At 28.7% G+C, this 72,089-nt stretch overlaps 2 protein-coding genes across 2 annotated transcripts; one reads left to right on the top strand and one right to left on the bottom strand.

The window, feature by feature from the left end:
• Nucleotides 1–40,208: 40,208 nt before the first annotated feature.
• Nucleotides 40,209–42,560, top strand: LOC134836260 (DNA topoisomerase 2-alpha-like). The gene has a single exon (XM_063851477.1). It carries the CDS (start codon nt 40,209–40,211, stop codon nt 42,558–42,560), a length of 2,352 nt encoding a protein of 783 aa, XP_063707547.1.
• An 8,093-nt stretch (nt 42,561–50,653) lies between these two features.
• LOC134836263 (thymidylate synthase-like) lies at nt 50,654–52,769 on the bottom strand. Its single transcript, XM_063851481.1, has one exon. The coding sequence runs from the start codon at nt 52,006–52,008 to the stop codon at nt 51,151–51,153; it is 858 nt and encodes a 285-aa protein (XP_063707551.1). The 5' UTR covers nt 52,009–52,769; the 3' UTR covers nt 50,654–51,150.
• Between the last annotated feature and the right edge of the window lie 19,320 nt (nt 52,770–72,089).

Below are 72,089 nucleotides of genomic sequence, written 5' to 3'. Positions count from 1 at the left end.
TTTTAATTACACAAAAATAAAGAAATTAGATGGTTTTATGTTCGCATATAAACGAAATACCGTATTTGCGACGACGACCGTAACAAATATTGAGTGGAATATTCGTCTTAAAAACAGATATATCCCTACTCTTGTTCTTAAGCCTGTTATGCTAAAAGATAAAAAGATAACACGAGTATCTGGAACAAGCGCTAAATTTATTCAAGAGAATCATCTCGGTATCGGGAGTGAAATTAAGCTTGTTTACGCGGGAGACGCAGTTGCATCTTACATAGAAACTATAAAAGGAAGTGACGACATTACTTATCCGGAAAATAGTAAGTGGGACAAGATATCTGGCCATATGATAGCAACAACGATGGATATAACGAGCATTGCCGTAAGAATAGTAAAATATTTCGACGCGTTTAAGATCTCTAATTTTAAAGAAAAAAATTTAACAAAAGCTTTGAAAATTCTAGGAGCAACTAACGACACAGATATTTTTAGTTTTATTAAGACAGTTGAAACTTTTAAAACAAAAGTGTTAAGTTCGCCTAAAGGTAATTATCAGATTTACGGAATTAAAAAAGATTTAGAATTTTTTAAAGCCGTAGAACAAATGAAGGCAACGCCAATAAATATTATAGATATTCTTAATGCAACTAAATATTTCGAGGGGTTTGCTTTAACAAAACTGATTGATTTTTTCACGAAATATCCGGATTTATTCGAGATATTCAAAGAAAAATCTAAGTTACAAGATTTAGTTTGTAATTCAGAAGCATATTTTCAACAAAAATCTATCACAATTAATAATTTTATAGCAGGTGCCGCAAGCTTTTTAGAAAAACACGAACTATTTAATTTATATTTTGTGATCGATTATAGAAATCCTGATACTATGTATGATTTAATTAAAGTATTTTACAGTAATATCCCAAAAAATTTACGAAATAACACTAACTCTGAAATGAAATATACAGAAGTTTCGAAGTTAGAAGAGGCAGATATTTTAATTGTCGACAATATAGTAAAAAATTCTACCGATGAACATGTTGCAGCCATTAAGAATAAACAAATAGTTATGAGTCTTGTTGCATTTTGTAATTTCTTAAAAGAATATCAAGGCGATAAAAAGGAACTTTCTAAGTTTTATCCACTATCACTTGATGCACCTAAGTCGGAGTGATTTCCATATCTTAAAACACTTATGAATAGAACGTAAAATAAATCAAATGTACAAGAAGAAAGCAACTTGTGCATTGATAAAATATCGTTTTTTATTTTTTGGGTATCAGTTTTTTCAAAAACAAAGCCCGTATGATGATTAATTTTTAATGCGCTTTCGTTTTTAAAAAGCAATTCCATCATCAAGAATTTAGGAAATATATTATAGAATTCGGCGTCCTTTATTTTATTTAACTCCTCTTTTACATTTTTCTCAATATCATGAATAGACGAATTAACATTATTGATTTTACTGGATAAATCTGGGAATTCCGAATGAACTATTTCATTGAATCGATTGATGAATTCTTTATTTTTCGGATCTAAACTCGATTTCAGTAATGACCAGATATTCTTGTAATAAATTACCGGCTTTAATTTATTTTCTAGCGCGTTGATATCGGATTCAGTGAGCAAATAGTAAGCTGCCAATGGTTCGTATTTTATTTTTCTAGTCGAGATTATTAAATCGAGTAGTTCTTGGTTAATTAATTTTAATTCCAGGATTTTACTTATAAACTCAATAATTTTTGTAACATCTCCTAATATTGGAACATATTTTATGGGCGTAAAATACTGTTTAACATAACGATGTGTTCTTCCCTTGATTGTGATATCGATTAAATTCATTATTGTTTTAAATAAAAGATAGAAATTGATATCTGGAGAAACACAGATCAAAAAAGTGAATTCCTTAATAGCAAAAAATAAGTAATATTCGCCAGTATAAGCCAATAATTGTTCATATTTACGCATTTATTTAAAATAAATTTTATTATTTTGTTGAAAAAATATTTTATTATATAAATTATCAAAAATGGCAGATAATATCATAAGAAAAATCACCAAGGATCTTGGAATAAAACTCGATGATAAAAAAATCAAAGAATACATTAACCAAGTCTCAAACACCTACGTTATTACAGAAAAAAGTATCTCAGTTCAAAAAGATAATATCACGCTTGGAAATTTCACTATCTCTAAGGAAAAAGAAGTTAATGTAATGCCCGTAGCTTTCCCGGATTCGTTGTTAAAAAAAATTGATATGACACCAGAAAAATTAAAATTCGTTAAATATTTAGAAACACAAAATCTGTCTGTAACACAAATTTTTAATTATATCGTGATATTTGATCAGATTTCATATGATAATTCGGAAGCTAATGACTTCATAATTAAAGATTTCTCGGAATATATCATATCCAAAAATTAAGAAACTTCGTCTCTTCGTTGACTGATATAGAAGATTATACTGTTATAGATATCAAATTTACCAATCATTCGGTTATCATTGTTGAGGTTGCTCGGCGAAATAGTTAATCCAAATATAGGTGGATTCGTTGTTTCATCTACAACAATTTTTATTTCGATAGTTTTAAAGATTTTTTTATCTGCGTCGGGAGTAATAGCGAAATTCGTAGGCAATGATTTCAATGAAATAAGGTGCTTGCTATTAATGAAAAATGAAATCTTCTTATTGGACTGCGTATATTTCTTCATTAGCGGAATAACATTTACGGAAATTATGCAGTTTTTATTATTATTGCCATTGATAGCGTTTAATGTCATGACATTATTTAAAATTGATACACAAATAGAGGCGTTCCCTAATTTTTTTATATGATTTTTAAAATTCTCGAACTCCATTGATAGATAACATACGACATTTTTCAAAGTATTTTCGTTGATTCTTGTATAAAGACAGTTTTGTTTTAGAGGAAATTTCTCTTCCGTAAATGAGGTAAATTTTATCTTGTTAGAGAGCGGATTTTTGCATATTTCTAATAATATGGAATTCTGTTCTTCGTCCTCATTACTCAATTTTTCATTATCTAAATCTTTATCCTCGATTTCCTCATCGCTATCTATACTATTATCCTCTTCTGTCTCCTCTACTTGTTCGGGAGCAATTGCGTTAATTGTAAAGAAATTTCTATTATCAAATTCTAGAACCGGTAACGCAATATCATAATTATATTTCATAGTTACAAATTTCTCTTCCAAAACAAAAATCAAAACTTTATTGTTATATTTTGAAAAGGGAATATCTAATTCCACCGTTAATGATTTCTCTTCTGTAATATTCGTTTTAATAATCGGTATTTTAACTATTGCAGCTATTTCATTAACAATAGAAGTAAATTCAACAATATCTCTATTTTTGGGAGTTGGGGAATAAGACATAGCAGCAGTGTTCCCGACCAACTTTAAGCTTTTATAATAATCATAAAACCAACAATAATCAACTAAAAGATATTGTGCATTTTCTGGGATACTCGACACCAAAGATTTAATAAAGGCGTCTTGAACGTGTTCCTGGGGTCTACTGATAATTTTGGGAAGTCGAGGCATTATTTAGTTAAAAAAATATTAAAAATAAAACTGAAATTTTAAAAAATATTTTAAATTTAAATACTAAAGAATGATCGAAGATAATTCAAATATTATAAGAAATCTTATTGATTTCCTAAAATGCAAAACAGCTATTTGGAATCAATATATCAAATATTCATCAAAAGACAAGCAAATTAATTTCTCGCATCCAATAATTATTAAGTCCGAATTCTTAGACAAGATTGATGATCCCGAATTTAATGCATCAATGAATGTTTATAAATTTAATTATGATGATAAAATATTCTATTATAAAGTTAATTATGCGTTGGTAAAAGCTAAATACGCTAATAAAAAAATAACTTTTAAAGATATAGAGGTAGAAGAAACACCGAATTCGTATCTATTTCCCGATGTTTTATGTTTTTCGGACAAAATACGGGACGCAGATAGGTCATTTACTAACTTAAAAATCTGTATTATCTACGTTAACATTAATTGTTTTCTTAATAAAACTGAGATCGAATTAATTACCAAAGAAAAAGATGAATTGATTCATATTCAAGCTCATTCGACTTATGATACTGAGAAAATACCTAAAAATACTATTAATAATGATGATTTAACCAATTATATTTTCTATCATCCTGATTTCGCAACACTCGAAACAAATTTGAAAGGATATATTTACCGAGAACCACATATAACGACAAGTAGTACTACCGCATATCGTTCAAACGTATAAACTCTTTGTTTTTTTAGAATCTTCTTCCAATATAAAATCGCTTATAATTCTCTGCTTTATATGAGACCGAGTATCCGGATTTATGATTACATTTTGATTATTGAAGTTATCCCGCCACATACTGAAGTAATCAGATAATAAAAAATTAATGAGAACATTTATGTTCGTATCTGGTTTTGTTTTCAATCTACCATCCGAACATTTATGGCTATTTTCTTTTACTGTTTTTTTATTCATATCGACCATAGTTTGAGAACAATACGGCGCAATAAATAATTTATGTATTTTGGTAAAGAAAATCTTATCAAAATGTTCGTACCTGGACTCTGAAATGAAAAAACTGAATAGTTTATGCACGAAATAATGAAAATCGGTTATCCAACTAGCATTCTGATAAAAGTTACTGGTTGCTAATTTTAAATTCACTGTCTGAGTTAATTTCGCAAAATCAAAATCACCCAATTTAATTTTGAATCTTTCAGTAAAATAAAAATTAGTGTTTCTAAAAGATATTGTGTAATAATTGTAGGTCTCAGAAATTAATAAATTATCGGGCTTTAAATCATTATGAGCAAATGAGATTTTTTCATTAATCAATAACCAGATCAAACTAGTTTGTAAAAATAAAAATCTGTAAAAATACGGGAAAACACGACCAACAAATATTCCATTTGGATCATATGCGTGCGTGGTTTTATTTAATCGTAGCTGGTTAGAAGAACAGGTCATTAAAGGCAAAATTAGCATATAACCTTCTTTATAAATTGTTTTTGTATCCGTATAACGGGATTTAAATGTTTTAAGCAAGTGCAATAAGCGATCTAACATGTTTATTCCTTTATTTGGGTCATTGAAATATTTATCGTATAAGTAATTAAGAAAATACAAGCCCTTAATTCTCTTCTTTTCTTTTTCGGGACTTTTTTCATGTTGTTTAAATAAAAAATTATACTCGTTAGTGATTTCTAAATTTATCAATTTTGTATTTAAAATCTCTAAATCTAATGATTTATTAAGAAGATAGCAATAGGTGACGTAAATAAAATAGATATTCAAATAAATAATATTCAATAATCCATTGAATTTTAGGTTTTTTAAGTAAACTAAAGGCGTGACGATTAGTTTTTTATAATCATTGTTAATTTCTGCTATTTTTATAGGAATGACGTATTCGTGATCAAATTGCTTTTCCGTTTCATTTTTAATGTATAACACGATTTTACAACAAAAATAATCACTAATTTTATAAATTTGACCATATCCGCCCGTTCCTATCAAATTATTATTAAATTTTCTAAGTACCATGTCCGTGATATTATTTATGGTAAGCGATGAATACTTTTTCTCAAAGTTGTTCTTCAAATTATTAGAATCGTAATCGTTTTTTATTTGATTAGTTATATTCTCGTATTCCGTGCGGTTAAAAAAAAAATATTTATCTAACTCATCTTTTATATTGAGATATACATCTAAATCCCCGCATATGTTTAAATTCTCACATATATTTAACTGCGAAGACGTTTTTTTTTTTATTTTATTTTTATTCTGGACATTTAGTTTCTTTTTTAAAGTCATTTAAACTTAAAAAATTTATAATCTTAGTGCGTAATTTTCTTCTTTTTTTTTATTTATAATAAATGAATTTCTTTGCTCGCGAGGCAGATTTTAATCAGATTTTTAATGATTTCGACGAAAAAAATGATCATAAACCACTAATTATGTGTGTTTTGGGTTCATCAGGTTGCGGGAAAACGACTCTTGTAAAACATATGCTACATGTAAGTAGAAAATACACGCATAAATTTATTATCGCGAAACTTCCCCCTAACACTACGAATGATTATGCGGACTTTTTTAATCCCGGAGATATTTATTCAGTCGATGGAGATTCTAAAAAACAACTTGAACAACTTTATTTAAGAATGAATACTTTGTTTAAATGTTTACAGCGAATAAATTTAGAGATCGAAACCGAATTAGAAAAGAATCCATCTCTCGTGATAAAACCGTTACGGTGCTTATTCGTATTCGATGATTTAGAAAAAGAATCGGCTACTTTTCGGACACAATTCTCTACTTTGAGACATTTTAAAGTCAATTTTATATTTATTTTGCATGCGGATACAAATTTTGGCCCCGCAGAACGCGATAAGTTCACTCATTATATAATTCATAGTGGGTTCACTTTAAAAAAGCAAATGGCTGAAGCAGCGTTTCCAGATGAACACGCAAGGAAAAGCTTCATTTTAGAACAGACGCAATTAGCGAAAAAAAATGTAATAAATAAAGCTTCTTATTTCGCAGTGATTGAGCCCGGTAGTCCTCCGAAAGTATATTATAAAAATTTATCCCCACAAGAGTTAGAAGAATTAAAAAAATCAAATAGCGTCTTTAATTACGCGTCAAATACCAGAATGCAATTAAGAAAAACATTGCCGATTATAGCTCAGAAACTCTCGCAGCTTTCTAAATAAAAATCGCATTCTTCTTTCGATAAATGTAATAACTTCTTTCCTTGTCTGAGAATTTTGTTTTTATTTTCTATTATATCATATTTGTTTTTATATTCGGTGAGTATGGATAATCTTTCTTTCAAATCATCTTCGTCTTTAACATTTAAAATACTAATATTCTCGGGAGTTAAAGTAATTTTCTTATCTCGGATGTTTGATATTAAATTATTATACAAATATTGTTTATTTCCATTGTTTTCTGTCTTAAGTGAGATATTAAAAGTTATACTTGGTATTTCATTGTCGTCCCCCGTGATATTCTTTATATTAATTTTAAATAACGTCTCGTAGAAGTCAAATAAATAAAGGAGTTTCTCATTCAAATTATTAAAAACAATATCCCCGATAGTTAAAGTGCGCGATACAACGATCTTATTTAGACAAATATAAGAGGAATCTAATAAGGCGATACAAATATTATTTGCAAGAGAAAGTCGCGCATTAGTTATTATTTGTTCGGAGTCAATTTCAAGTAATAAAGAGTAATCTTTTGTAATAGCGAAATTAGACTTATTGATTACACGAACTTTTTTCTCATATTGGTCATTTTTAAGGTAAGAAACTTTAGATTGTTTAATCACGCTTGTTGGTTCGCTTTTTTGTGCTTTATTTTCCGACACACATTCTTCCCATTCTTTGTACGAAAACTTCTTCTTAGAATTTTGTTTAGAAACAAATGATTTAACGAAATTGTCATTATCTCCCAAAATATAGTTGATAATACTTTGTGTATTCTCCGATTCGTTTAAGATGTTAAAATTAATTTTATCATTAGTGATATTTTCATTTTTTTCGGAACTATAAACATCGGGGTTAAACAAAATATTATTTTCCTTATTAGTTTTCTGCAAAACATTAAAGGTTTTTATGTATTTAATATTTTTTATATGTTCTTGTCCGATATCAGGGAATAATAAATTAATATCCCGGAAGACTTTAATAGATTTTATTTTGGTCATTAAATTCGTAAAAATCTCATTTTCCAATACTTTATCATTTTTTAGAAAAATATTTAAGATATTGATATCGAAATTATGCTTTTGAGCCAAAGAATTAAAATTTGTGAATAATTCCATTTATTATAAATTAATATATTTTCAATAATGGAAAACACAGTAATAAATTTGAATCCGATTTTTGTTGATACACCGGAAGAAAATCCGAAAATATTCAATTCGTGGTTTTTAGTATTGTTTTTGATATTAGAAATAGTAATAATTTGTTTCTGTTATTATTATTTCTTTAAAATCGAAGTAATTTATTTATGGAACTATTTCTTGTATAAAGACGAGTATTTACCAGATGATAAGAAAATTTATAATAAATATGTAAAAAGCATCGAGAATTTAATCAAAATAGAAAAGAAATGTATCGCCAAAAATAAGGATACGTTCTTGCCGGTATATATGGAAAATGGGATTGCTAAACCTATGATGTCTTTGGATGATAAAATGATTTATTTTACCAAACAACAAACTTGTCTTGATTTTATTAATTTTAAGTTATAAAGTTATTGGAGAATATTACCCATAAGATTAGTCACTTGATTAAATAATTCATTCTTTTGATAAAATGTATAGAATAATTTTTCATCGTCACCTATAAACGAATTCGAATCGATACCACATTTCTCACAACCAGTTGGTACTTCGGTGAACACAAATTTAGAAGGTAAATCCGTAAGTTGGCGATTTACGTTAAAGTCAGTAGTATTGAGAATATTCGATAAATAAATATTCTGATGACGAATATCAAAAGTAACCATATTCATTTATCTAGAGATTTTTTTAAAGCAGAAAGTATCTTACAAGGAAGATTATTAATTGAAGTATTGACGCATGGATCTAAATAATTAATAAATTTAGATTCGAAAATATATTTAATGCATTGGCTTTCGGAAGTCCAAGCCCCAAAGTTCTTGTTATCTATCACTAGTCCGCGTTGTGAGAATCCATAATATGAGGTATCGTATTTTCCGCATCGCCATTTATCATTCACTTCTTGCGGAACATCGTTGGGATCCATTACTGATTTATCACTGTATTTATAAGAAGGTGTGGCCCCATATTCATATTTTTTATATCGTTTGTTAAAAGCCAGAATATAGTCTAAGTTTTGATAAATTTCAAATCCCTGAAATAATAAAAAACAAAGAAATATTACGAAAATGAGAATAAAGATGGAATTGATTTTCATAATTTATCATGGGAAAATAATTTATTTTTTGTAAATATCTTCTATAAAATTATTAAAACTACTTGGGATATTAGAATAGCTTTCTGTTTCATCGCGGATATTTTCGCCTCCCGTCTTTGTGATTACTCCGTTCATTACTCTTTTAATTGATTGAGTATACTGCGAATTGGGATATTTTTTTAATAAGTCAAATAAATGTTCTCGGATATGACTTTCTTCGTTATCGGGATCACCACCCACGAGATTAGCGCTTTCGTTATAAATATTTCCATCAAATTTAATCTTGGATTCGTGCTGTGAATCGGGCAAATTAGCCTGCAATTCCATTTCTTCTTCGTTTTTTAGATTAGTTTTAATGATTTTTTGCTCATTAATTGAGTGCGTTACCTCTGCTTGGAACTTTTTGGGATCAGTGTTTGCGATTAAATCTTCCAACAAAAAGGAGCCGCCCTGTTCTCCATTTATTGAAAAATCATTCTGTTTAAAATTAGAAACCGGATAGCATTGTTTCGTCTCGGTATCAATCAAAACCGTACAAAGAGCAAATTTGTTTGGATTCAACATTTTATTTATTATAAAAAAAAATAAATTAAATAAAAGATATTTTTAAATTAACATGACTTCAACACGATTAATACCAGTTCTTAATCTTGAAAATAATCCCGAAAAAAAACATGTTCTTAATCAAAAACTTTCTAATTACGATTTTAACACTTTAAAATACTATCTGAATATAAGAGAAAAGAAAAAAATTCAGTTATATGATCCGAGATTAACTTCGAAATTATTGGATAAAATTCGGCTAATAACAAAAGTAAAGCGAGATAGAAAATTATACGAATGCGTAGCTTTACAGGAAGAGATTTATACTTATATTATCAGTAGTTTTATCCCAGAAAATCTCAGAGAAACATGGGCTTTTAATAGGAAAAGTGTCGCGACCCGAGTTATTGCATTTTTTAATTTACAAACAACCCCAGAATCTGCATATTATAATCAAAAAAACAATACCGCGGAATACGAAAAGGCGTTTTTACACTTAAGATCTATCATCAACTTTCAGTACATGTTTCTAACGGATTATAACACATATTTAGGTGATCTGATTGCAACCGAAAATATTTCTCTGCATAATCACTATTTACACACTGCGCGTATCTTGTTAGAAACACCTAATAAAAATTTGAATTCAGCAAAAGAATTTACAAATAAATTTTTAGACTTTATTGATTTAAAATTAGTTAAACATCCACGTGTCTTAAGTCGCAAAGTTTCAATAGATAGTTTATCGCCTGAAGATTTGGTTATACATAAATTTCTCACTGATGTTTTCCAGTATATTGTAAAAATTTCCCAAAGATACTTGGTCACTAGTGATAATTTGAATTTTAATATGCTAACATACGGATCTTTTACGAATTACATATTGAATCCGGAAATAACATATAACGATATCGATATTTATCACACGGATCCAGTTAATTTTCTATCTTGCATTATGTTTATGTTTAAATTTATTTTAGACATCGAAGTTGATATACTGAAAATCCCCTACATTATTGGACATAATTCATTACGTTATAAACAAGTTCATTTCGCTGATTGTATTCATATTGATAAAATCACTATGGACGCAATTCCATATACAATTATGAAGCAAATTAAATTTGTTGATCCGCTGGTACAATTTTTAAATAATATCAGAATGATTAGCGAAGTTAGTCGCCTGAATAATATCTATCATGACAAGGAAAACTTTCAGTTAAAATTCTCGTCATTATTACAACACATAACATCTAAACTAAATATTAATTTATCAAAATTGCCCATGATAAACTTTAAAATCAAGTATCACAATGAATTTATCGTGATTGATTTACATGAAGTTTTTGGATATTTATCAGAAGAAGAATTAAAAAAGCATGTTAATCACAAGTATCTCGTATTTGTCACGAAAATAAAACCAAAAGCGTTTCTAGAATTACTAAAACGCCAATCTCATTTACAAAATATAAAAATATTTAGACAATTTTCAGCATTATTTAATGAAATCGTTATCGAAATCAATAATAAACCAGATCTGAATAAGAATTTTGGAATCATAAATGATCGTGTGATCATGGCAAAAAATTCCAGTAACATTATAAAATCTAACACTATCACGCCTTCGAAATTCCAAATGTTTGATAAAAATAAAATCCAGAAATTCGAGCAACATAGTTCCGATTTAAATTTTCCTCCGGATATTTTATCATTATTCAATAACAACAACGTGTTAATAATAACCAATTTTACTACTGACACGTACATAAAAGAAACAGTTAATAAACAAGATGTCATTATTAAAACGGAATTATCCAATATTTCTAAAGAAACTTTCCTTGTCAGTTACGTATTGGCAATTATTTTAAACGAAAAACCTAAGTTAGAAAAAAGAAAGATACTTTTCGAAACTATTTTATCAATGATGATCAGTAATGAGAAAAAGAACGAGTATGTATGGTTAAATAAAAAGGATGACACAATGTCATTAATTGTTGATCCGAAACACACAATACAGGGTAAACACATAACATTAAATTTGACTATCCCATATTATTATGATAAAAATTATAAAATTCAAACAAAACCATATTACACCAATATAGATACTTTTTTAGAACTAAATTCGTATAACAATTAAACTGCGTATAAAAAAAAAATTATGTTTCTGTTATTTTTTTTACAGGTAATAATGCTTCGGAAGTTGGCTCCAAAATAGTGGTAGTCAATTCCAGTATAATTTTAGTATCCATAAATAACTTTGTTAAATCAGGAAGTTGTTGTTTATTAGCCAAATAAGTGAAAAAAACATTCCCTAAAGGAAACGAATCATTGATAGAAACTTGGGGAATAACAGGCATTTTCGTAAAAAGTTTTTATTCTATTATATTTATTTTCACTTTTTTTACGACATAAAATTATTTTTAAGTTTTTTAATTTATTAAATGGAATTATTTAACGAAAATTTGTATCTCCAAGATGCGGATATTGGTGGAGGAGCAAGTGCTGATCTAGCACATTTATCACATATCCGAGGAGCTAGTGATCCAAATGACGTAAATAAAATTTTGTATAATACCGGTTTATCGGGTTCTATGGATTTTAGAAGAAAGAGAGAAATTACAGAATCAGAAGTTCCATCAATAAATAAAGCGCCAGATACGGGAAAAATAATCACAGATTCTATAAATAATGCAGCAAAAACTTTAGGCGAAGGTACGCAACATTTAGTAACTCAAACTTCTGAGGCATTAGATGGGGTAGCAAAATCGGATAGTATTGGTGTAGGAATGATTATCCTTATAATTATTATATCTCTTGTTGCATTGGTAATTGTCGTTTGGCTTGTCAGGCGTTTAAGAAATAATCATCAGCATATCGTTCAAGATGTTTATCATCATAACGATCGCGTGGGTATATTTTCTCACCATAGTAGCAAAGATACAATGATTTAAAATTTTATGTGTCATATTTAATTAATTCCATTGACAAATATCCGATTATAACCATAAAAAAGAAATTTCGGGTTATAATTGTTAAAACGAATAGAATTAACAGAATTAAAAATCCAATATTGACGATTACGTTATTGTGCTGCATCATTGGAGCATTTAACATATACATCAAATTTGGACACTCTTTTTCCTCGAATACTTTGCTTTTTTGCTGGCTATCGTTATTAATATTCGAATCCAGTAATCCGCTTTGCATCCCGACATTTACGTTATTCAACATAAAAGGAGTGATATCCAACTTTTTAAAATAATAATTTAATGAAAAATCGATGTGATAATCAATTTTATTTTTCTCATATGCCCCAAATAAAATACGAGAAGCTTCTGGCGAAATGATATAAGCTCCTAAAAATAAGTGCTTATGATAGATATTAAATTCGACATCATCAATTTTAATTTGATTTTTGAATAGAAATCCTTCCCCGACTAATTGTAAAAATACCTTATTTTCGTATTTTATAAATAATTCCCGGATTTGTTTCGATAAAGCAAACAATGATTCTAAATTAATAAAGGAATCATCTTCAATGATTAGTGCTAATTTATCTCCTTTTGATATCTTATTCCATAAAAGTATATGGGACGCCGCACATCCAACCATTCCAAGAGTACAGTACTTATTACAATTAGGTGTCGTAAGTAACTCTTTTTTATTTTTGACTTCATCTTTGGTGATACCATAAAATATATTCATGCTTTTAAAATAATCTCCGTAATATTTTTGTATATTATTTAATCTATCTTCCCGATGTTTTAAATTAATGATATAAATATCTAAAAAATCATTTTTTCCACCCATATTTTCGAATTTAAGTATAAAAAAATGAAATTATATTATTAAAGTAATAAGAATATTGTTCTGTACAAAATTTCTTTTGTCTAGCATAAAAAAACCCCAAAGCAACAATGTCAACTACATCAAAATCTGATGCAACATCCACTATCAATCTTGCAAAAGCTGTTTCAGAAATAGCTGGTATATTGAGTGCCAGTGGTAATAATGTTTCTGTACATGTTATTAATAGTGTAAAACCTAAAAATGTTCCCAAAAAAACTGGTGATAAAACAGAGGCTAAAAAATCTTCCGATGCCGATTCGTGCGTTGTTGATGCTCCTGAAAATAAAGTAAAAAACAAGTCGGGAAATGAGGCCAATAATTCGAAGAATATAATCGGAATCGAACCAGATAATGTTCTTACGAAAAATACACATGTTATTAATGTTTTCGCCCAAAAGAAAGATAAAAAAACAGTTTCTGTCATTAAAAAACCAGGAAGAAAAGCACTGACTTTTATTACTCCTCAATTTGAACTGCCTTCAAGTATAATCAAACGAAACAATAAAGAAAAGTATATTCATGACTTCAATGTGTACCAGGATACCGATGAGAAAATGAAGTCAACTATTAACAAGTATTTGAATAAAACATTGGAACAGTATAGACCAAGATGTGGAACGCTCTCTTTTGAACAAAAAATTGCCTATTTGCATAATATTTATAAGATTCGTAATTACTTGATTAAATTCGATTTAATTGGCGCATATTACAATACTAATGCTCAATATATCCTATCTACGGTTCCATTTTTAGATCGAGACGAAGAAATTCATCGTTATTTGATTAATTATTACAATCAAATTCAAAGAACTTATGAGTCTTACAATCCACAATATTTATACATTGGATCGTATTCATTGCTTTTATTCAATATATTCATTTCCTATGTAATGAAAAACTTTGAATATTGTTCCCACGTCGATGATTTTATTATTTGGGGAGACTCTTCTGAAACCATAATGAAAGAGTTTGGAGAGATTGGCTCTGCATTGAAGAAGCATGGAATGTTTATTAACCAAACCAAGTCACAATTTATTGATACATGCCGGGACTCTTTATACTTCTTGAATACCATTATTCACACTTCGGTCTTTGAAGTTGATGATATAGCTAAGCATGTTCTTAAAGAAACTGAAGATAAAAACATGAACCTTAACATATTTCACCCAAGTACTAGCTTGATTAGATATATTAACAAGGAAAGAAAGGAAATTTCGTCTATTAACTTATATTCCAATGATAAGAAAAATACTTCTTCTGCTTATATCGATTTCATTAACCGTTTGAAGAAGGAAAATAAACAACTTCAAGATAAAATTAAAGAATTAACAGATCAATTGGAGAATAATCCAGTTAAAAAATCAGGTAAAAAATCAAATAGCAGAATTACTTCCAAGAAATGTGGTTATGAGACATTTGAAGATTTTTGAATTTATTTTTAAAACTGCTTATTAAAAACTTTGTAGTCGAATTAGTAGTGAAATTTTTATTATCGTTTTTATTATTGTTTTATAATCGCGGTAGTGAAATTTTTATTAATACTTTTCATCAAGATATTTTGTTTAAATTTATCTATTTTCGTTTTCATTCTATTTTCAAAATCTGATGCGATGTTTATTTCTTCTACGATATACGAGGCGTGATTCGGGTGTAATAATATCAAATAAGCAATAATTTTAACTTTCTTGTTTAAATGTTTTTTTAATAATACGGCATAAAAATTTAAAGCATCCGAGTATTGCTGTAGCGTTTCTAATTTGATGTTATAAGAATATTTCCAATCAATAATATAATATTTTTCTTCTATTTTAGATTTGAAAACAGCATCGGGTCTTCCTTTAATATTGAATGATCCACATACGTATTCGTACTGTGTTTCTACTGAAAATAATACATTGTTTAAGATAAAACGGGAATAAAACTCCAAGAATTGCGAAAAAGCAACTTTTATTTTATCGTCGCAAAATTCTGGATAAATGTTCGTTCGTAGGAAATTTTCTATATATTTATGAATTAAATTCCCAGTTTCTATACTGGGATTGATTTCAAGTATTTCGTTTAAATATTTAAGAAGATTATTCACTCCTATCGGATGCGTACCTGATTCTTGCGCATTAGAAGCTGATATGCCCGGTTTTAATGTAGATTTTTTCATTTTTCTTTTTTATTTATCGCGATTTTATTTTAAAAATTATCGCTTAAAAGTTTGAAAATATATAAAAAAAAAACTAAAATAAATATTAATTTACTTTATTTGTTGTGTATAAAGACTTAGGGAATTGTTTTTCATCAAATTCAAAAGTTTTATCCAAATAATAGTAAATACTAATCGCGCTAAATATAAACATAATCAATAAAACAAGATAAAATACCATTTCTATAAACAACATTTATAATAAGTTAAATATTATAAATTAAATAATGTCAGAAAAACAAATAAAATTATCCGTCGTCACTCAAGACGAGGTTAATTCAACTCCGATTGAGATTGATGCTTCATCTAAAAATAACATAAAATCAATGAGATTGGGGTTTATAGAAATATCGCATCCGTGTCCCGAATGTAATAACATGGAATTATGCAAAGGACATGTAGGAAAATCTAAACTTAATATTCCGATTTTTAAACCCGCTTTTACGAAAGGTATCCTGTCTCATTTAAAAACATTGTCTTTATGTGGTTCGTGCGGAAGTATTAAAAATCCAAAAGTTATTGATTTATTAGAACAAATTGCTAGAAACGATGACGTAATTCTTCCGGAACATATTAAAACTATGACCAATATAAAAAATCAGAATAATAATAAACAAACAAAACAAAAATGCCTTAATCCTAATTGCGAGAAAGTAAATTCCGCTATACAATATAAGAAAAATGTATTCGAATTTGAAAACGAAAACAAGATTAAAGAAACTATTCAAAATTCGACTATGTATCATTATTTTGAGAATCTTCCCAACAATTTCTATCGCTTAATTAGTCCAAAGAACATCGAATCTCCCACTAAATTTACAGATTTATTTTACAACGAATATATCCAAATTCCTTCTAATCATTGTCGTCAATATAATTCCTATAACGGGAATGTAACAGATCATCTGACTGGACCTATAACAGATATTTTGGCGGCTGATAACGCAACTACGCATAATTCTACGTATAATAGAAATAAAGCCCAAATTCTGTTCGATACTATGGATAGCAACAAGAAAAGTAGTAATTACAATTCTTCGAATAAGAAGCTAAATCTCGCATTATTAACAAACGGTAATGATAAAGATTCTTTATTGAGAAGCTCGATTAATGGCAAAAGATTCTCGGGAACAGCAAGAGCAGTTATTAGTCCAGGAAAATCCTTAGCAATTGGCTACGCAGATACTCCGGAATATGTCCAAGAAATTTTGAGCTCAGCAATCTATTATAATCGCGTGACTGAAAAGTACATTGATTCCGAAATGGAAAAACCAGTCAGTGAAAGAGATAGAAAATGGAAAGATTTCGTAAAGCAAAATCAATTTAACAATAAACCGTATCAGATTATAAATTTGTCCATGAAACAATCAGTGGTTGTTCCCAAATATGGCGATATATTCGAAGCTACAAAAAAGGAAGGAGATTATATTACTTTAGGAAGACAACCTACTTTACACAGAAACAATATCCAAGTCTTTAAAATAAAGAAAGAACATACTTATTCTGCTGATGGAAAAGAAAGAACGTTTGCTATTCCAACTATGGTAGCTTCCTCTTTTAACGCGGATTTTGATGGCGACGAAATGACTGCAGGTGTCTTTAATAATCCCTGTGCGAACATAGAAATGGGATTAATCATGAATTCTAAGAATTTATCACAGCACAGAATGACTGGGACTTTCATGTACGGTTTAGTACAAGATCAAATCGTTGGCGCAAATTTACTATCGCAAGAAAAGGAGATTCCGGTAGAAAAAGCTTTGAGAATTTTGGGAGAATATATTGACTGTATTCCCCTCCCATTGAAGAAGAATTATACTGGAAAGGAATTGATTACCTGCGTTTTCCCTGATCATTTCACTTTGCGAGATATTTTCGATGATGGAAAATTAATAACAGAGAACATAACTAATTCCATGGTTTCACCCAATTCGTATATTTCAATTTTCAATGGAGTAGCGCAATATTACGGCGATCAAGTAGCAATTAGTCTTCTGAATATATTCAAAACAATTATTGAGAATTATATTCGGCATTTTGGTTTGAGTATTAAACTCTCCGATATTATCCCGAAACCATCTATTTTGACTGAGTGTAAATTATTTGTGGAGAACCATATTGCGAAAATCAATGAGAACATTAACAGATTAATTAGGGATATTAACGAAGAAAAGATATATATTAGCTCGTTTAATGAGATTCAGGACGTCAAAGAAGCAAATATAGATGTTTTAAAATCATTAACGGAAAAATTTATAACAGAATACCTTATTCCTACCTACTATGATGACGATTCGAATCAATTACGAAAATGTTATAATATGCGTTACAAATCTGGCCCCGATGAAATGGCTACTATTCTATGTTTTGTTGGGCAAAATAGAATCAATAGCACCAGAATTCCTAATCCGGGAATCAATGGTAAAACAAGCCTTTATGGTAGAAGTAATGATTTGAGCTTAGAAGCATGTGATTTCGTAAAAAGTTCTATGATTTCTGGCTTGACTTATGCCGAATATGCTACTACAATCAAATACGAATCGTTGACACAAATCGTAAATGTAACTTCGGGAACATCGAAATCCGGTTATATGGGTAAACAAATGATAAAAAAAATGTCTGAAATGATAACCAATCATTCGAAATATTTATGCAGCACCAAGAACATAATTAATTTTAATCCCAATACACTCAAAATAATGGTGTCAGATATGGCGAAAGTTGATATTATCGTTCCTAACAAGAAAATGATTTGGTATAAAGATTTATCTAATTTATTCGATGAACATCTCAGTAAATTCTTTGTTCAATTATTCCCCGACGGGCAATTTAATATTTTAAAATCTGTAGATTTCTATCTGAACCTTAACACAGAGATTATGACATATTATTACAAGCAAAAAGCAAAGAAGCGTTCATTTTTGATTGATCATAAGAATAATAAGAACAGAATAAAGAAATTCTTTGACTACATTTCTCTCAATTACTATTTCGATTTGGGGAACATTCACTACGTTTTATATATCTTTTATTTGTATTTTGATCCATCTGGCTATATATTCAAATCGTATAATGACGAAGTAAATCTGTATTTCTCGGATAAACTATTGACAAAAATCTTTAACAAAATTGAGATGAAATTAATCACCTCGATTGATCCCGGCTTTGCTATAGGCTACGAAGTCGCGAATACATTGCAAGAAGTCTGCACGCAAGGTCAATTATCATCTTTCCATGCTAAAAGTAAAGGTAATCAGGAAATTAGGCAAGGAACTACTGATGCTTTTAGAGCTTTGTTGGATTTATCAAAGAAAGAGAAAGAAAGTGAAATCGGATGCTATTCCTATGATAAAACAGATTTGATAATGATAAAGAATTTATTCGAGTATATTTCTTTAAAAAGTATTTGTAAAAATATCATTATACTGGAAGAAGACGAAGAAAACAAAACTGTTTTATATAAATTCAACATCGTTATCCCAATTTTACTAACTAAAAATATCAATTTTAGTATCGTTTATCATATGTTTAAAAACTATTTAGAACAGAATTTTATGATTTCTACTTATTCTTTGTTCTCGGAATTATCCAAAGATAAGAAATTTTTAGACTTTTACGTCCACGTTCACTTTAATTCCAATATAAAACAAGTGAATTATGGATTTGATTTATTCAAAAATTATTTGAAAAATTCATTTTTAGATGGTGTTCATAAAGGAAAAACGATAAATTCCCGATTGAATATCGATGAAATGAAATCGTATGAAATAGTTAACGATGACGATTACGAAATTAAAACTAAAACACTATATGTTTTGCGTCTCTACATCGAATCCATCGAAGATTATAAATATATAAACACAAGCAGATTGTATCATCTTGATATGGCTCCCTGGCACGCGTATCAACTTGGTGGAATAGAATTCTTGAAGAGCAATGCTATTGCTAAAGGCGAGAAAATCATTAATTCGATCAACTATACACATTGCTTACGACATTTCTTCGATTTCTATTTCCTTACGAAGAATCCTTCCAATTTAAAACAATTATATAATAAAAATGAAATCATAAAAAGAGCTAATCACGGTAATGCTACAGTTATTGCCGAGGCGGCTTTGACTCAAACAGTCGATGAGTGTAATGATTTATATTCTTCGTTATTGGTAGGCCATAAACCCAAATTTGGTACGGGATATCATACATTCTACATTAATCCCGAAAGATACAGCGAATTACAAATAAAAAATATCGATAAAAACGACGAATATGTAATTAGCTCAGATGACTCCGATTTAGAAATTTCGGATGGCGACGAAAAAAGTTCGGCCCCAAAAATTATCCGTTCTTTGATTTAATTATTTTTTTATAAAATTTTTCTATATTAAATAAAAATGGTTAAAATTAATTTGTTTTTTGTTTGTTTATTCGCCATTAGCGTGAGTGGAACACATCTCTACTCTAAAATGGAGGATTATGCAAATGTTTTTGGTTCTAGAAATTTGCGTGATAGTAATGAACATCGCCCTATTCATAACGATTTTTATATGCGTCATCAATTTTGGAATAATTTATTCAGAAAACATCATCGCGGAATGGAAGAAGGCAGAAGCTATTTTGAATCAGATCCGAACACTTTTGCTAGTTCAGAAGAAAATTCGAAAGTTAATTCGACTATAGATAGGAATACCACTGATTTATTGGTAGATTCTAAGGCTGAGGTAGTTACTGGAATAGTTACTGAAATAGTTACTGAGGCAGTTACTGAAGTAGTTACACAAGAAAATGAAACGACTACTGATGTAGTTACTGAAGTAGTTACACAAGAAAATGAAACGACTACTGAGGCAGTTACTGGAATAGTTACTGAAATAGTTACTGAAATAGTTACTGAGGCAGTTACTGAAGTAATTACTGATGAAAATAAAACGACTACTGAGGCAGTTACTGAAGTAATTACTGATGAAAATAAAACGACTACTGAGGCAGTTACTGATGAAAATAAAACGACTACTGAGGCAGTTACTGATGAAAATAAAACGACTACTGAGGCAGTTACTGAAATGATTTCTGAAGTGACGCAAAATGAAACAGATTTATCCGATAGCAGTTTCCCAACAGTAATCGACTTATTTCTAGCGAATGAAAATCCAAGAGTTACCAAAGAAATCCACGAAGAACCAGTAAATGTAACGACGCAAGAAAATCAAATCGGAGATGTCTCTATGCTCATTGGTGATTTGGACTTGAATAATGACACGATTTCATTGCCGAATACGTCCGTTCCAGTGTTTAATTTTTCTGATACTAGTGACGTCGTGAATTCTATTTCTCATATCGCGGATGATATTCTACAAAAAAAAGATATGCCTTGGACATGGATTATAGGAGTAGTTATTGCATTTACGGTAGCCGTTATTGGCTTTATTGTAAAAAAATTCATGAAATCAAAACCATATAATAATCCTAATAAAGTACCAAATCATATTATAATGCCAAAATCAACGGTATAATCTCAAAGATTTTTTACAATATTATCAATTTTCTTTTCGATCTTAGGATCAATTACTTTATTTTCTTCTTCATCATTCTCCGATGTATCGGTTGAGAAAATATTCTTTATATCATTGGCAATTGCTCTCAAATATATTTCGTAATTTATACGTTCTTCTCCCGTATTTGTTAAATTCATTCGGTTAGTGAAAATCTTTTTAAAGTCATTGATATTGGAATTGGTGATTTCCCAATTGAAATTGTCTAAAATATCAGTTAAATGTTCTACGGAATCATTTGGATCTCTCAACAATTCGGTCAATGTTTCTCTGTTTTTAACTGGTTTAACGAAGATATATTCAAATCTATCACCGGGCAAAATCTTCTCTTTACATGTCTTATTGTATTCGACGACTAATTTTTTAACGAAATAGTTATCGGATTTATACTTTTTTCTATAAGAAAGAGAGATTGTAAAATCATGTGGTTTAATATTATTTTGGATATAACTATCGATAAAATCGCATTTAATTTGTTTTAAGAATGTTTTCAATACTGCAATCGAATCATCGGTTTCGAATTCTGCATTCGAGAACTTTTTTCTTTCCATCTCTTGGCGTAAAATAGCATAGAATTTTAAGAGATATTTCTTATGAATCAACGAATTATCGCGTCGTGTTAAAGATATTCCTTTGTTTAAATTCTTGATACGTGGTTTAAAACTATTAGCTAAATTCTCGTCGATATCCAAAATGGTTTTACAATCCTTAATAACTTTTGGTTCTGGCTCTGCTGATATTGCTGAATACTTCTTTTTACCTTGAATGATCATTTGGCAATAAATACCTTCGTGTTCTAAAATCAAATAATTCTCGAATATTTCAGAATTTAACCATTCTGCCAAATTTTTACCCAAAAATGTACAAAGTAATACCGCGTATTTTTCATATTCTTCCGGATTTTTATCTTTCAATAACCATAATTGATTGATATTTTTGGGAACTATCATGATACTATCCGTATCGCCGTAAATAATTTTAAGCTCCAAAGGCTGGGGATAACCATAGTTAAAGTTATATGTCTTCTGTGGTTCTAAAAGTTTCTTTGTGATAGAATTTAAAACTTCATCCGATGTAATTTTGAGCATATTGTCCTTGATAATTGCTCCATTCAAATATTTAGTCAAGAAATCTATGGTTTTAAAGCCGGTAATAGTGATTGCTTGAGCTGTGCAAGCACAAGATAAGATTGAATCACTAGTTCCTAAAAATCCATAAATGCTGTTCATAGTTAACTTGATGTATAACTGAATCAGATCGCAATTATCGCTCATATATTTATTTTGCTCCTTGCCATTCTGACCAAGTTCATAATCGGCTTTCAATTTCTTGTAATAACGTCTCTTTTCTCGTAATTTAATCAAGATAATTGGTAAAATTCCTCTGCATTTTTTATTATTTTCGTCGATTCTAGTATAAATGAATATCATATATTTATTTTCTTCCTCGCTGATTTTATAAACAATGCTATAATCTTCGTGATTAAATACGTGCTCGACTGTTGCTTTTGTAATTACAAACTCGATATAACAACGCAAATCGATAACATGAATAAGTTTATCCGGAGAGATATTGAAATTAATCATGATAGATGGGTATAGCGATTCAACATCTAACATGATAACTGGTTCTTTGATAAATCTATCAGTTGGTTGAATAACATTTCCGCCAGTAAAATTTCCTACCTTGAATTTCTTCGATTTTACCAGAAATATTTTATTGGTAATTCCTTCATCTAATAAACAACCTTGTATATTAGTAGTATTTCGATAAAAGGAAGCAATACTTTGAGGAAGGAAATAAAGCTGGCTGAAAATATCGATCTTTAAAGAAAGTGAATACGTGTTATATAAATATCTACACAAAAGCGTATCGTGCACACAATAATCTGCAATCTCAAATATTGTCTGTGATTCAAAGATTTTAGTAGAAGAAATATCTACTTCATCTTTGGTCAAACAAACTGTCTTCATGAAATTCTTTGCATTTTCCCACGTAAATACGGCGTTTGTTTCAAAAACACCATACGGCCCATTATCACTTTCCAAACTTTCTATCTCGATATAACATTTTGAAACATCGCGAGTGCCTTTCTTTTTCAATAATTCATCAAGATCTACGTCGTAAATAGTTTGCTCTGGTTCTATAATATTGTATTTTTGAATAATTTTATAAGGTTTATCATCAATGAAGCAATAATTAGAGGATAATAAAGTAATATAAAATTCGCGAACACGCTTATCATTTTTAAGAGGAAAGTAGACTTTATATCTATTCGTTTTTAAGGTATCTTGCGTTTGATAATGCAATAAATCATGACAGATATACGATTCTAAAAAGTAATTCATTTTTCCAATATCTTTTAAGCTAAAGCTCTTGTAAGTCGGGAAGTATTTCTTGACAAACGAAAACATATCAATGAAGTAGTATTCGCCTTCTATAACTATATTGGAAATATAAGAATTTACCTTTTTATTGTCACTTCTCATATATCTTATCGGTGTTTCTGATTTAAAAAGCGTTGGTAAATAACAAACATTATCGATTCGCTTATCTGACAAATACGAAAATTTACGCGCTAATTGCGGGAAATCATAACTGGAACCATTGAATGTTAAAACGACATCTGTCTCCATTGCTTTAAACATACGAAATAGAAATTTAATCATACCAAGTTCATCCAAAAATACGTATTTTATATTTTCTTTGATGATTCTCAAAAATATACTTTTTTGCTTGATGTTAGATACACCATGCAAATTAATAAGTTTTTGTTTTGATAAATAATCTTTTTCGGATGCAATAAGTTTCTTTATTACATTGCTGATTTCGGTTATTTTATTGATTACTTTACTATATGAATTTCTGACATCTAACGAATGAATTTGCTTAAGATCCAAAGTCTTGAGGTCGATATCGTATTTTTTTAAGCACAAAAATTCATATAAATAATCTGGAAGTCCAAAATAAGCTTCAAGATCCGGTGACGTAGAAGGAATATCAAGAACTTTCATGTAAATATAGCTATCGTGTCTAATAAGATCAGAAAATTTAGCATAAACTTCTGGCAATCTTTTCTTAATCTCGTTTCTGATATGGAAATCGAAATTGATCAAGCAAAATGAAAAACAACTTTCATAAGGACGCGTTTTAATTATTTCTTGATACGCATGGAAATCTTGCTCATATAAACTATTATAGTACTCAATACCACAATGTGTTAAAATATTTTTCTCGCTGTTAATATCGCGAGGAGTAACTTCGCTTTCAATATCTAGCGATATCAACCTACGAGGTACATCGGATTTAAGTTCTATCTTGGTACTAAATAGTTTCTCGATTTGATCGTCGTCGATAAAATGATTATTTTTATAAGAATTTACGGTTAATTTATTGACTTTATAAGCACTGGAAATACAAATGTTATTCAAAATATAGAAGAATCTAATAGGTTTATATTGATTCTCGCAAGAAGTCTCTTCTTTTTGCACAAAATTCGTTTGAAGAATGTACATGTCAGAATAATCGATTTTATTTGATTCCTTTAACTGATTTTCATCCAAGTTTACCGTACTCAAACTTGCGTACTCGTTATAATGTCTAGTACGGGCCAAAGTACAGTCCGGAATTTTATAAGTTTTAATGCCAAAAATATTATCCGGATCTTCTCCGATTGATTTCAACTTTTGTAGTGTTTCATTCTTCCTTATATCATCTTCGGTGTAAATACAGTAGTTATAATTCCTCATGTAAAAATAATGAGTTTCGTGCGTGTCTACGTCTCTAACCTTTAAAACCCAAAATTTTAAGAATTTCGATACCACGAATTCGAAGCTATTCAAGCACTTAAAACTCATTGACAATATCTTTTTCTCATTGAATTTTAAAAATTTATAATTGTTTTCCTCGGATAATAAATCATATCTCTTTTTTTTAAAAGCAAGATAGTTGTAAAGATCATCAACGGATTCTACACAAGTATTGCCACCATACCTGAATGTATGAGGCTCAAAAATACCAACAAGTGGATTGCTGTAAATTCGCATAAACATTGCGGAAATTGTTTTGGAAATTCCCCCTATAACGTTTTGAAAAATTGAATTTATATAACGTTAAATTTAATTCATAATATAAAAATTCATATTTTTAATCATGTTCTCATCAGCAATGGTAGATCACCCGTCGTATTATGAGTTTACTTTTCCATCTATTGATGCTGAGAAAGTCTATAAACCAGATTTTAGGACAAATTCCTGTAGAAATTATATTCTAAAAAGAGGACAAATTAAGCTTATATTGTCTGAGCTTATGTTTTTAGAAGAATTTGTAAAAATCAAAGAATTTAAAAATAACACTCTTACAATTTTGTATATCGGTTCTGGTAAAGGATATCATATCCCGAAACTTATAGATTTATACAGTGAACAGAATATAAATTGGGTACTTTATGATCCTATTGGTCATTGCCGAGCTTTAGAACAACTTAATTTAAAAAATATAGAAATTAATAACGTTAGTTTCTTGGAAGATGATATACAAAAATATAAAAATCAAAAAAATCTTATCTTTATCTCCGATATTAGAACAATAAATCAAGGATCTATAGAACCAAAAACTAAAAATTTATTAAACGATTACGAACTTCAAAACAAAATTCTTAAAGAATTGAAGCCAATGTTTTCATTTGTAAAATTTCGTTATCCATTCCCAGATGATTGGAAACCAGGCTATACATTCGATAAACCTTTAGGCACTGAATTTTTACAGCCTTATACTAAGTATGATTCCGCGGAATTTCGCATTGCTTTGACGCAAAATATAATCTTTGAAACAGTAAATACCACTGAAAAGTTAATCCGTTATGAACGTCGCTTCGCTTATTTTAATTACAAGCGTCGTGTCACGCAACGTGAGTGGGATAAAAAATACGCAATTCATGTTTTAAAACACGCTATGCCTAAGGAATCACTCGATATGAACAACATAAATGATTTTATTTTAGCTCTGAGTAAGAGCTTCACCGAAGTTTTCATTGGTTAAAAAAATTATTCCTTTTTACTGGGAATATAACCAGCAGCGCATTCGGGAATATTTTCTCTTTTTATAAAAGTATTTTTATGAGATTTACATACACTACATAATGTTTTTACGCCGTAAGTTTCCTTGCGTGAATTTCTTGTTACATAGAAAGTGACACCGGGTAAATTATCTGTATTACCATCGGATATTTTTTTAGATTTGCAGCTATTGCACAAAATTTTACGGGAATAAACATATTCATCATTTTCATAAAAATTGCTTACATTACTTTCGGGCGGATTATTCTTTTTTTGTAAGTGCCGATTCCTTGCTTGAATGACCGAAGCTAAAGCTACGGGTCGCTTATTCTCTTTTAAGATATAAACGTCGTTAGCAGAGACGATCTCGGAAGGCGCGTAATATTTATTATTCATTTTTTACTTATTTAGGAGAAAAAAAATTTGGATGAATTATCGAAAATAATAGAAAATTTTTATTTTTAATAATTTCGGACATTTTATCAAATTTGCTTCTATCGATTATTGGATAAAAATGATTTCTGAGATTTAAGAAAAAGTGGAAAATAATCAAATAAGATGTTGTTTCGAAAATTTTATTATTTTGCAATTGTAATTTAGAATGTTCAGAGCACTTTACACACGGCAAAGATTCGCAAATATCGATTAATATTTTTTTCATTTCCTCAATAATAATATTTTGTAATTCTGTGCAAATTTCGTCTCGAGAACGGGATTTGAGATACGCGGAATTAATTATATGAACGGGCTTATTATTGGAAAATATTTCTAAATTCGCTAAATTTTGTATAGCCTCACTACTGGATTTTTTTTGCGCAAAACATTTCTTAATTTCTTCAATTTTATTGAAAACTGCCTCTATCGCTTCCAAATAATAATAAAGGATGCAGAAAATTAGGAACCAAGTACCACGGCCAAAAATATGGGTGTTCATTTATTTATGTTTTTTGTTAAAAAGAAACGTCGTATTTTTCTAATATAAATGGAAGTAATTAATATTCAAGATAACGTATCGATTAATAACGACCCATCTTATCAAATTTTTTCTTCGTTAGCTGCGAATAATTCCAACAATGATTCATCTATGGCATATAAAGAAATTTATCCCCCGTTACCGCCTGCTTCGGATATTTACGACACTTTATCTTTAGATAATGAGGGCATTAATTTCGACCCTATTTCTGAAAAAAATGATGCCGCGCCGATAGTATTTTCTAATACTTATAGTTCAGCTGGGACGGATTTTGAAAATAAATTAACAAAATACCCAAATATTAAAGCTTATAATACCAAGCATTTTATCACTTGTAATTATTATTTTGACGAAATTTTCAATAGTTATTTCCCAAGTATTGACGACGAAGGTTTAGCGTTCCAAAATAATGTTGTGTTTAACAATAATGATCCCCGATTTGATGACAACGATGGCTACGATCCGTGGCTATTTTTGAAGTTTTCTTATCTACCTTGGCCAAAAGAAATAAAATACTTATATTACACTAATTTAACACCAAATAAGCAGATCGCCAGACTTTCTTACTTAACCAATGTTTATCTAAATCTTGTCTTTGAGAATTTCAATTTTGCTCCCTTTTTGCGAATTGGTTATCACGCTATATATCAATTAGCTGGCGTATTAAAGCGAGAACCCACTTTGGAAGACATAAGAGATTACTTTCTTGATGAACGTTTCATTTTAAAAAATGGAAACAAAGAAATTTTCCATCGAGATAACGAAACTATTGAGCGGGATTTCAGTTCACTTCATTTAAAAAACATATTCCGAGTTCCCTTTAACGCACATGATCAATCAAATCAACCAACAGATTATCAGTATAAAGACTTTTATGATTTTATTCCTATTTGTTTTATCCCTAAAAATACTCCGAATTATACATATATTCCAGATATTCATGATAAAGCCTATTATAAAAAATTGCATTTGTCCGATATCTGTTTCCATAAAAAAAATTGTCATAATTCATGGTGTTCTACTCATAATCCCAATATCAATTCGCATAATGATTTTAGAATGAAGTCGCACGATCCCGATAATGAATCACTTGTGACCGAGGATGAATTAGGCGAGAGATATCCTATTCTTAAACATCTAAACTATTGTATCAATAAATAATTTAATGCTTTTAAATAGTAAAAACATGTATAAGTTAAATAAAAGTGATCAAGAAAATACGAAGTTGATAAAAAAATACGAACATCTTCTATTTCTGTTACTCCCCAATAATCACAATTTATTTCAGTTATCTGATTTTAATTTAGAAGTTATTCGATTCGGGCAAGCAAATTATAAGAATTTATTTTATAGCCTATATCCCGTTTACAAACTTTATTGGAAAGATGCCGTTCTTTATTCTCGGATTGTTAACAGGCAAACTATCATTTCTTGTTCAAAAAAAGTAGAAGAGGGAGGAACTTATTATAGTTATTTGATGGATATCGCCTTGTATAAAGAAAAAATTGACGAAGTCGTTGTGCACCCGTATGAAGAAAATAGAAGCGATTATTATATTTATCTTCCTTTTGTTAATCTTTATTTCACACACGAAGCTTATAGTTACTTGTATTTACATGTTAAACACGTTATCAAAGAAGATAATATAAAAGAAATAGTGGCCTTAGGACTATTAGAAGCATGTTCTAAAATAGGAATCGGTAGTATTCCGTTCGAACAAAGAATAACTAAAGATAATTTTTATAATTTAAAATTTTCTAAAATAGAATTAAAATCGCTATTTATAAAACCTCAATTGGAGATTTTCGACGCATGTATTAACGGAAACGATATTCTTTTAACTGGAGGAACTGGTATCGGGAAAACATCACAAATTCCTAAATTATTCTGGTGGTTTAATTTCTTATTCGATGGCTTCGATATTGATTTTGATAATTTAAACTTTAATTTAACTAAAATTCAGAACGATCAAATACAATTTAGACAAACAGTCTTATCTTTACCGAGGAAAGTTCTTATTCAAGAAAATGGGCTAAATATCGCGAGAAGTTTGGGCTTCAATTCGATTATAAATTCGCCTCTTACTTGCAAATTTCAAGACGTTAAGAAAACAGAGTTTCATAACCCAAATGTTTCTAGATTCCTGTCTTATTTTACTATTACGGTAAATAGAAAATTAATTACTGATAATGTTAATACCGTAATTTATGACGAAATTCACGAACATGATCAATTTGCTGATATTGGAATCGCAGTGATGAGAAAAATAAAAAAGAAAAATAATATTCGTAATTTAGTGCTTATAACGGCCACGGTCACGGATGATCTAAAACGAATTCAGAGTTTTTTACCAGGTATTAAGCATATTCATATCGAAGGTGGCACCTTATTTAGCATAAAATCACATGATTTATCACCCGTTTGTAATCTGCAAAATAATTATCAGAATTTGAAAAACATAATTAATGAATTTTGTTACGAAAAAGGTAAATCGACTTTGCTCTTTTTACCTACTATTTCTATTATTCGGAGGATGATGATTCGATTAAGAAAGGAATTATCGTCTAATTATGAAATTTTCGAAGTTTCTAGCGAGACAGCTAAAAGTAATCAAATTAGTATCGTAGAGCAATTCTCGCTTTATAAAAATAAGCATATTATTGCTTTATGTACTCCTATTGCGGAATCTTCATTGACTATTTCGAATGCTGTCGTAGTAATTGACACTGGTCGGTACTATTTAAAACAATTTTATAGCGGCTCCATATTTTATATTACGAAAAGCATGATGGAACAAAGAAAAGGTAGAGTCGGGAGAATAAGGCCGGGTGTTTATATACAATTATTTAGCCCAACGTTATTGGATACTAATTTCAAAAAAATTGACTATGAATTCTTGTTGCCTTATATTATTTATTGTTATGTATACAAAATTGACTTCGAGGATTTATTTATTTTACCAACTCAAATGAGCAGAATTAAGAATACCATTAATTATTTTAAGAAAAAGGGAGTGGATTTATATAAAAACCATTATAGAATCTATAATATCATGAATCGTCATAACTGTAATTTATTGGAATATATCATAATTTATCTCGGTGATGAAAAAGAAGAAATAAAGCTATTAGATAAAATAGATAGTGGTAGCGCCGATTACGTGTTGGATTTAATAAAGCAATATCGATCACTTTTGTTAAAAATAGCCAAAAAGATGAACATAAAGTTAAAAATCAATCGCGTAGAAAAAATAGTCGACAAAGAAAATAGAATTCATAACATCGCGAATGTGAGTATCGTAAATTATTATGAGAACATGCCGAATTTTAGAATTGAATGCGATACACCGAATCCTAATGGATTGTTGTTGTCGGAAAATTGCTGTATTACGAAATTAAAATAAATGTTCAATATTTGGACTAGACAATTCCAGATTAAGTCTATGGAAAGTAAGATGATCGGGTCCAAATCTAGCTGGTTTCTTACTATCTTTAACATCATTGATTACTTGTTCGTTAATTGGTTCGTTAACTATTTCGCCACCAACAGAAAAGTCTAAAGAATTATCTTCGTTGCCAAATTCGTTGCCCGTTTCAGGGAGGGAATTTTCTTTTAAGACATTTTTCTCGCGATCGAAATAAACAGTTAAATTTCGGAAAACAAGCTTCCCGTATTTTTTATCTGACTTAAACGTGTAAATAACTTTATTATTTTTTACAAATCTCGTTATTAATTTAGTTATATTTACGGCTGTATCTTTATGAATAAAGGTAATAATACCGGATAAATCAGTAATTTGATATTTTTCATTATTCTCATCCAAGTATAACTCAAAACGAAATACCTTATCTTTATACTCTAAAGTGTGGATTTCTAATAAAAGATGTTTGTTGTCTTGCTTCTCGCCATTAGTGATTTCTTCCGTGATAATATCTAAAACTTCATCTAATTCGGTCAAATACGCGTGTTTTCCAATAACTGTTCTACTTCTATGAGGAAAAGTAATAGATGACGGAATAGATTCTTTCATCAATACAGTTCCATCTCCGGCACCATAATCATAAACACATTCTATCATCATAGTGTTTAAATCTACGTGATATTCTGTGCAGGATGGTGTATAATCTTGCATCCCTGAAATAAATAAATAATCCACATTCAAATTCGGTTTTAAAGATAAATACATGCGTTTATATTCAGAGATTTTTTGTAAATTTTCGTCGCTTATTCGGTTAGATTTTAGGATCTGTTCAATTGTTTCTTGTGATTTAATGATTTTTCTAGTACGAGAATCAATGAAAATGTTACTGATATTGTTGGGAATTAACTGCAAAATAGATTCGAAACATCCTCCTTTAATGATTGTTTCTAATTCCGCGGGATTAAGGTAAGTTTGCTTGTATAACCCCAAAATAGTCGAAAGAGCTTTATTAGAGCCATTAATAGGACATCCAATAGTAATATATTGCTTAACTCTAGAAAAATTCGAATTCGGTCTCGTATTATAAATTTCTCCTTGCGCAAGATATTGGTGAGCAATAACACCGCCGGCACTATGGGAAATTAAAATAATATCTTTATTACCCACGTGTAAATTATCCATCTCTTCCGCGAATTTGTTTACTGTTTCAGGGAATTCTTTTCTCCAATCGTATGTAAAAATATAATAATTGTTCCCGACCAGTTCCTTGATTTTTTTAATTAACAGATCATTATTCGGCATTAATTTTCCCAAAGTAAGATTTTTATCGGATAATTTTGTAACGGAATCTTTAACTACTTGTGATACATTTTTGCTTGGATTTTTATTAAAAAGCGACAAGTTACTAAAGAATGCTTTGAATTTGTTATTGAAGAATATCTCGCAATATTTACTAGATTCCAGTGGCCAGATTGTTTCGTTTCCCTTCATTAAATGAGTGGAAAATAATCCGGGTAAAAAGACGATAAATTTGTTATTTTTTTCGATTTCCATATTTATTAAATAAAAAAAAGCTATAAGGAGTATAACACATATTAAAAAAAGATAAAGAATATTCAAGTCTTGAAAGCGGTGTTTAATTGTTATTTTTCATTTCTTCTTTGATACTATGAAATGTTTTAAAGTTAAGAGTAATGATTCCAGATTTAATGCATAAAAGTTTAGAAATTACTCGCTTAAGTTCTTCGATTCGAATTTCATTTATATTTGGTTTATTAAATTTACAATCTACGTATATTTTCATATTAGGATCTTGATTATAGATAGAAATCGAATAGATATCGGCATCTAAGATTTCTGAATTATTTGTTGATAAAATTGTTAAAAATCTGATAATAATATATTCAATAGGAGTGATATTGGAAGCGTATTTTTTATCAAGTGAATTCTGAAAGATACTATGTTCAAATGTATTTTTTGTTATTGGAATTTTATAAGTGAACCTTACTCCTCCGTTTTTCATAATATCAGGAGCTTTTATAATATCTTCATAAAATGCTTCTACATTATGGGTTGTGAGAGTAAGTTGTGTTTTAACTTGTATATTTTTAATATTGTCTAAAATCGAGTTTAGACCGTTTTTATTTAAAGGAATAGTTTTTTCATTATTTTTATGAAATTTGAAAGTTTTAGGATTCACGTCATACGTTTTATATATAATAAAATATGGTGAATTTATGTCATCAGATTTTTCGAAATATTCACTAAAACTATCAAAAGTGTTAGTTAATTGAAATACAAATGCTTGTTCCATCTTGGAACTAAAATAAATGTCTTTGGATTGTTTTTAGTTAATGTTTTCTGTATTTAAATTTCATTATTTATTGATCATTCCAATACTCATTTAAACTCAAAAGTTCTTTATCGATTAATGCTTCATTCTTATTATAAAATTGTTTATTAAACTTGCCATATCGAGATATAATACACCAATCGAACTGTATATCATAAGACATGTTGTTTATATAATGATTAAGTAATTCTTCGGATAATATTTGATATTTACCAATATAAAAGAAGCCAAATATCTTGATTAAAATTAAGTGGTATTTTGAGTGAAATTTATATTTATAGATCGAAATATTGTTAAAATTTTCATGTATTTTTGTTTCTACAAACACTGTTAAATACGCGGGCACCTCGATATTCAGTTTATAATAACAGTAAATAGACAATAATAAATCTAAATCTAATGAGGTTAAAATGGAAGCGCTGTGTTTGGCATCTACTGTATCTCTATCGCGAATAAACATATATTGGATAATATCCGGAAATTCGGTTAAAAACTCACTATAATTTATATAGATGTTATAATCACAAAGTTTTTCGTTCATATATCTAATTTTATAAAAAATATTCTTTATGATATTAAAATTTATACGACACATTTTGAGATCTATATGATCACAACATATAATTATTTATATTCGTTCGTTATTTTTTCAAAAATAAAGCTCAAAATAAAAACTGAAATATTATATTTACTTATTCGGTTAAATAAAAGGTTACTTAAATTATACTATAAAAATGGATTCCCATCACTATCGTTTTAACGACGATAATCATTTACCCGTTGTTGTAGATAAAAATGGAAAGAGAAGGAGTCGCACTCCAAGATTCATCCAAACACATGGACACGTCAATGCAGAGAAATCTACTGAGAAGCCTGTTCTAATCACAGATCATTTTGAAAGCGATTACGACGAGCCGAAAAATTTGGAAAAGAACATAGAAAAAATTAAAAAATATACTAGTGCAAAAAGCTTTTTAAAACAAAACAACGAACGAATGTATCTTAGCAGAACTCTTGGAACATTCGGAACAATTGATAAAATAAATACGTATATTGGAAACATGGAAGACGAAATAGGAATCCAATTGAGTGAAAAGAATTTGGAATTCGAATTTGACGTAAACGAAAGATTCTTATTTATTAGCAAATATCCGAGAAAAATCATTTTTTACGATTGTTTCAGTCAACAATTGTACACAATTAAAACTAAATACGAAATAAAGAACGCATTCTTCATAAAAGTTAAATATTTGGTTTTGTTATTTGATGCTACTACTCTTCAATCTACTATCGTTCGTATCGAAAATGAATCCGAAATGGAAGACGTGGGTGCAAATAATTTATCTGGCATTGGAATTCCTAAAGAATTGATCCCCAAAACAAGTCAAAAGAAGAAAATCGTTTTCAAATTTCGAGCTTGGGATATAACGATGAATGATTTGGCATTGGTGTGTGAGATGAATAATCCTAAACCATTGTTATTTTTGGAAGCGATTGAATATTTATCGAATAATGCACAATTTGTGCTTCCTTACGATATTAATCCTCTTAAAGAAAAGCGAATAACAAAATATCAATTACCCGCATTGGATTTGGAAAAGTTACCAACATTTAGTGGAAAACTTGAAGGTGTCTGTGCAGAATTTCGTACAAACAAAGTCTTTTCAATATTCAATTTATTAAAAAAGAGCACTGATGTATGTTATTTGAATTTGGATAATGAAATCGAATATTGTATCAATCTTCGCGATCAATCCGGTGGCGAAACGGTCCTTAATTTCAAAAACATTTCTGATTTGGTAACATTTATGGACGAAATGTTCTTCGATATTGTCAGAGAAATGGTTTCTTTCGTATATTAAAAAAAAAATATTATATCTTTACATATTAAATGAATTATGGAGAACAAATATTCAATATCTTAAAACCCCAATTATTACAAGGAACTATTATTTTATCAAGTAAATTTACTAGCAATTTTTATCTTTATTCGCCAAGTTCTATAAAACATTCATCGTTTATTTATATCAAAAACAATAAATATTATAACGCTGAAATATCAGAAGACGGATTTAACATTATACCTTTAATAGATTTTTTTAATCAAAGACAAGTATTTTTTTTTTTTACTACGAGGATTTAAATAAAATGCATAAAACAATGGATTATATAATGGATTATAAAACAACGAAGTATGGTTTTTTAAATAATACTGAGTACTGTTTTCATTTGATTTATACTCTATATAACAGAGTCGAAGATTTTAAATATAAAAAATTAGATGAATTCTTTCCATATTTCGAAGTTTTTGGTATGAAATATGTAAATTCCAATGCTTTTTGTAAATCAAAGAAATTCAAGCTTCAGTTCGGGATAATTAATAATAAGTTATTGTATTTTTAATTCTCCTTTATCAAAGCTTGTTTCTCATCCAAAAATGACTGAGGTTCCTCGTTATAACTCGTAGTAGTACTAAAAATAATAGTCTTTTCGATATCTGCCCCAAAAAAACCATCTGTTTTAAAGTGTTTTTGGACAAAATATGAGCAACGTATAACACAAGGCGTGTCTATATCCGAATCATTTTTTAAATAATTATATAGCTCCGAAGACAGTTCTTTTAAAGTTTCATACTCAGTTATTGCTTTATTTTTTAACTCCCTGATTAAATCAATATTGATTATCTTGCAATTACTGTTATTGGGATTTTCGCTTCTCGTATTAAATTCGTTGTCTAATTTGGTTTTTAAAGAGATATTAAGCAAGTCGGTGAATAAAGCACGTTCGACTGGTTTTATTTTTTTATCAAGACCTAAACATTTGTCTAAATAATCCATAAATGCGTTATTGAGTTTATTCCGAATCCCGATGTCACTACTATTTAAAGTTTCGTACGCATTTTCTTTGTCTTTTTTAGTTTCTACATCTCTTTCTTTAATTTCCGCCGTTATTAAATTATATATCACGTATTTAGACATTATGAGAGAAATACGATTGAATCCAAGTATTTATTTTAAGAATATAAATTATATTTTCAATTTACAACCGAATCAATCTGAGCTAAGTTTATCTATGATTCAGAAATTATTTAAAATCCATAATATCCCTTCTCCAAATCCTCAGATTATGGATAAATTGTACGAAAAATACAATACGAGAAAACTCACGAAAGAAAATATAAAATCCAAAGATCTAGATTTCATGGCTTATGACGTAGTAACTACAGCAGCTCTATGTGATTATTATGGTTTAAAAGAAGATCCGAATAAATTAGATATCGAATTAGTTTCTAAAGACATAAAGGAATTGGATTCAACTGCTAATCCCATCAAAATTATAAACAAAATATATGGTTATACTGATAATCAGCACGAATATCCGACATTAGTGTTTATTAATTACTTAATTTCCCAATCTTAAATCTTAACTTTTATTGAAAAAAACATAATAAAACAATAATTATATTATTATTTCAAAAAATGTCGTCTATATTGGAACAGATACGTGCCATTAAAGACAAATTCGATATTTTAAACAAGAATGCAAAGTTAAATTTAAATATTTGTAACAAGGTGGATTTATCCGACCAAAATGATGTAAAAAATCCCTTAGTATGTGAGTTAATAATTGTAAACATAAATTCTAAAGCCAAGTCTCAAAGAAAAATCGATTTAGGATTGTTGATGACACCTAAACAAAAAAAAATGAATATCGCTGAATATATATTTATAGACATTAATGAGGGAGCAGAAGTAAACAGTATTTTAGACATGATTGATATGTTAGATAATCATGATTTATTCTGGGAATTTAGATTCCTTAATTTTCCACATGGATACATTGAGAAAATTTTGGATCAAAGAAAAACTTTAGAAAAGGAAACAAAATCTCCCATAATGTTCTATTTTTATTGATTTTTATTATAGAAAATATCATCGCAAGACATTGCTAAATATCCATTTTTGCAAAATCTGTAGGCGGGCAAATCTTCTGCTCTAATGTTTAAAACATGTTCTTTCGTTTCAATTAGCCCAATATTTGCGTATTCATTATTATCTGATAAAGTCGTAAAATGTATAGCACACATGAAAGGAGAAATTAAAGATTCAGCAAAAATTACGGGAGATATCGCATAATTATTGAATCCGGGCATTTGCTTTAGAACATTGAAGCAGAAATAAGATAAATAGGAAATAAATTGGAAATTTTTAAAATAATAATTAGATTCAGTAACTGTTTTGTTATATGCCGTGGATCTAAAAAAATCTTTTTCGGTGACATTCTGAAAATAATTGAGATGAATCGCTATATTTTTTTTTAAAGCATTAATGTTCCGTTCAAATTCAACATCGTTTACTTTGCTCGTACTATTTACGAAATTCGACGCGTATTCATACATTTTGTAAATGTCGTTATCTTTTGATGAAAGTCGCAAACCTACGTCCCGGGGCTGAGGTCTAACACATAAACCCAAAGAATCAGAAGAAATATTGTACAGCATTAATGATGCATTAATCGTATGACAATCACATCCCCAGTGAGGACGTTCATGAAATAAAGATAAAGCAATCAAACAAAATGAAAAACGGAGAAACATTTATTAATAAAAAAATAATTATTTATTTTTTATATATTTCCGCGTTTATAGATCCTCTTTGTAAATTGCCACGGAATCCATTGTCTTCTAAAATCAAAACAGTGATAGTAATTTGATTATAAGGCTGAGTGATTTTTAAAGGATAGCAAATTGGACTATTCGAGATATAATTGTATTTATCATAAACACCAGTGTAAATTACTCTTTCTTCGGTATTGGGCTGTGTTATCTTGATAATAAATACGCCCGTTTGATTCGAGAACACGAGTCTTAAGTCAGAAATTTTAAGATTAAAAAGTATCATATTTGTCGGCAATGAAAAGGTAATTACTCCAATATCATTGCATTTACAACTCTGTTCATGGGGTTTGGCATAACAATTTTTCATAATAGCGAATGAGCCAGAAAAATAGCTATCGTAATCTAAATATAGTACGTTTTTTATCCTAGTTAATATAACCTCGAAGGAGATTAAAAACTCAGATATTTTAGCAGGAATAAAATTCATTTATTAAAGAAAGGGATTAATAAAGATTCTATTACACAGTTGCGAATAGGAACAATAGGAACTATATTGTACAAATAAGTAATCGGATTTAATTCCAACACAAATAGCCCCTTAATTTTAATTTTATACGCATGTTCTAAAATATACTTGTATAAATTTAATTGCAAAAGCCATTTATTGTATTTGGTATTTTTAAAAAACTTAGTGAAGTCACTAACTTTCGTAATAGGAGGAGGATGTATTGAAAAAATATTTTTTGTATTATACTTCCAATCAAAAATAATATAATTCGTATCATCGGGTTGATCATTTCTAATATCGTCATAATCTATAACACATTCTTCATCATTCGGAGTTAATCCCATTAATATGTGTTCCATATAAATATTTAGTGATTTTTGATAAATATCGCTAGTAGTCGGGGAATATTTCGACTTAAAAACGCAATCAATTCTCCCGTATAATCCATTATATTCGAGAGCTTTTTCTATTAAATATGGTTCCCAACAACAATAATATGATAAAAAATTCAAAAAAGAATAAAAACTATTCCTCAAAATAAGTTTTGTTTCGTCTTTGTAACTATTTAGAAGCTCTTCTAATGAAAAATCCATTGTATTTTCTAAATAATTTTTTATCATATGATGAAATACATCACCGAGAATTGAATTATATTCCCAATTATCGTGCCATTCTTTATAAATAAATTTTTCTGGATGATCGTAATATTTGTATTTTTGATAGTATTTTGTGGACTTCCAATGCGGAGAATTAACTATCTGAATGCTCTTTTTTTTTAAATCTCCGAATGGGAAATAATAAGCAACTATCTCCGTAACTGAAGTTGTTTCCGTGGCCAATGCACACTCCATTTTGAATTTAGTATCGAATATATTTTACAAAATAAATTAAAATATTTTTTTTTTGAAATATTAAATTAATCACATAAACAACCTATCTTTGGAATATTTATTTCCGCAATATTTCGAAAATTTATTAAACTTTTATCATGGCAAAAAATAAAATCAAAACACTCACACAAGAAGAACACGTGTTGTTAAAGCCGGAAATGTATATCGGATTAATCGAACCTACTTTGAAAGAATGCTTTGTTGTTAATAATGGAGCCATTGTTAAGCAAAAAATTCTCTATTCACCCGGTTTATATAAGATTTATGATGAAATTGTATCGAATGCTTACGATGCTTATCTGAATAATCCCCAAAAAGTAACTGAAATAAAAATTAACACAGAAAACGATAAAACCATATCTGTTTATAATAACGGAACTCATATCACTTTAGATAAAGATGAGAAAACCGATAAATACCTAATCACTATTATGTTTGGTACTTTATTGAGTAGCAGTAATTATGACGAGAACAAAGACGTAGACACAATCGGGACTTATGGTATCGGTGCAAAAGCAACTAACATTTTTAGTAAAACTTTTAGAGTTCATATCTATGATTCGGAGAAAAATATAGAATTTATTCAAATATGGAGAGATAATAAAAAAATCTGCGAGGAACCCACTGTTTCTACTCCGGCTAAAAAATATAAAACTTCGTTCACTAAAATTAGTTTCCTTCCTGATTATAAAAGATTCGGTACTGAAAAACTAGATGATAGCATCAAAAGTCTAATAGAAAAAAGACTCTATGATATGGCCGGATTGCTTCCTATTAAGATTTATTACAACGATGTCCTAATTAAGTGTAAAAATTTCAAGGAATATATCGGCTTTTATACCGATAAATCATTCGAATTCATGAAAACAAATAATTACGAAATTGGTCTCCTATTATCCACAAATAAAGGCGAGCAAATTAGTTTTGTGAATGGGAACTACACTGTAAACGGAGGAATGCACACAGAATACATCTTCGATCTTATTCATGATTTTGTTAAAACAACTAGAACAAAAACAGTAAATACATCTTCGATTAAACTCCATCATATCAAAAATAATGTTCAACTATTTCTGTCAGTGAAAACACCTAATCCAAAATTTAATTCGCAATCTAAAGAAGCTCTTGTCTCTAAAACTTCGCCATTATCGACGAAAGATATAACTACTTTGAATAACATGATTAAAAGAATAAATTTATTGGAACAACTTGGTTCACTAGAGCAAAATAAAAACGACGCAATATTAAAAAAGATGAGTGGCAAGAAAACTAAGCGAGTAGAGATCCCTAAACTAGTTGACGCGATTAAAGCGGGAACATCAGAGTCTCTTAAATGCTCCCTGATTTTAACAGAAGGAGATTCAGCAAAATCTTCTGCGTTATCTGGCTTAGCGGCACTGCCAACTAAAGAAAAAGAATATTATGGCGTATTCCCACTTAAAGGTAAAATGTTAAATGTTAGAGAAGCCGGATCTAAGAAAGTCATAGAAAATGAAGAAATTAAGAACATTCTTCAAGTTATGGGATTAAATACCTCGAAAAAATACACGGATTCAAAAGAATTATCTTCTCTCAGATATGGAAAAATATTGATTATGACGGATCAGGATTTAGACGGATCACATATCAAAGGATTAATCATTAATTTTATCGCCTACTTTTGGCCCGAATTATTCAAAAGAAAAGATTTCTTAAATGTTTTCATTACTCCGATATTGAAAATCGAGTATAACAAGCAGACTATCGTGTTTTATTCTATTTCTGAATTCAAGAAATGGCTCGAAAAAACAAAACCAAAAAGTTTCAAGGCCAAATATTATAAAGGTTTAGGCACATCAACAGCCATGGAAATGAAAACATATTTTAAGGAATTGCGCAATCATAAATACATTTTCAAATACAACGAGAATGATGAAATAGAAATCATCAAAGCATTTGCTAAAAATCAGGCCGATGAACGCAAAAAATGGATCACCGAATATCTAAAAACTCATAAAGATGATTCAATTCTGGATGATACAGCAGACGTTTACGCTGATTTAGATAATGATAAAACGATTACTTATTCTAATTTTATCAACAAGGAATTGATTTTATTTTCTATTCATGACGGGTTCCGCTCACTGCCGAATTGTATTGATGGTCTTAAACCTTCACAGCGTAAAATTTTATATGTTATGTTGGGCTCAGAAAATACAGAAAAGCAAACTAAAGTAGAGCAATTAGCTGGCGAAATCTCATCGAAATCCAATTATCATCACGGCGAGGCATCGTTGAAAAAGACTATTGTTAACATGGCTCACGATTACGTTGGTTCAAATAATATTAATTTATTAGAACCAATCGGCCAATTTGGTACCAGAACAGCCGGCGGCGAAGATGCTAGTGCAGAAAGATACATTAATACGCGTTTAAGTAAAATCACCAGATTAATTTTCAGGAAAGAAGATAAGAATATTTTAGAATATTTAGAAGAAGAAGATACAAAGATTGAGCCGAAATATTATTTGCCTATTATTCCGATGATTTTGATCAATCCCAATCGAGGAATTGCTACGGGATGGTCTTCTTTAATACCGAATTATGATCCAATCGAAATTATTGATGAAATCATTCAATTATTATGTGCAAGCAGTGGCTCAAAATTAGCAAAATCCGTTACGGAATTTATTCCATGGTATCGCGATTTTATGGGGAAAATAATAAAAAATCCTACACAGCATGATTCTTACATGTGTTTTGGTAGAGTTTATGCTAATCCGAAAACTAATCAGCTATTTATCGCCGAATTGCCTATCAAAGTTTGGACTACTACGTATAAAAATAAAGTCTTAGACGAATCCGAACATGTTGAATTAACAGATGATTATAGTAGCCCGGAACAAGTTGCGTTCTTAGTACATTTGAAACCCGAATCTAGGTCTTTACTTTCAAATCCGAATTTATTATTTAAAGAATTCCAGTTATCTAACATGATTAGCACTAAAAATATGCATGGTTTTGATAAAAATTGCGAATTGAAGAAATATTCTAACATTAACGAAATTATCAATGATTTTATGGAAATCAGATACGAATATTATATCAAAAGAAAGGCATACTTTATTGAGAAATTAAATTTAGATCTGATAATTCTTAAAAATAAAATCAGATTTATCATGGAATGCACTGATGAGGGAAAAGATCAATTGAAAATTAATCGCATACCATTAAATATGGTCATACAAGAATTAGAAAAGAGAAATTATTTCAAAATTGAAGACGAACCACCATTCAAATATCTGATAGAAATGCCCATTAAACATTTATCACGAGATGAAATTGATAGATTGACTAAATTGTATAACGAGAACGAAAAGTTCTTAAACAGATATAAAGCTAAAACGGAATTAAATCTTTGGAAAGAAGATTTAGAAGAACTTAGAAAATCATATCTGGAAAATTTTAGGCCCAAGGATAAAGATTTACTAAAGGTGCTCAAAGATAAAAGAGATTTTGATGCCGATAACTTTGAAGAATTACTATATGATATTACGCATCTTGATTCTAAAAGTAAGTCAAGTATTTCCGATAGTCGTTATTTTTTAAACGATGATTCAGAATAATTTAAAATTTTAAATTGTGTCCATCGATAAGACCTTTTTTATAAATACGCATATAATAATTGTTATTAAATTTTGGTGCTTCATCATTTTTGAAAATCATGCACTCATAAATATATTTCAAAGTGTTACTGAAGAAACCATTTTTTGTACAGTTTCTAGTTAGTTCTTTGTCATTATCTTTGTTTAATCTAGCAAAGAATCTATCGTAGCAAATTAAATTCTTTTTATTAAAATTTTCATCGTAATATTTCTTTATTAATCCCAATAATGTATTTTTTTTGTTATCAATGGCATATAAATATTTATTCGAGAGGTTTAATAACACCGATTTCTTCAAACCATGACCAGAAATTATGTTGTAAATGAGTGTTTTCAGGTTATTATTTAGTGTTGGTAAAGGAGGATAGTGGATTAAAATTTGCTTGCATGTCTTCAAATGCTCGACGATCCTATGAATAATAGAGTTATAATTCTCAAGGGAATAATCATATAAATTAATATTGATGATCTTTGAAACAATTTTCTTAGAATTAAGTTTATAAATATAACTCAAAGTATCGTTTTCGTTTAATATTTTGTTATTCACTCTCATTTTTACAATCTTATTTTTGAAGTTATCTTTCTGATAAATGTGTTTTAAAGTTCTCTCCGCATCCTCCTTTGTTAAACCAGCGTTGATGAACTGCTTATAGTGAATATTAATCAAAAATGAGTGGTTTAACCAAAAGATGGAAGATTTAGTTTGGGGCCTGAATCCGTGTGATGATTTGTACTTTGAATAATTATTAAGAAAAGCATCAAGAGTTATTCCCGAAGGCAAATAGGTTGAATATATGATTTTATTAATTTTAAAAACTTCATTGTCTGCGAAAAGAATATAGATCGTGTCATTGATTGTAGTCGGGAATTTGACGCCCTCAGTATATTGTTTTATGTAGAGTGCTCTTTCTTTAGATCTATTAATATTAAATAAAAACCAGTTATTGAATTCCGCCTCTAAAGGAGAGAATAATTGATAAATTGAAGTCTTTAAATCTTTTAATTCTACTCCATCACTGTTTTCAAAAGATTCTATCAGTTGGAACATTTTCTTAATTAATGGAAATCGTGTCGAATAAATGAAGTTGAAGAAAAACATACCGTGTCTATAGGGAGAATATTCGGTATCGTAATCAGAATTCAATATTTTGGTAATATTCAGTGTAAAATCATTAAAATAACTGAGTGTTTCTGGACAAAAATCGCATTGTTCGTATGCAAAATATTCGGCACTGCCTTCAACAAACCAAGTCGGTAGCCACTGCATTCTGTTATAATGAAGCATATTCAAGAGATTATGTTGCATTTCGTGTTTAAAATTAAACAAAAATGAGTCCCGAATATAAGTAAATGATGATGTGCCCTCGTTATTCAAATCAATGTTTCCGAATTCATCGTATAAATAAGGAATAGTTACTCCGCCATCTGTTCCGTATAAGTGCCAAAATCTCTTATAATCCACGTACGCTTCCAAGTTATCAAATAAATAATGATGAATAACGTAGGGAGTATTTTGATATTTCTCAGTTAATTCCAGTTGAGTAACGTAATTCTCCATGTGGCCAAATATTTCTACGATATGTTTTTTGATAATATTTAAGTCATATCGCGTCTTCTTATTATAAAATAACGTAATGTTAAAATTACTAAAGTCGGGAAGATTGAGTTGCACAACGTCTTTCAAAATTTCCTTTCGAGTAATAGAAATATCCTCGACCCCGAAAAATTTCTTATTGTCTTCGTTTCCGTTGATGTGGTAATAAACATAAAAAAGTCGTTTCAATTCAAGACAGTTGTTAATCGAAAATGGGTGATCACAGGCAATGTTAAGTAAATTCAGGGCGGCCAAGTTTACTCTATTTTTGAAATTTATCGAATTAGATTTATAGTGGATGTGGCTATAAGTTGATAAGGCAATCCGGAATAATTCTCGGTAATTTAAGCCCCATTTATAAAAATTAGTATTTAACATCTCCAAAATAGTAAAATGATTTTCGACATTACTCGTGGTATCCAAATATCTGTAATATAAATCATTAATATGATAGAATAATTTTTCTAATGGCGATAAATCCGTTTTTTTATAAAGAATAAAAGTAGTATCTTTATCGCTATTGATATATTTTTCTAAAACACGCGATGTATTTTGGAATATCTCGTCATAAACACTCTGATTTGTTCCCCAAAAATATAATCCATAGCTAGCAAATAAAACGTAATCTTGCAATGTTTTCGGAGTAAAGGTTTCGTTTTGAAATTTGGTCACAACTTCAGTTATCAGATTTTTGCAGTATGAATTATCAAATTTTATAGCGTAGCAATTGGCGTATAATTTACTTATATTACTCATAGTAACAGTCTCGTTATTTTCACCAGTTCCCCCGTATACCCTATCAATATTAAAGTTGCGTGCATTAATGCTATGTTTGCGAACATTTTCACTATATCCATGACGAGAGTGATCATCATTAATAAAATTATTGTTCTTATCCTCGGGCATAGTATCATAATTATTAGGGCGATACCTATTATTTTCTTCATGATTAGTTAAAAAAGTTTTCTTAATATCAGTTAAACTATGATTGTCTCTAAATTTTTGAACTTTAAAATCATTAAAACTCAGATTGCCAATTTTTCCGGCTTGTTTCAAAGACGCATATTCGACGTGTAAAGTTCTAATATCACACGAAATATACGCAAACCCGGTAATTAAAACCCATAAAACACAAAAATTAAAATACATTTAATAATAAAAAAAATGTGTTAATGTTTAATTTTTTTATGAAATTTTATATATTTTAGATAATTTCGTATTTGTTAAGCACTAATTGATTATCGGAATGATAATTACGCGTTTTTTAAAATTTAATATATTGTTTTTCCTTATAACATGCTCGGTTTCTCATCTCACATATAGCAATAATAGCTTATATTTGTATCATTCTATTAACACACGTATAAAAACTAATAATTATCAAATAGAATTTAAAATAAGCAAATATGAGATAAAGTGTGATAAAATAGAATATCAACATTCTGTACCACTTTATACAAAAATACAATGTCTAAAAAATAATAATGCTTTATATTCAGTTTTAAATGAAGGCAATAGCTTTATTAATATTAATAATACTTATAGCAATATGGCTTATATAAGGACTTATAAGTCATCTTTTTTAAAAAAAGAGATATATAAATGTATAAATGGAGATTATAAATTACAAATTCAGATGAAATTTTGTGAAAATAATAAACCAAAAAAGAAAATTATTTTAGATATCACAAACGCGAATCGGGTTTTTGAATATTTATTTCGTTATAGACATAAAATATATAAAATAAATATTAATTTGTCTAATATTTATTACTATTATGTGATTTTGAATCAAGAATTATTACGGTTTTATAATTGTAATCTCGAATCTATATCTATAAAAGACTGGTATGAAACTCAAAATAGCGCATGTGTTAATCCGAATAAGGATAAAAAGTGTACTTATAACATAATACAAACCCCAAAGGTGAATGTTTATGAATTCTCGTTAGAGATAACACAGATGGATCACGTGTGTGAAGTAAGAAATTTAGACACAAATCCTATAATAGAATTTAGTGATTTAAATAGACAGGATATACGTCATTTATATGTCGATGAAAATCAAACTCATTTAAATGTTACAATTTTGTCCAATGGGCTCTTTAATGTATTTGTGTCATGTTCTCATAGAAAAGGCTTTAAAACAAAGGTTTATCCGCTTAATATATATACGGATTATACACTTGACATATCAGTGTTATCTAAGAATGACACGATCTGTTATCTAATATGTAATAATAAAAAAATATCCTTAATCCATTTCCTAAAAAATGAAAATGTAAGCACGAAAAAAAGTTCCTTTAATCTTAAATACATTTACATATATATTATGTCAATTCTAGCATTAGTAATATCTTATCTTTTCTGTATTTTTAATATATATTACCAAGATCAATTATGAGAAGATAGAAGTCACGATATTTCAATTAGTGTAGAAAAGTAATCAATTATCCCGAATTATCTTTAAAAGATACAATATCAAATTCCATATACCAATCGTATAATGAAAAATTCATACAGTATTTATATGTTTATAACAAGTTAAGTACGAATACCATACGTAATTACGTAAAAGATATCGTGTTTAAAAACGATGGGGTTTACTTTAAAACCCAGAAAATAATTAACAATATTCCTAAAATTTTGTCAACGATTAATAACTTAGTGATTAGTAAGAATAAAAGAGAGTTAGTAATTTACAATAATCAAAGCAAAATTCTAATGAAATACTGTATACAGGTCAACATATTCTTATATCTAACAATTTATATACAAAAGATCAAAATAAATATGATATTTATTGTAAACGCACAAATAAACGCGTTATTGTATTATCTCGGCACATATTTTCTAATGAAGATGCCAATATTGAAATAATAGATAAAAACCCATCAAATTATTCTTTAATCTGTATTATCAAAATGTGTTGTGCATTTTACTAACATATTTAAATGAATATAATAAACATGAAACAAGAAATTACTTCCAGTCTCAGAAACTCGCGTTTGTCATGTATGTGTTGTCACGATGAAGCAGATTATTTATGCATGGGATCATTTTTATCAGACAGTGATTATCTTCCTTATTCTCCGGCATCAACCTTGTATGAAGAAATTAATTTTGTTAACCACATTTATGAAAATGATGAAAATATTTACGAAAGTATTGAAAATATTTACGAAAATATTGATGTAACTAATGTTGAAAATATTTATGAAAGTATTTATGATCTTCTTCTTGATATTTCTGGGGACACCTTAAGTATACTCGAGGAAAGAACACCCGCTCGCAAAAACAAATTTAATTTTGGGAAATATAGGCGCTACTTCATAAAGAACAAAAGGAAGCTTCAATCATTTTATAAATCATTTTTTTAATTTTTTTTAAGTTTTACATCAGTATTTCAGAAAATGGTCCGCGAATGCTCCCTGTATCATAATAGGAACAGCCATCGTTACCCATTCTTTAAATTCGGGTATTTCTTTTAATACAGACTGAGGTGTTAATCCCTGAATTTCTTCTCCTTCGGAAGATACTGGAGTAATTTCAAAAGAGTCTTTATTATTTTTAATTTCTCTTTCCAGATCGTTTAATGCAGCGGGAAGATCTATGAGTAATATCGAAACATCTCGTAAATTGTTGAAACTAACTGTCTCAAAGTTATAATATTTTCTGATAAGATGCTTGAATTTAACAGGGAATTTATCATTTAAATATTCAAAATCTTCCGATGTTTTTGCACCAAGAGCAGATAGGATATGATACAGAGTCATATAAAGATGTTTATCTACTTGCGATACTTCGACATGATGTCGTTTATATTTTATACATATATCTACCCGCGACTTCTTTGTTCGATGTTCCGGAACGAAACTACAGAAAGTATCTACGAGCCAACCGCAAATAAATACGATCAAGAAGACAAACAAAATAAGATAAAAAATATTCATCATCATTTATAAGAAAGAAATTTTTGAAAAATTTTTAAACGATTATTTCAAAAAATAATTCAAATTTAATTCTTTTTCAACAGCTTTTGTTCCGTATTTTCTTACGGTTCCATAAATTTTAGATGAAAAGAAAGGTCTATCATGTAAACCACCAATACACCACAAAATTCCTACGTAACCATTTGGATTTACACCATCTAGGAAATATTTATCGTTTAAATATATTAAATAATCAATAGCTGTCTGCGGATTTTCAACCCATTTTAGAACTTGTTTTCCCCAATAGATTCTTGCTTTATTATGAAGATATCCGTTTCGTACTAAATAAGTCTGAAACGCATTCCATAATTTATCGCTGGTTCTGCCTTTTTCTAAGGTTTCTAAATCATAGTTCGCTTCTCGCGCATCATCTTTTTTTGCCTCCAAAGTTTGTTTAGCCCATTCTGGTGCAGCACTTAAGGAAGTATAATTCTTTTCATAATAACAAAAATTATCAGATAATTCCTTTCTTACCATAATCTGTTCAATAAATTTATCAATCTTTGCTTCATCACCATCTACTTTTAATATTTCTAGAACGCATCTCTGAGAAGAAATAAATCCGAAATTAATCCAGGGTGACAAAAAACTCGTATTCTCGTTATTCTCTGTTACTGCTCTGTAATTTGGTAAAACAGTATTTAAAAAGTATCGTAGCTGCTTCATTCCGTGGGAATACCCTCCAATGAATTTATTTTCTTTAGTAAATCTCGTTATTTTGTCGAAATTGTTTTTCACATAAACTGGGGAAATTTTATTGGGACTTATCTTTGGAAATTCAACAAGGAATTCCTTTTGTCTTTTCATCATTAATTTTCGTAAAGAAAGCGCGAATGTCAGTTTCTTGATAGCAATCTCCCAAACTGGAAAAATATTGTGCGCGTCAACTTGGTGAATATTAACATCTATTTCTAGCAATTTTTCTAAGAATTTATCGTATCTTATTAACGGATTTTGATCGACCACGATATACCCGATTTTATATCGGTTAATAAAGTTCGAAATTTTTGATTTATCCGCATTAAATAATAAATGAAATCCAATTCGGAATCTGTGTGCATCTCGCTCCAATTCCTCTAATCCATTTTTAAGAAATAAATAATGACGAGGCAATAAATTATCTTCATTTTTTAATAGATTATAAGCCATATAGCATATGGAATTGTTTTCTTTTGCAATATTTAATGAATGAATCACGGCCCAATTATCACGGATTCTTAAATCTCTAAATGCTAAATATAAAACATTTGAATGCGGGGTCTGTGATTCTTTCAGAATTTTGAATCTCGCTTCGTGAATTTGTGACGCTTTTTTTGTCATTTTACTATTTAAATATATAATACAATAATGAGATAAATTTATATTCAAGTTTCGTCGGCACTAATTGCACTGACACTACTGGCTTCAGCCGACTGCGAAGCGGCGCATGATGATTTGTCTACATTTTCCTTTTTATCAGACGGTTTTCTATAATAAAAATAGTAGCAAATACCTGTGATAATTACAAGTAGAATAACGAGTATCAAAATCCATTCAAACATTGATATTTTCTTTTCCATATTAATTTAATAGAAAATAAATTAAAAAAAATAATAATAATAACTATATTTTTAAGTTTTTAAAATTAAATCGAGATAATTTATTGAAGTAATATCTTAGAAATAATAAATTTTAATGTTTTTAGTATAGTTATTCTACTATGTATCTTTTAAATTGGAATTTTAAAAAGTTAAAATATATCATCTTCGTGATAAGTTGGGGAATATTATTTTGTGAATCCGCAATGTATGGCACGAGGCATAAGTATAATCGAAATATTTTCGATAAAGATATTAATTTTGGACTTAAATATCCCAAATATCATTCCTCTCAGAGTATTTACAATTCGTTGGTACATCTTTATTATTCATAAGAAAATAATTTATATCACTGAGTTTAATCCTCGATTATATGAATATATATATACATATATCTAAAATCTCTCATAATGAGGAGTATCAAAATAGAAAAATATACGATAATGATTTAACTAAATTTATCAAACAAGCATACTGTATCACAAATAAAAATTCTAAAATCGGAATTGGTTTCTATATTTATGTGGTTATTTCCTTTGTGTTTTTGATGTAAAAAATGAAAAAATATCGTATTAAAGTAAACACGCTAAAAATGGCAGCTTTAATAAACACAAATAACCCTACAATTAACAATTTAGTTATCAACAATGTAGTTAAACCACAAGTTAACAAGAAAAAGCGATGCGTACTGTTCTTAGTGGCACGAATTGTTGATTGTTTAAACCTCATTTAATAAAATGTACTTAATTTCATTAAAATTTAAATATTTTTAGCCAGAAATTTTATAACATCTTATTTTTTTTTTACCATAAATTATTTTAAGTGATATCTATAATACTCAAAATGTGCTCGAGATTACAAAATAAGAATTTAAACAACAACTCGATAGAATATTGCATAAAAAAAAATAAAAAAATTAACTGGCTAAATTACAATTTTTCTAACGAAGAAGTATTATTATCCGATATTAGGCTATTAATTTTGCATAAAAAATGGCAAGAAATAGATAAAATATTAGACAAGATTCCTTGGTCTCTGATTTCGCAGCAAGTAATTTTGCCCGAAACATTTATCAACATGTATTCCGATTATTTGGATTGGGAACTCATTTTGCAATACCAAGTTTTATCGGAAGATTTTTTAGAACAAATATTGCCTAGACTAAATAAAAAAAAATATTGGGATCTTGTTTCTATATATCAGATTTTACATTCTGCTTTTATAAACAAATATCAAGATTACGTGAACTGGGATAACATCATTAAATGCCAAGAATTGAATAAATCTGTGATTGAAAATAATAAAGATAAAATCAAATGGGATTTACTTCCATATTATCAAGATATCGATCCGCATATGTTGGATTTAATAAAGTATTATTAGGATTACTACACGGCCATATCCATTTTAATATGGGGATGATATTTATAATTTTCTAAAATGAAATCTTCGTATTTATAATCCGATATATCATTTTTATCATTTTTTATCTTTAAAGTCGGAAAATCATAGGGCTCTCTTTCAATTAATTGCGTCGCCGCGTCCACGTGATTCAAATATAAGTGAGTATTACCCATTATATGAATGAATTTATCTGGTTTTAAGTTTGTAAGATGTGCAATCATGTAAGTTAATAAAGCATACGACGCAATATTATAGGGAACTCCGAGCATTATATCCGCTGATCTTTGATATAATTGCGAAGATAATTTATCTCCAGAAACATAAAATTGTATTAAAACATGACATGGCGGCAATGCCATCTGAGATAATAATTTAACATCCCAAGATGAAATCAACATTCTTCTATTATTTGGATCGTTTTTAATAGAATCAATGACGTTTTGTAGTTGATCAATGCCCTGATTTGTATAATCGTGACCACATCCTTTATAGTCTATTCCGGCGTGACGCCATTGAAATCCATAAGTTGGTCCAATATCTCCGGCTTCTCTATTAAAAATTTGTCTAGTTGCTAAAAACTCTTTTGTGCTATTCGCATTCCATATTTTCACGCCATTTTTATCTAAAACTTTCGCGTCAGTTGAACCACTAATAAACCACAGTAATTCTTTTGTTACAACATTCCAACTTATTTTTCTGGTTGTCAATAACGGAAATGATTTTGAAATATCAAATCTCATTACTTCACCAAAAGTAGAGAATGTGCCGACTTTAGTGCGATCGATACTCCTATATCCCGTCGCTAAAATCTTCTTTACTATGTTTAAGTATTGACGAGTCATTTTTAACGTTAAAAAAAATAAAATTTCAATTTCTCTTAGTATTTTCGAATAGTAATATCATCAAAACTGTTTTAGGGATATTCTGAATTAATGTCGGGACTATCCCATAATAATTGTTTCTCAATGGATTCTTGATGATAGTTTTTAATGTATTAACAAACGAATTATTAGTGGAATGCTGATTTATTCTGCCATAAAATAACGGAAAAGTGAGTACGTAACTTATTCCTTTAGAGAATGCCGCAGTTAAACAAATTCCTGTTTTACTATTAATTTCGTAACTATTTTTGATGTTTTCATAGATCATAAAAGTCATTATTGTGTTTGTTGAGTTTAAATAACCAAAAACCAAACCTGAAGTAAGTATTTTGTATTTCGATTTCGCTAATAAATCGGATGTAACTTGGAATAAAGATTGCCCGGAGAGTGTTTGCTTCGTTTTTAATACCCAAAACGGATTAGATATTGTTAAGCCAGCTAAAGCTCCGATTGAAGTAGAGAAGAAATTTGATGTTCTCTCGGATAAAAGGTTTTTAACGCCAAAAAATACCGAATAATTTATTGTGTATGCAAAAACTGTAATCGGTGTAGCTTGATAAAACGGTTTAATTTTACTCAATTTAGATGAATTTTCTTTATTCATCACGTACTTGATAGTTTTAAAAAATCCTAAATTTTGATTAATTTGATTGAGTTTTATGACATCTAATGGTTGCAATATCAATGCCGAAGCAAAGCTGGAAATACATCCGGAATAAAAATCATTCATGATTAATCTTTACATTAATCCAATATTTTTTCACAAAACGTCTTTTATTTTTTTGTGAATTTTTTTCGTTATAAATAACTATGTCTTTTATATAAAATTATAAAATGATTTTAGTTATGTTGGTTAAATTTTTACATGGGATCATTTTTTTTTATTCCGGGAATCATCGTCCGGATATGGTAATTTAAATTCATGTATAAAATAATTAACGGAATTTTTTTTTTAAAATAAATAAGACATCAGAATTTAATATGACGTTCTTATTTTCTTTATGTTTCTTTTTGGTTGTTCAACCGGCATTATTCTATCAAGCAGCGGTCGTGGAATACTCCAAATACCCATTCATTGATAACACGGATAAAGGAGTACAAAATAATATCAAAGAACATGTGAAAGTAATTGAAGAATATCAGGCAAAAAATCCCGGAAAATTAGACATTTTAGTTTTCCCGAAATTATCATTAACGAGTTGCGATTTCCCACTAGTAAAGAAAGAATTAGATAGTTTTGTGTCAGAACTCTCGAAGATTGCTAAGAAAAATAAATTTTATTTAGTCATGAGTGTCTGCACCGTCGAAGAAGACCCATATAATACCGATAAAAAAAAAATACGAAAACGTAGGCAATTAAATATTTTTGGTACACCAGTTCGTAAAATTATTGATCCCTTGGGAATTTTTGATGCAAATAACTACAATGACAATTGGCGAAAAAAACAAACTACTACGAGTACTACTACGAGTACCACTACTAAAGCTCCGTCATCTGATATTGAGGCGGTAAATGTTCTAAATGAAGCAAATTCAAATGATTTTGTTAGTGATAACAATCCATATCTGAATAACTTTTATAACCCCAACGAGAATTATGGATACGGAATAAGTGAAGATATTCCGCATAAGATAACTGTAAATGAAGATAATATGCACAACAATAGTAATCGTAATTATATCGGATTGCTTCCCGATATGCAAGAGGCAAATAACTATAATTTTCGTGAATCAAAAGTGAGTAATATTCACGAATTAGCCGCGAATAATCCTCATAAATTAACCAGGCAGTATAATAATCAGGATATTTATATTTCCACAATAACTCCAGAAATTCATTATACTTCTTCACCAGAAATTCAAAATTCATATCATACGACCACGGATACGGCATTTTCAGAAGATAAATTAGAGGATAATATAGAAGGCACTGATTCAACATTAAATAATTATAATTTCAATAATGAAATAAATACGATTGAGACTATAGAGCGTGAAATAGAGAATAATGAAGCCAAAATTTACGCAATTTCCCCACGAATTTCTTCTGGAAAAATGGCTAGACAAGCGGGAACTTTTGATGAGAATGGACCGGATACTCCCCCCGAAGAAGAAAATACTGAAAATACTCCCGAGGAAAATGCTCCCGAAAATGCTCCCGAAAATACTGAAAATACTGAAAATACAGAAAATACTGAAAATACTGAAAATACTGAAAATACTCCTGAGGAAGAAGATGTGCCCGAAGAAACGGGAAATGATTTGGGAGAAACTACGACAGAAATTCCAAGTGATAATCCCGAAGAAGAAACGGAAAATAATTTGGGAGAAACTACGACAGAAATTCCAAGTGATAACGAAGAAGTTGTTCCTGAAGAAGATGTGCTCGAAGAAACGGGAAATGATTTGGGAGAAACTACGACAGAAAATTTCGATGAAGAAACTACGACAGAAAATCCCGATGATATGAAGCCCGTCACTCGCGAATCAAGATTGAAAAATGATAAATATTCAACTCGGGAACCTCTTCCTCCACACATAACAAGCACAACAGTTTCTAAACCAGAATTAAACGCCACTACTCCTATTACGAAAAGTACTACAACAATGAAACCAGAGGTAAAAGCAATTAATAGAACTTCTGACAAACCAGCGAGAATTTTAAATTTAGTTTTTAATCGAGAAGGCAACCTTATGCTTTTGGGGAAGAATTCTAATAAAATCCCGTATTTTCGTACTGATTTTGACGTAGATTTCCTTATTTTAGATCCCTCTTTTTCATTAAATAATCTCTCAGAGATGTTAAGCACCAATTACAAAAAGAGCGTATTAAATAAAAGACCAGTTCTCATTTACATGCATGATTACTTATCGAGTATCAATAATATTTTGAGTGCTAAAAAGTTCGAATCTTTTATTCATAATACCGGATACGTGTGCTTATCTGCTAAACTCTCTTATCTTAATTACCGCGATAACGCATTATTAAGTGGAATATATCTCGGCGAATTAGGTTATCACGTAGATAAAAAAGAAGAAATCAGAATACAAAGTTTCTATTCCACTAACATAACACAAACTAAAAGTAAATCTTCGACTGCGATCAATACGATTCAATATCTAAATCCCAATAATAAAATTAGTTTTCCGATTTTCAATACGAATAACATAGTTTATAAAAAGGAAATCGAGATTAATAAAGAAATCACTATCTCTCATTGTCATGATAATTTTTGTTGTAAAGCATCTCTGGAATTAATTAAACAACCAAAGAAATTATCTTATACTGAGGCATTGTATAGATTATTGACGCGCATAAATCCCGTAGAACCATTGAAGTATAAATTTATAATGTATGTTGATTCCCAAAACTTCTATCAGAATAATCTTTGTGGCGTTGTATTTTGTAAAAATGAATTGGAATCATGTAACGGATTTTATCCATTCGACGAAGACTCCTACATGTTTAATAAATTGTCTCTGACGTTACTCAATAAAAATAGAGATAGCATCGACTATTGTTATTCGCCATATCTCATGGATAATTTATTTTATCCTCTTAGTAATTCTTTTTATTCACTTTCAAATAATAATCTTAGTCTTAAAAATTCTTCAAAATTATTAAATGCAGCAATAATTCAAACTTTTAAAAAATAATATTCGGCGTAAAATTTCATCGATTTTAAAAATTATTACTTGTTAAAAAATTACGAGTCACGACTCATTGGATTATATAAACCAAATACGAATTACAAATAAGATTTTGATAGTTTAAATAAATTTAAATCGGTAATTTTTTTTCTTATTAAATTAACTTAAATCTCGGTTAATTACTTTTGTCCTCAACAGGTTTTAGTAAAATAAAATGAATCTCAATCTCAATAACGAGTTTTTCTGTAGTATTAATGAGTTTTGTAAGAATTTGAAACAATATCCAAAAATCCACAACTATTTCAAGAATTTGATTAAAGAAATATCTATAGTAGAGACAAAAGTTCATCCCCTGATTAATGTTGATCCAAGTATTCGTTTATGTAAATTAGATGCCTATTTTAATACTTTTATTGTATACTTAGTTAAAAGAAATATAAGTGAGGCTAGAAATTTAAAGTTCAAAGATGAAAAAGTAAGTTCCTGTTTAAAGAGTATTAAAGAAGCAATTAACGATGAATCCGAATTTTACCAAAAATATCAGAAAACTATTGAGAAAGTAGAAAACATGGATTTGAATTCTTTAGATATTTTATCAGATATCTGTGTTTATTCTTATAGCCATGGCTACATTAATGATAAAAAATTCTTGCCTGAAGCTTTAAAACTAAACAAGGATGATTTTAAAGAAATTAATGCGTACATTAAAAAGAAATTTGGTGATATGGGTGCGAATTTAGAATTATCTCCATCTTTTACAAATGATTACTTAAATACTAGCAATAACGATATTTTAATCTATAATAACGAATTAATTAATATTAAAAATTCAAAGTTTAATCTCAAAAAGAACATATTTTATCAATTATTTTTATACGGGTACTTCCGATATACTAACACGGGTGAAACTATTAATAAATATAGCATTTATAATCCACTATTAGGTTTAGAATATAGTATCGAAATTAACATCGATTTTAAATTATTACAAGTATATTTGAATGAAGACTTGCTTACTAACGATATAGAATACGTAGTTTATTCAATCTTAAAACAAAATAAAAAGACTCTCAATATTGAGCAAGAAGAGTTTTGGCAAAAACTTAAGAATAGTGCAGCTCACGTAAACCAAATATTTGTATGTGATAAATTTATTCAATATATTCAGCAAAAGCAGAAGCAGAAGTTTGATATTCAAGATGTTACATTCTTTATGAAAAATATCAGTAAAGATATACTAGTCTGTGACGTACACTGTCTTATCACCGATATTAGAAATAACATGATTAAGACCGGCGTGGCGTCAAAAAGTTTTGATTTAAAAGTTAAAACTATCGACGATTTAATTAAAGTTCGAAATATATATCAGCGTGAATTCTTTAGATTACGTGATATAGAAAGAGAAGCTTGTAATAAAATAGTTAAATCTTATGATGATAAGATCTACGAATTTGTTAGTAAAAATATGCATACCGAATAATTACTCGTATGTTAATTTCGTTATAAACTCGTTAAAATTTAATAAAAACAATTCGGTTAATACCTCCGGGTTTTGTGTATAAAATCTAATATGGGAACCATTTACTATGGGGTAACATTCTTCTAAAAATAATGAATCATGAAGCAAAATATTAAACGCGTTATTTTGTTGCCACGTATGCTCCTCATAATTGTTCATGAGAGAAGCTGAAGTATATTTATTAGCTAATCCCAAAATACGATAAAAATATTGTTTGAAAAACAGAAAATCACTAATAACATCGAACTCGTGTTTTACATGAAATGATTTTTCTTCATATAATACAATTTTCTTAGTAATTTTGTGATCACTTATTTCATTATCTGAAATTTCGTTGCTTACAGCTAATTCGATTTGGTAACAATCTTTCTCTACGAATTTGAATCCGAGAAGAGAACTAAATAAAATTTCTATAGTCTTTTTAGATCGGAATAATAAATCTTCCCAGTATTGACTTGTATTTTGATGTCGGAAATTTAATTTATTTATATCGTGTTTATTAATTTTAAAGCAGAATTTGTTGTCGTATACTTTTTTAAAAATTGGTTTACATTTTTGGTAATGAAATGATTTAGCTTCGAGGACTTCTCTAATTTTGCTATTTCGGTTTTTATAAATAGAATAATCTAAATCGAGCACATCGCCGGGTTCTGTGTATTTTAAGAATACTCCCTTTTGGTTGTTAAAATATGCTATAAAAAAATCTCTAATTTTAGCAAATGAACTGGGGCTATACATAATATTTTCGATCAATGATTTTTCTATAACTAAAAATTTTTTACCTTGATGTACCTTTTCGTGAGTGAAAGCCCCGACAGTTATCGCAGTAGAAGTAGGTTTCGTATTCGGATCATAATATCTGCGATTACTCCCAACTTCGGTTAAATCAATTAATAATTGCTCGAGAACATTCAATTCAACTACATAAGCTGAATTATGAATAAAATCGATAGAAATTCCTTCCGAATCGCTTGGAATTACGTGACCGAAACTTGAAGAGGGTATACATGGATCCTCGCCCATAAACAGTTTACCGTTGTAGATATATTTACACGGATTCGTTAGTGTTTTAATCGTAAAAATTTCAGAGTCGGGATCCATTTTTTCTATTTTATCATAGTCGATATTATCATTGGTACTCGGAGATTCTTTTAGTTTATCTTCGAATTTCTCTAACAAATCTTTATTTTGATATTTAACCCAAAAGAAACCACCCAAAGTAATCGCTGAAATCGTGACTACAAATATAAATCGTGAATTATTTTTATTCATTTATTATATTTTCTTTGTAATAAAAGAGTCTAAAAAATAGCAAAAATCAATAAAAAAAAACTAATAATCATGCAAATAAAACGCAGTTATAGTAAGGAAATCGAGCCCGATATTCATTCTGTTCCCAAAATACATATCGTTAATATGCCGGGGATAGCTAAAATATCCAAAAAGGTCTACAATGATACTACTGAGCCCACAATCACTTCATCACTAATTTTGAAGAGAAAACCAGTAAATGTCTTGAATGCTTTTTTATTACTGCATATGTCTTTGTATATAATTTTATTTAATTTTCTTTATTTTCAAAAAACGCACGAGCAAATAAAACAAAATATCATGCTTACAACATTGAATATTATCGCGGAAATATCTATTTTTTGTATTTTTATTTACAACATATTATTGGTTTATACCAGTTGTTATAAATATCAAACAATCTTAAATGCGGAACTTAACTCAAAAAAGCAAATGCATTTTTGCAGCGTCCTTTTAATTATAATAAATACGTGTATCCACAGTATTGTATGTGTTTTAAAATATATATGGGGCTACACTGATGTCCGATCCAAAGAATTCTTATTCCAATTAATAATTGGACTCGTAATAGTTCTTATTCTACTTTTATTTTTCGCTACATCTTCTGAAATAAATCGAAAACAAAACCACACAACATTTAAATACCAACATTTATTCTTATATTTTGCTTATAACTGGTTTATGTTTTTCTATTCTTTCAACCATATTTTCGTATTATGCGCGTATATTATTATAAAAATTTATTCGTCCACGAAGACTTATTTTATGAAAGGAACAATAACGAATTATCATTGTATTTCAACTAAAGAGAATCCCTTGAAATATATCTCGTTAAACATAAAAAGAAATTGGCTAAATGATATTTATTTTTTATATTTCTTGCGTCTAAGAACTACTAAAAACATATTTGAAATTTTTATAAACATTGATGGAATAACAGATAATCAACCACTAACACCCTTTATAGTGACGGAATACGAATTAACGTATAGCACTCATATTTTTTATTTAATTCTTGACCATAGCACTCCGAGTAATAAGGCTATATACGAAAAAATAGATTATGATCTCAGTAATAACGCAGTAACGAGAGCCTATCTTTCGAATATTAATTTCTGCGATATCGTGCATAAAATACTTAAATCTTCTCACGTGTTATTAATTGAAGAAGCACATACATCCACAATAATATTATCTCTCCTATATCTTTTGTGCAAAGCAAAGTTAAATATTAAAAAGAAAATCGATGTTTACATCTACGTATCTTGCAGTAAAGTCTTGCGGCAAACAATTGACGCCACTCATTATAATTTACAGGAGAAAATATCGCGTAACTGTTTAGAAATTAATCTCACATTCGTAGACGATAAAATAGATACGAAATTGATTTTATATGAATTCTATCAAAAATTAGCCAAAGAAAATACAAAAGACATTAAGCAATATATTACGAGTATAAATCCGGGTATTATAAACAATATCAATGAAGAACTTGTAATATTCCGTAATACTTATAAAAAACAGGGAACATCGATTATATAAAACTCGGCGTATTTCTTTGAAAAATTATAAATAATTCACATATGCCTTGGTACATGTATATTGGAACTACAGATTATGATGAAGAACGCGACTACTACGAAGTTAGAAGAACAATTAAACGAGAACTTTGACATGGATTTGAATGATTATATAGACAAAAAATTCCCGAAGTATTTGCATGATAATTCTCGTGATTGAGACAGTTTCTGGGACGCTGGTTATTTATTGAACAAGACTGATAATCTGATCATTCCAGAAGTCTCATCACTTTATAAAAACAAGGAATTAACTGCATATCAGCTTGCTACCTGTAATTCAATTATCGGTAAAATTTATGAATATATAAACAGAATTTTCATGAGCAAAATAGACTATTTATACGAGAGAAAATGTCCCGAATATGGTATAGAATGTGAACTCAAGAATATAACTGTTTACGAAGACCTTTTATCGAAAACAATGGCGTTATTGACTAATTATCACACAAAAGAATATCATGGATAACTCTCTCTTATATCAATCATGCATTGCACTTGTTTAAATTCGTGGTTGATAACGATATATACATATAATAACCCTTTTTCTTTAAAACATTTTTTAAAACTTTTATTGAACTACAGATTCTTCACTTGATATTTCCGGATTAGTAAGTTTAATAATTTTTTTAATTAATTTACTATTATTTTTACGTAATTTTATATTTTGATACCTGAGTCTAATACAGTCATGATAGTAGATATTCGCTTGTTTATAAAGTCTGATATTATCATTCGAGATTGCAGTGATATGTTCATCATTATTTTCTTGCGCAGCTACCAAAACATCAATAATCTCTCTACTCGGATCGGGACATTTTTTTAATATAGATTCTTTAAGCATTTTGGTTATATTTTTATTTAAGATAGTTCTCTCTTTAGATATTTTTCTACCTTCTTTAACTAATTCGTAATAATCTCTCTCCATTTTTGAAAACGATATTTAACAAACGCGATTTAATTGCGACAAATTTATTATAGTGATTACAAATTATATTTTCTTTCTTTTAAATAAAATATGTTTTCACCTATGTACATTTTTCCATTTTTAAAGGCGAAATTGGGGATAGAAACTAGGAATTTATTAAACACGATAAGAAGAGATTCGGAGAAGAATGATTAAAATTTTGTTTCTATTAAATGCCGGAAAAATTTACACAGACCACTCCGACGGTAATTAAACCGCAAAGAAAAAGGAACCATTTGGGGCAGATCGTTTCTCACGAAGCGGATTTCAAAATCCCAAAGGTAAATCATGAATTATTTTTGAAGAATGGAATTGATAATTTGGAAAAGTGATCTTATCATTGAAACATGAGAGATTGCCTCCCGAATCACCGTCCGAATCACTAATTATGTTATTTTATTTTTTATAATTCCAATTAAAAACGGAGATTTAAAACAGGAATGATAACAGAAATCGGAACTGGTTTTATTTTATTTTTATAATTCCAATTAAAAACGGAGATTTAAAACAGGAATGATAACAGAAATCGGAACTGGTTTTATTTTATTTTTATAAGCCCAATTAAAAACGGAGATTTAAAACAGAAATCGGAACTGGTTTTATTTTATTTTTATAATTCCAATTAAAAACGGAGATTTAAAACAGGAATGATAACAGAAATCGGAACTGGTTTTATTTTTTTATCATAAGCCCAATTAAAAACGAGAACGATAACAGAAATCGGAACTGGTTTTATTTTTTTATCATAAGCCCAATTAAAAACGAGAACGATAACAGAAATCGGAACTGGTTTTATTTTATTTTTATAATTCCGATCAAAAACGGGAATTTGAAGCGGGAAATTAAACCGGGAAATCGGAACTAATTTTATTTTTTTATCATAAGCCCAATTAAAAACGAGAACGATAACAGGGTATCGGAACTGGTTTTATTTTTTTATTTTTATAATTCCGATCAAAAACGGGAATGATAATTTAGTTTTTTCATCATAATAAAAAAAGTAATAGAATAGAATAATGATTTATTTCATTTCTTATCATAAATCCAAAGAATAATTGAGAAGTTGATCTCCCTTATTTTATGGCGAAATTACTTCCGAACTGATTCCAAATTGATGACGAAATTAATAATTTATTTTATTTCTTATCAATAATTCCAAGATAATAATTGAAACATTGCTTCCCGAATTATATGCGGAATTATATCCCGAATTATATCCCGAATTATATCCCGAATTATATCCCGAATTATATCCCGAATTGTCTCCGAATTATTTATTTTATTTTTTATTCTGCTTTCAAAGAATAATTGAGAAGATGATCTCCCTTATTTTATGTCGAATTATAGTCCGAATTATAGTCCGAATTATTTATTTTATTTCTTATCATAATTTCAAAGGAATCGTAGTCCGAATTATGGTCCGAATTATGATCCCGAATTATGATCCCGAATTATAGTCTGAATTATGATCCGAATTATAGTTCGAATTATAGTCCGAATTATGATCCAAAGGAATCGTAGTCCGAATTATGGTCCGAATTATGATCCCGAATTATGATCCCGAATTATAGTCTGAATGATAGTCCGAATGATAGTCCCGAATTATAGTCCGAATTAATAATTATTTTATTTTTTTTTATCATAATTCCAATTAAAACGGAGATTTAAAACAGAATGATAATTATTTTACTTTTTTTATAACAGAATTCCAATTTAAACGGAGATTTAAAACAGGAATGATAACAGAAATCGGAACTGGTTTTAAACAGAAATGATAACAGAAATCGGAACTGGTTTTATTTTATTTTTATAATTCCAATTAAAAACGGAGATTTAAAACAGGAATGATAACAGAAATCGGAACTGGTTTTATTTTATTTTTATAATTCCAATTAAAAACGGAGATTTAAAACAGGAATGATAACAGAAATCGGAACTGGTTTTATTTTATTTTTATAATTCCAATTAAAAACGGAGATTTAAAACAGGAATGATAACAGAAATCGGAACTGGTTTTATTTTATTTTTATAAGCCCAATTAAAAACGGAGATTTAAAACAGGAATGATAACAGAAATCGGAACTGGTTTTATTTTATTTTTATAATTCCAATTAAAAACGGAGATTTAAAACAGGAATGATAACAGAAATCGGAACTGGTTTTATTTTATTTTTATAATTCCAATTAAAAACGGAGATTTAAAACAGGAATGATAACAGGAAATTGCTTCCGAACTGACTCCAAATTGATGGCAAAATTAATAATTTATTTTATTTTTATCATAATTCCAAGATAATAATTGAAACATTGTTTTATCATAATTTCAAAGGAATCGCAGTCCGAATTATAGTCCGAGTGGCTTCCCGAATGATAAACCGAATGATAAACCGAATGTATGATCCGAATTATGATCCGAATTATGATCCGAATTATGATCCGAATTATCAATTTATTTTATACAGAATTGCTTTCGAATTACTTCCCGAATTATAATCCGAACTGCTTTCGAATGGATAATTATGTTTTTTTTATCATATTTTCAAAGGAATCACGGTCCGAATTATAGTCCGAATTATAGTCTGAATTATAGTCTGAATTATAGTCTGAATTATAGTCTGAATCCGAATTATAGTCTGAATTATAGTCCGAATTATGATCCGAATTATAGTCTGAATTATAGTCTGAATTATAGTCTGAATGATAGTCTGAATTATAGTCCGAATTATAGTCTGAATTATAGTCTGAATTATGATCCGAATTATGATCCGAATTATAGTCCGAATTATGATCCGAATTATGATCCGAATTATAGTCCGAATTATAGTCCGAATTAATAATTTATTTTATTTTTATCCAGCTTTCAAAGAATATAACTGAGAAGATGATCTCCCTTATTTTATGCGGAATTGTTTTCGAATTGCTTCCCGAATGATAAACCGAATGATAAACTGAATGTTAATTCGAATTATGATCCGAATTATGATCCGAATTATGATCCGAATTATGATAACAGAAATCCGAATTAATAATTATTTTATTTTTATCCAGCTTTCAAAGAATATAACTGAGAAGATATTTCCCTTATTAGTCTGAATTATAAATTAGCGGAATGATAACAGAAATCGGAACTGGTTTTATTTTATTTTTATAATTCCAATTAAAAACGGAGATTTAAAACAGGAATGATAACAGAAATCGGAACTGGTTTTATTTTATTTTTATAATTCCAATTAAAAACGGAAATGAAATGATAACAGAAATCGGAACTGGTTTTATTTTATTTTATTTTTATAATTCCAATTAAAAACGGAGATTTAAAACAGAAATGATAACAGAAATCGGAACTGGTTTTAAACAGAAATGATAACAGAAATCGGAACTGGTTTTATTTTATTTTTATAATTCCAATTAAAAACGGAGATTTAAAACAGGAATGATAACAGAAATCGGAACTGGTTTTATTTTATTTTTATAATTCCAATTAAAAACGGAGATTTAAAACAGAAATGATAACAGAAATCGGAACTGGTTTTAAACAGAAATGATAACAGAAATCGGAACTGGTTTTATTTTATTTTTATAATTCCAATTAAAAACGGAGATTTAAAACAGGAATGATAACAGAAATCGGAACTGGTTTTAAACAGAAATGATAACAGAAATCGGAACTGGTTTTATTTTATTTTTATAATTCCAATTAAAAACGGAGATTTAAAACAGGAATGATAACAGAAATCGGAACTGGTTTTATTTTATTTTTATAATTCCAATTAAAAACGGAGATTTAAAACAGGAATGATAACAGAAATCGGAACTGGTTTTAAACAGAAATGATAACAGAAATCGGAACTGGTTTTATTTTATTTTTATAATTCCAATTAAAAACGGAGATTTAAAACAGGAATGATAACAGAAATCGGAACTGGTTTTATTTTATTTTTATAATTCCAATTAAAAACGGAGATTTAAAACAGGAATGATAACAGAAATCGGAACTGGTTTTAAACAGAAATGATAACAGAAATCGGAACTGGTTTTATTTTATTTTTATAATTCCAATTAAAAACGGAGATTTAAAACAGGAATGATAACAGAAATCGGAACTGGTTTTATTTTATTTATCATAATTCCAATTAAAAACGGAGATTTAAAACAGGAATGATAACAGAAATCGGAACTGGTTTTAAACAGAAATGATAACAGAAATCGGAACTGGTTTTATTTTATTTTTATAATTCCAATTAAAAACGGAGATTTAAAACAGGAATGATAACAGAAATCGGAACTGGTTTTATTTTATTTTTATAATTCCAATTAAAAACGGAGATTTAAAACAGGAATGATAACAGAAATCGGAACTGGTTTTATTTTATTTTTATAATTCCAATTAAAAACAGGAATGATAACGAAGCAATTATTCGAAAAAATAAATTACGAATTTCAAAAAAAGAAATCCTTCTCGTTACCAGCAAAAAGTAATGGGGGAAAGAAACTTGAAGAAAAAACATAAAAAAGAAAAAAAAAATAAAAAATTTAAAAGTTTTCCTTTCTTTCAATCCTTTCAATAATTATTTGGGATTATGATTTATTTTTATCCTCCAGCTTTCTATTAACAAAAATGTTTCAAATGTTAAAATAAAAAATCACAGGAAAGATAAGACATTAACATAGTTTTTTTCTCCTATAATTTTAAAATAATTTATAGGATAAAAAATTCAATGTAAAAGTTTTATTTTTACTGCGATTTTGTATTTTAAAATTTTAAAAATTTTTGTAAATTGAAATTCGGAGGATAAAAAAAATTATAAACCCAAAAAATTGTTGAGAGAATAGAAAGGTAAGAAAACTTTTAAATTTTTTATTTTTTTTTTCTTTTTTATGTTTTTTCTTCAAGTTTCTTTCCCCCATTACTTTTTGCTGGTAAATTCGTAAGGATTTCTTTTTTTGAAATTCGTAATTGGAATTATTAAAATAAAACCAGTTATTTTTTCCTGTTTTTCTCCGTTTTTAATTGGAATTATAAAAATAAAATAAAACCAGTTCCGATTTCTGTTATCATTCCTGTTTTAAATCTCCGTTTTTAATTGGAATTATAAAAATAAAATAAAACCAGTTCCGATTTCTGTTATCATTTCTGTTTAAAACCAGTTCCGATTTCTGTTATCATTCCTGTTTTAAATCTCCGTTTTTAATTGGAATTATAAAAATAAAATAAAACCAGTTCCGATTTCTGTTATCATTCCTGTTTTAAATCTCCGTTTTTAATTGGAATTATAAAAATAAAATAAAACCAGTTCCGAAAACCAGTTCCGATTTCTGTTATCATTCCTGTTTTAAATCTCCGTTTTTAATTGGAATTATAAAAATAAAATAAAACCAGTTCCGATTTCTGTTATCATTCCTGTTTTAAATCTCCGTTTTTAATTGGAATTATAAAAATAAAATAAAACCAGTTCCGATTTCTGTTATCATTTCTGTTTAAAACCAGTTCCGATTTCTGTTATCATTCCTGTTTTAAATCTCCGTTTTTAATTGGAATTATAAAAATAAAATAAAACCAGTTCCGATTTCTGTTATCATTCTTTTATCATTCCTGTTTTAAATCTCCGTTTTTAATTGGAATTATAAAAATAAAATAAAACCAGTTCCGATTTCTGTTATCATTTCTGTTTAAAACCAGTTCCGATTTCTGTTATCATTCCTGTTTTAAATCTCCGTTTTTAATTGGAATTATAAAAATAAAATAAAACCAGTTCCGATTTCTGTTATCATTTCTGTTTAAAACCAGTTCCGATTTCTGTTATCATTCCTGTTTTAAATCTCCGTTTTTAATTGGAATTATAAAAATAAAATAAAACCAGTTCCGATTTCTGTTATCATTCATGTTTTAAATCTCCGTTTTTAATTGGAATTATAAAAATAAAATAAAACCAGTTCCGATTTCTGTTATCATTTCTGTTTTAAATCTCCGTTTTTAATTGGAATTATAAAAATAAAATAAAACCAGTTCCGATTTCTGTTATAAATCTCCGTTTTTAATTGGAATTATAAAAATAAAATAAAACCAGTTCCGATTTCTGTTATCATTTCTGTTTTAAATCTCCGTTTTTAATTGGAATTATAAAAATAAAATAAAACCAGTTCCGATTTCTGTTATCATTCCTGTTTTAAATCTCCGTTTTTAATTGGAATTATAAAAATAAAATAAAACCAGTTCCGATTTATGTTATCATTCCTGTTTTAAATCTCCGTTTTTAATTGGAATTATAAAAATAAAATAAAACCAGTTCCGATTTCTGTTATCATTTCTGTTTTAAATCTCCGTTTTTAATTGGAATTATGATAAAAAAAAATAAAATAATTATTAATTCGGACTATAATTCGGACTATAATTCGGCCTATAATTCAGACTATCATTCGGGAAGCAATTCCGCATAAAATAAGGGAAATATCTTCTCAGTTATATTCTTTGAAAGCTGGATAAAAATAAAATAATTATTAATTCGGATTATAATTCGGATCATAATTCGGATCATAATTCGGATCATAATTCGAATTAACATTCAGTTTATCATTCGGTTTATCATTCGGGAAGCAATTCGAAAACAATTCCGCATAAAATAAGGGAGATCATCTTCTCAGTTATATTCTTTGAAAGCAGAATAAAAAATAAAATAAATAATTAATTCGGACTATAATTCGGACTATAATTCAGACTATCATTCAGACTATAATTCGGACTATAATTCGGATCATAATTCAGACTATAATTCAGACTATAATTCAGACTATAATTCAGACTATAATTCAGACTATAATTCAGACTATAATTCGGACTATAATTCGGACCGTGATTCCTTTGAAAATATGATAAAAAAAACATAATTATCCATTCGAAAGCAGTTCGGATTATAATTCGGGAAGTAATTCGAAAGCAATTCTGTATAAAATAAATTGATAATTCGGATCATAATTCGGATCATAATTCGGATCATAATTCGGATCATACATTCGGTTTATCATTCGGTTTATCATTCGGGAAGCCACTCGGACTATAATTCGGACTGCGATTCCTTTGAAATTATGATAAAACAATGTTTCAATTATTATCTTGGAATTATGATAAAAATAAAATAAATTATTAATTTTGCCATCAATTTGTAGTCAGTTCGGAAGCAATTTCCTGTTATCATTCCTGTTTTAAATCTCCGTTTTTAATTGGAATTATAAAAATAAAATAAAACCAGTTCCGATTTCTGTTATCATTCCTGTTTTAAATCTCCGTTTTTAATTGGAATTATAAAAATAAAATAAAACCAGTTCCGATTTCTGTTATCATTCCTGTTTTAAATCTCCGTTTTTAATTGGGCTTATAAAAATAAAATAAAACCAGTTCCGATTTCTGTTATCATTTCTGTTTTAAATCTCCGTTTTTAATTGGAATTATAAAAATAAAATAAAACCAGTTCCGATTTCTGTTATCATTCCTGTTTTAAATCTCCGTTTTTAATTGGAATTATAAAAATAAAATAAAACCAGTTCCGATTTCTGTTATCATTCCTGTTTTAAATCTCCGTTTTTAATTGGAATTATAAAAATAAAATAAAACCAGTTCCGATTTCTGTTATCATTTCTGTTTTAAATCTCCGTTTTTAATTGGAATTATAAAAATAAAATAAAACCAGTTCCGATTTCTGTTATCATTTCTGTTTAAAACCAGTTCCGATTTCTGTTATCATTCCTGTTTTAAATCTCCGTTTTAATTGGAATTATGATAAAAAAAAATAAAATAATTATTAATTCGGACTATAATTCGGACTATAATTCGGGCCTATAATTCGGATCATAATTCGGGATCATAATTCGGGATCATAATTCGGACCATAATTCGGACTACGATTCCTTTGAAATTATGATAAGAAATAAAATAAATAATTCGGACTATAATTCGGACTATAATTCGACATAAAATAAGGGAGATCATCTTCTCAATTATTCTTTGAAAGCAGAATAAAAAATAAAATAAATAATTCGGAGACAATTCGGGATATAATTCGGGATATAATTCGGGAAGCAATGTTTCAATTATTATCTTGGAATTATTGATAAGAAATAAAATAAATTATTAATTTCGTCATCAATTTGGAATCAGTTCGGAAGTAATTTCGCCATAAAATAAGGGAGATCAACTTCTCAATTATTCTTTGGATTTATGATAAGAAATGAAATAAATCATTATTCTATTCTATTACTTTTTTTATTATGATGAAAAAACTAAATTATCATTCCCGTTTTTGATCGGAATTATAAAAATAAAAAAATAAAACCAGTTCCGATACCCTGTTATCGTTCTCGTTTTTAATTGGGCTTATGATAAAAAAATAAAATTAGTTCCGATTTCTGTTATCGTTCTCGTTTTTAATTGGAATTATAAAAATAAAATAAAACCAGTTCCGATTTCTGTTATCGTTCTCGTTTTTAATTGGGCTTATGATAAAAAAATAAAACCAGTTCCGATTTCTGTTATCGTTCTCGTTTTTAATTGGGCTTATGATAAAAAAATAAAACCAGTTCCGATTTCTGTTATCATTCCTGTTTTAAATCTCCGTTTTTAATTGGAATTATAAAAATAAAATAAAACCAGTTCCGATTTCTGTTATCATTCCTGTTTTAAATCTCCGTTTTTGATCGGAATTATAAAAATAAAATAAAACCAGTTCCGATTTCTGTTATCGTTCCTGTTTTAAATCTCCGTTTTTAATTGGAATTATAAAAATAAAATAAAACCAGTTCCGATTTCTGTTATCATTCCTGTTTTAAATCTCCGTTTTTAATTGGAATTATAAAAAATAAAATAACATAATTAGTGATTCGGACGGTGATTCGGGAGGCAATCTCTCATGTTTCAATGATAAGATCACTTTTCCAAATTATCAATTCCATTCTTCAAAAATAATTCATGATTTACCTTTGGGATTTTGAAATCCGCTTCGTGAGAAACGATCTGCCCCAAATGGTTCCTTTTTCTTTGCGGTTTAATTACCGTCGGAGTGGTCTGTGTAAATTTTTCCGGCATTTAATAGAAACAAAATTTTAATCATTCTTCTCCGAATCTCTTCTTATCGTGTTTAATAAATTCCTAGTTTCTATCCCCAATTTCGCCTTTAAAAATGGAAAAATGTACATAGGTGAAAACATATTTTATTTAAAAGAAAGAAAATATAATTTGTAATCACTATAATAAATTTGTCGCAATTAAATCGCGTTTGTTAAATATCGTTTTCAAAAATGGAGAGAGATTATTACGAATTAGTTAAAGAAGGTAGAAAAATATCTAAAGAGAGAACTATCTTAAATAAAAATATAACCAAAATGCTTAAAGAATCTATATTAAAAAAATGTCCCGATCCGAGTAGAGAGATTATTGATGTTTTGGTAGCTGCGCAAGAAAATAATGATGAACATATCACTGCAATCTCGAATGATAATATCAGACTTTATAAACAAGCGAATATCTACTATCATGACTGTATTAGACTCAGGTATCAAAATATAAAATTACGTAAAAATAATAGTAAATTAATTAAAAAAATTATTAAACTTACTAATCCGGAAATATCAAGTGAAGAATCTGTAGTTCAATAAAAGTTTTAAAAAATGTTTTAAAGAAAAAGGGTTATTATATGTATATATCGTTATCAACCACGAATTTAAACAAGTGCAATGCATGATTGATATAAGAGAGAGTTATCCATGATATTCTTTTGTGTGATAATTAGTCAATAACGCCATTGTTTTCGATAAAAGGTCTTCGTAAACAGTTATATTCTTGAGTTCACATTCTATACCATATTCGGGACATTTTCTCTCGTATAAATAGTCTATTTTGCTCATGAAAATTCTGTTTATATATTCATAAATTTTACCGATAATTGAATTACAGGTAGCAAGCTGATATGCAGTTAATTCCTTGTTTTTATAAAGTGATGAGACTTCTGGAATGATCAGATTATCAGTCTTGTTCAATAAATAACCAGCGTCCCAGAAACTGTCTCAATCACGAGAATTATCATGCAAATACTTCGGGAATTTTTTGTCTATATAATCATTCAAATCCATGTCAAAGTTCTCGTTTAATTGTTCTTCTAACTTCGTAGTAGTCGCGTTCTTCATCATAATCTGTAGTTCCAATATACATGTACCAAGGCATATGTGAATTATTTATAATTTTTCAAAGAAATACGCCGAGTTTTATATAATCGATGTTCCCTGTTTTTTATAAGTATTACGGAATATTACAAGTTCTTCATTGATATTGTTTATAATACCCGGATTTATACTCGTAATATATTGCTTAATGTCTTTTGTATTTTCTTTGGCTAATTTTTGATAGAATTCATATAAAATCAATTTCGTATCTATTTTATCGTCTACGAATGTGAGATTAATTTCTAAACAGTTACGCGATATTTTCTCCTGTAAATTATAATGAGTGGCGTCAATTGTTTGCCGCAAGACTTTACTGCAAGATACGTAGATGTAAACATCGATTTTCTTTTTAATATTTAACTTTGCTTTGCACAAAAGATATAGGAGAGATAATATTATTGTGGATGTATGTGCTTCTTCAATTAATAACACGTGAGAAGATTTAAGTATTTTATGCACGATATCGCAGAAATTAATATTCGAAAGATAGGCTCTCGTTACTGCGTTATTACTGAGATCATAATCTATTTTTTCGTATATAGCCTTATTACTCGGAGTGCTATGGTCAAGAATTAAATAAAAAATATGAGTGCTATACGTTAATTCGTATTCCGTCACTATAAAGGGTGTTAGTGGTTGATTATCTGTTATTCCATCAATGTTTATAAAAATTTCAAATATGTTTTTAGTAGTTCTTAGACGCAAGAAATATAAAAAATAAATATCATTTAGCCAATTTCTTTTTATGTTTAACGAGATATATTTCAAGGGATTCTCTTTAGTTGAAATACAATGATAATTCGTTATT

Source organism: Culicoides brevitarsis, unplaced genomic scaffold (genome assembly GCF_036172545.1).
Source record: "Culicoides brevitarsis isolate CSIRO-B50_1 unplaced genomic scaffold, AGI_CSIRO_Cbre_v1 contig_4, whole genome shotgun sequence".
In the NCBI taxonomy this organism is placed as follows: Eukaryota; Metazoa; Arthropoda; class Insecta; order Diptera; family Ceratopogonidae; genus Culicoides; species Culicoides brevitarsis.
The sequence above is the reverse complement of the archived record's forward strand: the minus strand, read 5'-3'. Positions and strand labels throughout refer to the sequence as shown.

Coding starts and splice junctions, on each gene's coding strand:
- LOC134836263 (XM_063851481.1), bottom strand. CDS start 52,008: ATGACTCGTCAATACTTAAACATAGTAAAGAAGATTTTAGCGACGGGA.
- LOC134836260 (XM_063851477.1), top strand. CDS start 40,209: ATGAGTGGCAAGAAAACTAAGCGAGTAGAGATCCCTAAACTAGTTGAC.